General features: G+C 42.1%; 1 protein-coding gene across 1 annotated transcript; it reads right to left on the reverse strand.

Annotated features, from left to right (window-relative positions):
• Nucleotides 1-6,522: 6,522 nt before the first annotated feature.
• Nucleotides 6,523-35,014, reverse strand: SLC36A2 (solute carrier family 36 member 2). Its single transcript, XM_069589972.1, has 11 exons — nt 34,756-35,014; nt 33,233-33,398; nt 28,775-28,865; nt 27,796-27,884; nt 27,157-27,252; nt 23,414-23,498; nt 19,337-19,552; nt 17,815-17,913; nt 12,034-12,200; nt 9,919-10,088; nt 6,523-6,952 (listed from the first exon to the last, which is right to left on the reverse strand). The coding sequence occupies exons 2-11, from the start codon at nt 33,394-33,396 to the stop codon at nt 6,681-6,683; spliced, it is 1,449 nt and encodes a 482-aa protein (XP_069446073.1). The 5' UTR covers nt 33,397-33,398; nt 34,756-35,014; the 3' UTR covers nt 6,523-6,680.
• Nucleotides 35,015-70,589: the final 35,575 nt, after the last annotated feature.

Here is a 70,589-nt window from a genome sequence, read left to right on the forward strand (position 1 = left end):
AAGGTCTTTTTGCATTAAAGTAAGTAGGTTTTCTCTCTACCTCATGGACTTTTATATCCACCTCCTTCCCCATGTTTGGCATTGGCATTCTTTGGCATTGCCTTGCCAAAGAATGCTCAAACTACCACACAACTGCACTCATCTCACATGCTAGCAAAGTAATGCTCAAAATTCTCCAGACCAGGCTTCAACAATACATGAACCGTGAACTACCAGATGTTCAAGCTGGTTTTAGAAAAGGCAGAGGAACCAGAGATCAAATTGCCAACATCTGCTGGATCATCAGAAAAGCAACAGAGTTCCAGAAAAACATCTATTTCTGCTTTATTGACTATGCCAAAGCCTTTAACTGTGTGGATCACAATAAACTATGGAAAGAGTTGGGAAAGAGATGGGAATATCAGACCACCTGACCTGCCTCTTGAGAACACTGTATGCAGGTCAGCAAGCAACTGTTAAAACTGGACATGGAACAACAGACTGGTTCCAAATAGGAAAAGGAGTACATCAAGGCTGTATATTGTCACCCTGCTTATTTAACTTCTATGCAGAGTACATCATGAGAAACGCTGGACTGGAAGAAACACAAGCTGGAATCAAGATTGCCAGAAGAAATATCAATAACCTCAGATATGCAGATGACACCACTCTTATGGCAGAAAGTGAAGAGGAACTAAAGAGCCACTTGATGAAAGTGAAAGAAGAGAGTGAAAAAGTTGACTTAAAGCTCAGCATTCAGAAAACTAAGATCATGGCATTCAGTCCCATCACTTCATGGCAAATAGATGGGGAAACAGTGGAAAGAGTGAGAAACTTTATTTTTGGGGGCTCCAAAATCACTGCAGATGGTGACTGCAGCCATGAAATTAAAAGACACTTACTCCTTGGAAGAAAAAGCTGTGACCAACCTAGACAGCATATTAAAAAGCAGAGACATTACTTTGCCAACAAAGGTCCATCTAGTCAAGGCTATGGTTTTTCCAGTAGTCATATATGGATGTGAGAGTTGGACTATAAAGAAAGCTGAGCGCCGAAGAATTGATGCTTTTGAACTGTGGTGTTGGAGAAGATTCTTGAGAGTCCCTTGGACTGCAAGGAGATCCAATCATTCTATCCTAAAGGAAATCAGTCCTGAATATTCATTGGAAGGACTGATGTTGAAGCTGAAACTCCAATACTTTGGGCACCTGATGTGAAGAACTGACTTATCTGAAGAGACCCTGATGCTGGGAAAGATTGAAGGTGGGAGGAAAAGGGGACGACAGAGGTTGAGATGGTTGGATGGCATCACTGACTCGATGGACATGAGTTTGAGTAAGCTCTGGGAGTTGGTGATGGACAGGGAAGCCTGGCGTGCTGCAGTCCATGGGGCTGCAAAGAGTCAGACACAACTGAGCAACTGAACCGAACTCCCCACGTTTGGGAAGTTCTCAGCTATCATTTGCTTAGTAAACTCTGCTCCCTTCTCCTCCCAGGATATCCATTATCCTAATATCAACCTTCGTGAAAAGCACTGGAGAGTTCTTATAGAATTGCATCTGAACTGAACTTAACTGAAATATCTTATTTCCTTTTCCTCTTCTACAGGTATCATTTCTAGATTTCTATCTTCAAGCTAACTTTCTCTTCTATAAGGTCTGCTCTATTACCAATGCTTTTTAATGCATTTTTCATTTCATTTACTATGTTCCTCAGCTCCAGAATTTCTATGTGATTCTCTTTTAGAGTTCCAGTCTCTTTGGTAAAGTACTCCTTCTGAGTTCATTAAACTACCTTTTATGTGTTTTCTTGTAGCTTGTTGAGTTTCTTCATGACAGCTATTTATCAACTAGATTGCAATATCCCATCACTTGTCTATGGAGAAATATCTTTCTCTTTTTTTGGTGGTATAATGTTATTGTGGTTCTTTGTGGTTCTTGATGAACTGTCTCTCTACCTGCACACTGAAGCTAACCTTAGAAGTTAAGAGTCCTTTCTTTTGTTTTCAGGTAGGTGGCACCATAACTCAAGGTTTTGGTCTCTCTTAACTTGAGCTGCCCCTGGTTATATTTGAGTTGGCCCTTTCCAGTCTTTGCTAAGAGGTGTGGCTCTCTGCCGGAGAAGGCAATGGCACCCCACTCCAGTACTCTTGCCTGGAAAATCCTATGGACGGAGGAGCCTGGTAGGCTGCAGTCCATAGGGTCGATAAGAGTCGGACACGACTGAGCGACTTCACTTTCACTTTTCACTTTCGTGCATTGGAGAAGGAAATGGCAACCCACTCCAGTGTTCTTGCCCGGAGAATCCCAGGGACGGGGGAGCCTGGTGGGCTGCCGTCTATGGGGCCGCACAGAGTCGGACACGACTGAAGTGACTTAGCAGCTTAGCAGTGGCTCTCTGCCTTTGTTATTGTTCTTGTGGCTCTGCTGTCCTTACTGCCTTGCTTCTGCCAGAGCCACTGTTGTCACCAGGATGGTGGACTCTTCCCTAGCATCTGTGATCCCGAGTTGCAGGTTTTGCGGCTGTGGTGGTGGGCGTGGAGGGGGCTCAGTGAGCTGGGGTCTTGCAGGTGCCTCTACTGTATCTGGTGTTGTAAGGTTTGAGGGCTCCACCATTGCAGATGAAGTGGAGGACAGGCCTCCTGACCACAGCTGTACCAGCAGCCATAGGTAACTGGGTAACAGTTACAATGGGGCCTGGGACCCTATCCCTCAAGCTACTGAGGCATGCATGACTCCAGCTCATCGCCTTCATCTGCAGATACACTTTCCTTTCTGCTGTTGGGTTCTCTGAAGATGTGGACTTAGCTGCCATGGTCAAAAGACCGGGATTACAGGCACCAACTCTGCTGTTCCCTTGGCTCTGTCTCTTCTTTGTGTTTCTGTCTACCCACCTTTAGGTATAAAGGTGTAGAATGTGTAGATGTGTAGAATTCTCCCTTGTCTTGTGTGTTGGGCAGAGGCACCTTTATTAAGTTGTGTATGTTTGACTGGTTGCAGAGTGAAGGGAAGAGAGGGTAGCTCCCCACTCTTCCATGTTGCTGATATCACTCTACTCATTTCATTTTTTGATGACAATCAGTATTCAGGAAAGGTGATGGTTTTGCAGATTTTGTTTCATTACTTCTATTTTACCGATTCCTTTTGTGTCTAAGAGTATTCAGTTAATTTTTCTGAGCGTTCCAGTTAATTGTACTGCAAATATTTCTTTCTTTCCAAAACTTATATTACTTTTTTGTGTTAATAACATAATGACATCAAACATCCTTTTCTAATTTCACTTTGCTGAAACTGCTTTTAGTGCTTCACTGTTAATTATGATGCTGCCTCAGAAATCACCCTCCTCCTTCTCAGATCATGTTGTTTCTTATGTTTTTATAATACTGAGTTTTCTTTGAAAGTCAGAATAACATCATGAAATTCTATTATTTTTTCTTCCCTGATCTCTAAAGCTACATACTGTAACAGATTTATTAATGTCAAATCATTTTTGCATTCATAGGGAAAGCTCCATGGTATACTGTTCTTTTAGTATGCTGCTGGATTCTATCTGCTATTTTTTAAAGATGCTTGTATTTATGTTTATATTTGGTTATTTTTTTAATGTGTGTTTTGTCAGATTTTGATATCAAAATCAGGATATTTTTGTATAAAAAGCAGGGAAGACTTTCTTCTCTCTCTAGGCCTGAAAAGAGTTTAAACAGCATCAGGCAGGATTGAAGGGTGGCTGGGAAATCCTGCTTTGCTCCTGATTCACCATACAGTCTCCAGAAACCCCTCCTCAGTTCATAGCTGATGTATTACTTATAAGGAGAGGCTGTGGGGTTTCTAATTTTTCAAAATGTGTAATCCACTGGACACATTTTTTCAATTTTTACTTTAACCATCATCATTCAAAGGTTTCTCCTGGGGTTTACAAAGCAGTGAGGAGTGTTGCAGTGCAAAGGTTTCAGTCCTGACCCATTTGTTACTACATGTTTGATCGTCAGCAAGTTACTCAGTATTTCAAAGCCTATTTTCATAACTAGGAAATAAGAACAACAACACTACACACCTCAGAGTTTCACTGTGAGGATTACATGAGATAATCACATGCAAAACACTTAAGACATGTTCACTGAGGGATGGAAGAATTTTCTCTGATCCTTGATTCAAAAGCAAGCTCCAAAAATTAAAGAATCAGTAGGGTGGTAGGAAGGCAGAAGGCTGTGTGTATGTGTTGTATTGAACAATTAAAAAAATTTAATACCCCCAATACTCACACAATTTTAATAGCTGGTATCATTAGTGTTGCTGACAACTACTAATAAGTTTCCCCAGATTGCTTTTATTGCTTATATCAGTGTCACTAAATTTATTTTTTCTTTCCAAGATTTAATTTTAGCCAGATTTTTCTATGACAAGATTAACTTGATTCTCTTATACAGTAGGGGCTTGTCCTTGGAGAATGGGAATGACCATTTTTTGATAACAGAGAAAACAATCTTTAACTTAGCAAGGTTAGGTAGGGTAATAGTTGAGCAGAGTGGAAGAAACAAGTTCAGAGAGAAGAAGACCACTTTGCAAAGGCTTTGAACCAGTCAGTGGCAGTACTCTGGGTCTTTTACATTTCTGATGTAGATATGACACCCAGCTCTCTGGCCAGGAGGGCTGTGGACCACTGCATAGACCATGAGTGTCCATCTCCCAGCAGGTACTCTGCAGACTATGGGATCTGGGTGGGATCTTGTGTTCATGAAGCACTTTCTGGAATTTAGCAAGTAGAAAGTAACACACCAAAAGAGAAGACCAGGACTTGGGAATTGGGGTAGACACTCCCCTCAGCCCTCCATACCTTCCCTAGACTGCAAAGGTAGGATAATGGATAAAAATAAATAGGAAAGGGCTTTTGAAAATGTTCTCTTAAAACTGAGGCTGAAATAAGCATGGGTCACTTTCCAAAACCACAAAGACTATAATGAGAAACATTCTTACCCCTCACTGAACTACAAATCTGCCTACAACATGTCATTTATCTAGATCCCTTTCCTCAATTTTAGATTTTAGGGGGAGGGAGGGAGCAGTCACCAACAGGAAGGTTGAAGTGATGTGTTGGGTTGATGGGCCCTTGGTTGCCAGCCAATGTCGGACATGAGAAAATGCACGGGAATGTTGAGGCAGCAGGACTGAGTGGAGGAAGGGTCAGATTCAGTGCTGGGAGACCCAAGTTCTACTCAAAATCCAGCTCTAATGGTGTCACTGATGGAAAGTTATGCTCAGGACTCCAGAGCAGGTAGTGTCCCCCTGCCTTTATAAGGACCTATATGGTACTAACTCACTCGATGGTCTGTCATTATTCCCCAGTGTAGAGCAGACTAGCTTGAGGATGGAGAGTCTTCTCTCACCTATTAGTGTCTCCCCTTTAGAGTAATGTGTCAGTTAGCTTTAGCTGCATATAAGCTTCCACATCTTATGGCTTAAAACTAAAAACACTTATTATTTCTCATAATTCTGTGGCTAATCTGAGTAATACTTATGGTCTGGGCCAACATGATTGGGGATAGATATAGTCTAGGATACTTCACTCGTGTGTCTAGGACGTTGGTAGGCTGGCTGTTCTGGGAGATGGGGCTCAACTAGGATGATTCATTTCTGCTCCACACAGTCTCTCATCCTTCAGTAGGCTAGCCCTGGCTTCTTCACCTGGTGCTCTTGGCTCCACAGAGCATGATGATGAAAGTTCCAATGCATGAGCCATCACCAGTCCTCTGCTTGCATCCCATTCACTAATGTCCATTGGCCAAAGCAAGTTACATCTGTATCTCTGCCCTTTGAATCCTGTGATGGCCTTGATTCAAAGGGCAGAGATACAGATTTTACTTCTTGATGGGAGGAGCTGCAACACCACATTGTCAAGAGGAATTTGAGGCCATTTTTGCAATCTATTACAAGAACCTTGAACTTTGCTTGGTGTGCAGTGGGTAAGCAAGAACGCTTATTGCAAGAATTAAGAGGTTAAGAAAAACAAGAATCTAGAGGTAAATAATGAAATAGTGTCATTGTTTAGCTCCTGCCTATCCCCACCCCCACCCTCACGCCCCCTCCCGCCCCCACCACTGGCACATCTACTTTCATGAGGACTGCTTTGTTGAGATCTTTGAACTGGGCCAAAACTTTATCTAGCTGTCGAGAAAGTTTATTGCCCTTGATTTAAATATGATGGCTCCTTTCTGTCTGACAGCTGCAGTTCTCACTGGACCTCTGGATCCTACCCACTTTGATGCTGGAGCTATTCACACTTTGCTGGATTATGGATTATGTCCACTGGAAAAGGGGATACCCTTTGTCTACCAAATCACCATAGCCTTAGCAGGCTGCCCCTTCTTCCGTCAGTCGCTGCCTCTTGGATCCCCCCTGGTGGCTCCCTCTTGCATAGCCCCACTCAAGGTAAATTCATCATGTGAACTGCCAAAAAGTTGGATGGAATCAAGAGCCTTCAGAGGGAGAGCTCTCAAGTGTAGGGAAAAGCTAGAGATGGAAAGAAAAGAAATGAACACACAAAAAATTTTAAATTACCACCTAGACCTTGTCTTGGTAAGTCCGTGCTTGTTTCACTGTGACTTAGCCCAGAGAAAGGTAAAGCCCCAAAATACAGATAATGCACATAAAAGAGATTTGTGTCATTAAACATCGAGGTGCTGGTGGAAAGAAGCAGTGCCCTATTCACTGAATGAAAACAGTGGAGTTGGAAAAGGTGAGAGAGTCTCCTGACTGGATCAGCTCATCTAGGGCCTGGTAGGTCCCCATCACAAAGCCCACGAAGCCCAGGATGCTGATCAGGGTGTCCTTGACGATGGTGACGGGGCTCAGGCCCTCTGAGTAGTAGGTGGTGATCTCCAGGAGGGGTGGGATGATGAGGGCCAGGGCACTGCCACTCAGGGAGCCCACCAAGGAGAGGACCAGGTCCAGGCGGGGGATGAGGATAGCCAAGATGCCTGCAGGAGATGATACAGGATAGATGGAACTTCCTGGGCTTAGCCAAAGTCTTAAAGTTTGCTTTAAAAATCCTCTAATTAAAACATATACCAATTGTTTCTTACACATACAGCTACATAAAGAAAAGCTGAAACTCCTATAATACCGCCAACCACATTCACTAAAGGTTACACATTAAAATTTTAGTGTGTCTCCTTTCAATCGTCTTTCAAATACAGATATTAATATTATTGAAAAGAAAAACTTTCCCTCTTCTCATCTAGGTTCAGTGTGTGGGGATCTGCGAATTTAACTGACAACAGGCAGATTAACAGGAGGAAAAACAAGGTTGATTTAGGGTTAGGAAGCCTTCATATGGGGTTTCCTAGGCCACGCAGTGGTAAAGAATCTGCCTGCCAATGCAGGGGATGCAAGAGATATTCGATCCCTGGGTCAGGAAGATCCCCTGGAGGAGGAAATGGCAACCCACTCCAGCATTCTTGTTTGGAATATTCCATGGACAGAGGAGTCTGGTGGGCTGCATCCATGGGGTCAAAAAGAGTCAAACATGACTGAGCAACTGAGCGTATACACACACACACACACACACAGCCTTCATATGAACTGGGTCCCTAAACAAAGATAGGGGTTTACATACCCACTTCAAAAGAGGAATTAAAGTGGGGGAGAGCTTCCATGTTATTTAATTAAATTACTTAGACTTTGATGATGGTTAGTCGTTCTGATTGAAAGTCTCCCAGAAAGGGGATTTATGGTGCCTGTATTTTTCAGAATATTCTGCTTAATTCACAAAGGACATTTAGATAAGGTTTTTTTCCCTGAGGCTGCTGTACTAATGCTTTTAGTTTAAGATAATTTTCATGCCACAGAGGTACATTTCAAATCTCTACATGTTTAATGATTAAGCTCTTACTTAATAAATAACACTAAATAACAGTGCTGGGAACTGTCCCAGCTGTTTGGAATATATCAATGTACAAAACAGACAAAGAAACCCCTTGCCTTTGTGGAACTAATGTTAATAATTAACAGGGCTACAAACACCTCTTACCTGCAAAACAATTAGAATGAGTAATAACTCACAGGAGAAAGGGGATCTTCAGTGGAAACAAGATCACAGGGTTCCTTTAAAGGAGTATCTTCTCCAAGATTTACATACATGTCCTAAAATGTCTAACAAAGAAACACTTAAAGCTAAAGATCCTGAAATTATATGATTTATAATATATATGTTTTTTGTATGATGTTTTATAGGCCTGGGCTTTTACATTTTTTATTTTACTCGATGGACAATTTTCCTGATTACAAACAAAACTCAGAAGCCTCCCCTAGGTCTGCTAGGATGGAGTGTGGTATAACAGCCCAAATCAGGACTGGAAGGCAGGATTCTCCCTGTGTGGCCTTGAGTTAAGTCTCCAACTGTTTCTCAGCTTTTTTTCTCATCTGCCAAATGGGGATGGTGTCTATCCTGTTAGGTATTATTGTTCATACTGCAAATGGTTTTAAAGTCTTAAAGAAGTTAATTCATGCAAAGCACTCAGAAAAGTTATTTTTATTATTACTTCACTATTACATTATTATTTGTTTTTCTTTTTTCTTTTGGCCATGCCATGTGGCATGCAGCATCTTAGTTCCCTGATCAGGGATCAAAATGGGCAAACTCTGGGAGATGGTTGGGGACAGGGAGGCCTGAAGTACTGCAGTCCATGGGGTCACAGAGTCGGACACAGCTTGGCGACGGAACAACAACAGAGGTTAAACCTACAGTGGAAGCATGGATTCTTAATCATTGGACTGGCAGGGAAGTCCCTACTTTATTATTTTTACTTGTTTGCAAGTAATTGTTTGCATACGTACTGATTGAAAAGAAAGTGAAAGCATTAGTCGCTCAGTCATATCGGACTCTTTGAGACTCCATGGACTGCAGCCTGCCAGGCTCGTCTGTCTGTAGAATTCTCCAGACAAGAATACTGGAGTGGGTTGCCATGCCCTTCTCCAGGGGATCTTCCCAACCCAAGTATCAAACCTGGGTCTCCCACATTGCAGGCAGATTCTTTACTGTACTGATTGGGGCAAATGCAAAAGCTTAAGGAATTGTTGTCTTCATATCTAAGGCAAATTCACTGATCTTTCTGGAGTCTCTAATATTCTGTACACTGGTGTCCCTGCCTCCAAGGACAAACTGGGAATGAATGATTTCAAAGGAAGAAAATCAGTGTCCCGTGATTTATATGGACTGGTCTAGCACAACAAGAATCACAATTAAAAGGAGCCTTAGGTACAGTGGGGCCAGGGCACACACAATGCAGGAATCTCTGTCTTCACCCCCACTAAAATACTAAAGGTGAGGGGCACCCTGGATCATAGGGCCTAGAGCACAAGGAGGGCTGCCACTGGCCACCATTTTCAACCTCTGTCCTGGAGGTAAATTGTGATGGGTCTGGACTGAGATGACTTGGGTTCAAATCCCACCTCTGACACTACCCAATTGCTTCTCACTCCCTCCTTCAGCTTTCTCATTTATAATGTAGAGTTTATCATAGTCCTAATTCACAAGAGTTCCTGCAAAGACTGAAGAAAATATTATGAAATATAGGAGAGAAAGAGCTTAGCTCAGAGGACAGCACACAGTAGGTGTTTAATGAAAGTCAGTTCTTTTGCAATTATTATTTGATAAGTTGTTATTCCCTCAAGCTGGATACCAGTAAATCTATCTAATTAGGTAGATGTAAGAATGAAGTTATTCCCTCAAGCTGGATACCAGTAAATCTATCTAATTAGGTAGATGTAAGAATGAAGTTATTCCTCAAGCTTAAATAAAATGAATTACTACTTCGAGCCTTAGAATGGCCCCAGAAATACAGTTACAGTATGCAATTATTGCTGGTTATTGTGACTATCGTCTACCATCTGGCTGATTCCTGATAGCCCTCTGGAAAAACCAGGCGCTCTGCCTTCCACTCACATGTCAAGCTGACCATGGCGAGGCGAATGAACAAGTCCAGAGGCAGTGCCCAGCGCTTCGACACATGGGAGGTAGCGAGGGGAACGATGATTTCCGCAGGGACGTAGAACTGCAGGGCGTAGGTGCACAGGATTCCAATGATGTAGAGGATCTTGACTGACTGGTACAGCCTGCAGGACAAACCAGAGCAGTGCTCTCAAGGCCAACATGCTCTGACACCTGGAATCTTTGTACATTAACCTCTGACTTTGGAACAGTCCTGTGGGCAATTGTTTCCTTGTCTGAAAACGATGGGGAGGGACCACCTACAAGAGTAAGTCACAGTAGAGCATGCAGTGGTGAGAGACTGAATCATCACAGATTCAAATGGAAGCAGTTGAGAGGGTTACCTCTAAAAAGAATCTCAGATATGGGTATAAACAACACCTTCACAAACCATTACCACTTGATGCTGGATTTTAGATTTTAGGAAAGAGAAGTTCAGGCCAGGTACCTTGCTCAGGGAGATACAAGTGATGAGTAGTGAAGACCTGGGTCTAAAAGATCTGCTCCTTTGTAATCTCTGTCTGTTCTTAGGAATTCTCTGGATCCCTCAAAACTGTTGGCATATCAACAAATACTTCAAGTAGGCTGAAAGAACTGCAGAATCCCAAATCCTTGGAGGTAGAGGTAGTTTACAAAGAGGGTTGTGTGGGGTTGAGGGATAAAAGAAGAGGCAGGGTTACTTAGAGGCCTCAGGCTAGGGGCAGAGAGATCACATGATGGGGGGTGTTGAGTGTTATTGATGCCTTTTATGACCTACGGAGGTAAGGCTTTTCCCCTTTAGTTCAGTAATGTGGTAGATACATCTGGCCTGTTTAGTAAACCTGTCTGTGTATACTCAGTCCATTCCTTACAAAGTCTCACTTCCATATTTCTGGGTTTCTTACTAGTTCTGTTGCCTGGAACACCCTCTCTACTCCCTCCATCTGTGCAGTCCCCACCTATTTCTTTGAAATTCCCAAGGAAGCACTACATGCCAGATGCCTTTAGACATATCCAACTTGATCCACATGATAACTCTGTTTTTTAGAAGAGGAAAATGAGGGTTAGAGAAGTTAAATAAACCGCCCATGACCATAAGCTAAGGGTTGGTGTAACTGGGACCTGCACCCAGGGTGCTGCAGTTGTCCTTGTTTGGATGGAGCCACCTCATTGGACAGGATGATCCCCTGTACTCCCACTCCAATGTACTTTTTCTACTGGGGAGTCCTCAAGACCTCTCCACTATGCTGGAGGGCTTCTTTTTCCATTCCTAAGTTACATTTGTGTACATACACTATCCCTTTCCCCATTTCCATTGGATCTCGAGCTGAAAAAATCATGAAGCTCAAAATTATAGTCTACTCACATCAATACCCTTCACATCCCCATGTGTCTACACTGGCATCTGCATGTAACTGGGATATAGTAATTGCTTGATGAATGATATTGATCAGCTTGGGAAAGGAGCACCATTTAGATAACTTAAGCCTCCAAGTGACCCTTCAAAAGACAGGTATCTTGTAATGAATGACATGCCTCAGTGTGGGAGAAAATGATGCACAATGTGATCCCTATCTATCTATTGAGATATTGCATTATTGAAGTCTGGGTCAGCTAACTGTTGTATCAATTGGGTCACTTAAATATGAACATTTTCCAGATTCCAATGGTCCTCCCTCATTAGCTCTTGTTTTACTACTTTTTCATCCTAGCTACTCTGCAAGACTTGGTAGTACAGCCTTAGTAAATGTAAGTGGAGCTGCCCACTGGCTCCTCTCTCTGCCTCTTGGACTCTGTGCCCCTTCCTTTCTTTCCTTAGGTGACCAAGGACTCTGACTTTCCCCCTATCTTCCTAAATCATCCTTCCTTGCACTAAGCTATCAAGGCCTCACTCAACATGGGAGACTGTTGTTGAAGAAGAGCTCCCTGGACAGGGACTCTAGAGCCTAGGGTTCCAGTTACAGCTCTGCTTCTCCTTGTAGATGCCCTCCAGACCTCAGTTTGCCTTCTGTGGAAGGGAGGAGAAAGTGACCTATATGTTCCTGTGCCCACTGGCCCTGAGTCCCCACCACCTGAGACCCATGGAGTTACCAGCAGTTGGGCAGGTTAAGGGTTATGCTGGCCTTGACATCATCTCCAAACCGCAGGTAGCCCAGAGTCCCGACACTGACGTAGAGGGCAGTAATGATGGACATTCCCAAAGACAGGATGACTGGGAAGCGGCGGGCATCCTTCATCTTATTTTCCAAGGGCAGAACCTAAAGAAATATCACAATGTAAGAAGAAAGGAGGAGAAAGAGGAACGTGGGCATCAAGAGGAAGGCATGCCATTTCTGGGAGTATGTACACAAAATTGGAAGTAGGAACATTCACAGAAATTTGTACACCTACACTCATAGCAGCATTTTCACAGTAGCCACAAGTTCGAGGCACCTCAAATGTCCACTGATGAAGGAATGGATAAACAAAGTGTGGTCCATACACACAATGGAGTATTATTCAGCCTTTAAAGAAAGGAAATTCTGATATATGCCCCAACATGCACAACTCTTGAAGACATAAGCTAAATGAACAACGCCAGTCACAAAATGACAGATACTGTGTGATCCCACTCATTGAGGTACCTGAAGTAGTCAGACTCAGAGTCAGAAAGTAGACTGGTGATTCCCACAGGCCAGGGGAGGGTTAAGTGAGGAGTTATTGTTTACTGGGTACACAGTTTTGGTTTTGCAAGATGAAAAGAGATGGTGATGATGGTTGTACAACAATACGAATATACTTTACGTCACTGAACTGTACACTTACGGATCAGGAAACTCAAGCAGGGGCTCTGTATCAACCTAGAGGGGTGGGATGGGGAGGGAGATGGGAGGGAGTTTCAAAAAGGATGGGATATATGTATACCTATGGCTGATTCACGTTGAGGTTTGACAGAAAACAGAAAAATTTTGTAAAGCAATTATTCTTCAATAAAAAATAAACTAATTAAAAAAAGTTAAGATGGTAAATTTTAGGTACATTCTACCACAATTAACAGAAAAAAGGAAAGGCAGGCTTGGAGTCACAAAATGATCCTGGGACCATTCAGAGCTGGAAGAGCCCTGCAGGTTGACTGGACCAAGGAGATCAACTCCCTGGGGTGGCCCAACCTGGCCAGCAAGTGTGCTTTGTTTGGCCATTGTTCGCAGTTTCATTAAGATGCTGTAAGCAAACTATGTCATCTCTCTCTCACTGATTAAAAGCCCTGGACAGAATATATTAACTAACTAGCCATGAACTCTGAAAAATACATAATAGAAAGTGAATTGCTCAAAACCAGTAAAAATGGCCATTAAGGCAATGAGTTTCCTGATTTTTTTTTTCTTCTTTTATCTCCTAGTTAAGGACAGCCCGAATCCTAAAACTATGTTGTAGATGCAGACGGAAAAAAAATCAAGCAGAAACCCTCTTTCTGGCTGCAAGACCTAAAATAGGGGACCCTGTGGGACCAACAGCATGGATAGAATTCCTATTATTCCTGCTTCGTTTTTACTCTCCAATCCGTGCCCCCAAGGCAAGTCTCAGGCACAGAGCAACAGTCTGCTATACCAGTGATTGCAGTGGTTACAGAGGCACCTAAAAATCTGAGACACACTAATTCTCTTGGAGCAGAGGAACAGGGAAAAGGTGCTTTGAGAGTTCAAAGAGTAAGAGGGGAATTGGATTGGCTACATAATTTGTGGGGCCCAGTGCAGAATGACAATGAAGAACCACTTGGTCAAAGGTCAAGAATTTCAGTATGATGAATGCAGGGCATTAAACCAAGAGTGGAATCCTTCTAAAAGGCAGGGCCCCATGTGACTGCACAGGCTGCACACCCATGGAAGGAATCCCTATTACCCTTTCCTCCTCTCTTTACTCTAGATACTCACCCTTGGGTGAGGTCCAGTCACAAGAACTGGATAGACGTGTAGGGAAGCTGAAACCCTGACTTTCTAGCCAGAGGATCAGAAAAAGAAGCTGCTGAATGAGTGTGCAGTACACTGGTGAGTGTGCAGGAAAACATGGAAAGGAGGGAGCCAGAGAAAGTGACCCTCTAAATCTGTGAATGAAGTCTGGGCTCAGCCCTGAGCTGTACATGTGCAACTGATGTGAAGCATCAAAGGAAAGCTTTTGAGAACTAAACTATCGTGGGGACCACCATCTGGTCTCTGGGTAGTATAAAGGCAAGGTGAAGCCAAGTATCACTTCAAAGTGATAGAAAACTAGTCTGATATTAAAAGCATGTGACATGCTTATTGAACACTGAGGTTAATACATGGTCTGAACAAAACCAGTGTGAGAAGCAAACTGATCAAAGATTTATACTAAAGAAAGTACAGCTGAAGCTACCTCTGTTCTATACCTTGCATCCTTGTCAAACCTGTAAATAAAAACTATGTATGAACAAATAAATAAATAAAACCATGATCTCCTGAAGATGGATCAGGACTTGTGGTCTGAATCTAATCAGATTGATTGCTTGCTAAAATAAAAGGTCAATATTCTTCAGAGGATTTTACCATGCTCCAGAGTCTCATAAAACAATATTCAAAATATATAAAATATAGTCTATAATTAATCAACATACAAAGAACCAGGAAAATCTCAGCACTTCTCAAGGGAAAAGATAACAGATGTCAATCCTAAGATGCTCAAATTGTGGAAATATCAAAGACTTTAAAGCAATTATTATAACCAACTTCTGTGAAGGGAGAACACTATTGAAAAAAATCAACAGATAAAAGTTCTCAGCAAAGAAGCTGAAAGAATAACCAAAGAACCAAGTTGAAATTTTAGAACTGAGAACCCCTATTGAAGGGGCCCAATGTAAATGACAGAACACAGTCAGTGACTTCTCCCCTCTCTTGAAAATAGATCAACAGGAACTATTGAATCAGAACATAAAAGAGAAAAAAATGATTTTAAAAAATGAATAGGGCCTCAGAAACTAGTGGGACATATATCAAAGTGTCTAACATTCAGGTCACTGGAGTCCCAGAAGGGAAGGAGATAGAGCTTGGTACAGAAAAATATTTTGGAAAAGATAATAGCTGAAACTTCCCATAGTAGGTAAACGACATGTATTTACAGATTCAAGAAACTAAGTGAAAATTAAATAGGACGAACTCAAAGAACACTTATCCAGAAAATATAATACAACTGCTGAAAACCAAAGATTTCTAGAAAAGTATCTTGAAAGTAACTGGATAAAAACATCACAAAAGAGAAAATAGGAAAGATAAAACAGAAAACAAATAACAAAATGCAGACCTTTACATTAATTGCAAATGGTCTAGCCATACCAGTTAAAAGACAAAGATTGTGGTTGCCAGGGCTGAGTGAAGAGGGGAATGGAGTGTGACTGCTTAATGGCAATAGGGTCTCTCTTGAGGGTGATGAAAATGTTTCAGTATTAGAGAGTGGTGACGACTGCACAATATTGTGAAGGCACTAAAAGTCACTGAATTATATACTTCAAAATGGTTAAAACAGTGAATTTTATCTTGATAAAAAATTAAGGGGATGGAAAAAAGATACATCACACAAATACTAATTAGGTCAAAGCTGGAGCTCTAATATGACATGATTTTAAGACAAAGCTTGTGCTATCAAGGTATTTCGGTATTCATGAGAGGACAGACACATTGATCAATGAATCAGTATAGAAACTCCAGAAACTGACCCATACTGATATACCAATTAGCTTTTTACAAAGATGCAAAGGTAATTCAAATGGAGAGCAGTCTATTCAACAAATGATGCAGGAATAATTGGGCATCCTTTAAAAACTGAACTTCAACATATAAACACTTTTAATGAAAATTAGAAATGGATCATATATCTAAATGTACAATGAAAACAAAATATTTAGAAGAAATAATAGAAAAATCATTGTGACCTTGGATTAGACAAAGCATTTTAGAGAAAACATGAAAAGTAAGATCCATAAATAAAAAGTTTTGATACGTTGAACTTTATAAAAACTAAAACTTTTTCTCTAGAGAAGACACTGTTATAAGAATGAAAAGATAAGCTACAGACTAGAGAAAATATCTGCAAATTGCATGTCTAATAAAGGATTTGCATTTGGAATATACAAAGAATTTTTAAAGCTCAACAATAAAAGACAACAATTTAGTTTTTAAAAAATTCACAAAATATCTGAATAGGAACTATACTGAAGGCAATATACAGCTATCAAATAAGCCCATAAAAAGAGGCTCAACATTACTGGTCATCAGTAAAATGCAAATAAAATTACAATAAAATACCACCACACACCTATTAGATTGCCTTAAATTTAGAAAAACATTACAAATACAGATAAGAACCAGAAAAGATACAAAGGAACTCTTTACTCTTGTACATCTGGTGGTAATGCAAAAATGGTACAGCCATTCTGGAAATCTGTTTGGCAATTTTCTATAAAGTTAAATAAACATACATTAGCATGTGACCTAACAAATCTATTCCTAAAGAAATGAAAACATACATTTACACAAAACCCTGTATACAAATGCTTACAGTAACACTACTCATAATCATCAGAAACCAGAAACAACCTAAATGTCCTTCAACAGGCGATAGATAAGCAAATCATGGTACCGCTCATGCAGTGGATGCTCAGGGGTAGAAAGCAATTAGGTCCTAATGCATGCAACCATGTGGATGACCTTACATGCAGCTAAGTGAAAGAAGCCAGGCTTAAAAAGTTACATACTATCTGATCCCATGTGGATGGCATTCTGGAAAAAAATAAAACAATAGAGACAGAGAACAGAAGGTAAATGCCAGGGGTTAATGGGAGTGGGGGTAAGTGGACTACAAAAGGGGCAACACAAGGAAGCTTTTCATGGTGGGGGAATTATTCTGTGTCTTGACTGTGGTACATCTATGACTCCACATTTCTTGAAACAGCAATGTACATCAAATAAAAGTGAATTGTACTGTATGTAAATTAATAGCAAATGTAAAAAGCATAGAGGCACAAAGAGACACAGACTACTCGTTGCAAAATAAATGAGTCACAGGTGAGAAATGTGTAGTACAGAGAATACAGTCAATAACTATGTAATATCTTTGAAGGGGAATATAGTCAGTAACTAAGTGATATCTTTGCATTGTGACATTATCATAACTAGATTTATCATGGTGATCATTTTGAAACCCACAGAAATATCAAATTTGTTGTAAGTAACAGGAACTAACATAGTGCTGTAGGTCAAATGTAATTAACACTATATATGAAGGTTAAAGTGAATCATAAGTTCTCATCACAAGGAAAAAATTTTTTCTATTTGATTAATTTTGTATCTATGAGATGATGTATGTTCACTAAACTTACTATGATAATCATTTCATGATCTACATAAGTCAAATCATTATGCCATATACCTTTAAACTTAAACAGTGGTATATGTCAATTATATCTCAAAAAACTGGAAGAAAAAAATTATACACATCACTCTCCTTTTTCAAGTGTGGAAGCAGAGACTGTACAATATTTCACTGTAAATATACTATACTTTCCAAAAAAACCCTTTTTTATGTTTCATAAAAATCCTATAACTTAAATTGTACACCTCCATTTATCTTGATTTTTAAAGATTAGGAAGTGTATGTTGATATGAAGATAAATGTTTAATAAATGTATTGGGACAGGAATAAAACTATATCCTGACCATTCTAACCCCTCTGCTATAACAACCTACTTTCTCCTGCTGGTGAAAACTGACCCAAGTGAAGTCAGAGGTTAGTTTCTCTCGTGCACACAGAAATCCAGAGCTCCCAGCTTCTGTTCAGAAGGCCACCCACAGCACCTGGGAAAGTCTATCTCAATTCAAACCTTACCACACCAATGCTTTCAAATGAAAAAATGGCTGTTCCAAAGAAGAGAGAGTAGGTCTTCCAATTTGCTACCAGTGGCAACTGGCGGGGGTCTGGAATTTCCTATGAGAGAGAGAAATATGATAAGACATGTATTCTTACAGCATGTTTGGGCTCCCTTAAGAGGGAGAGTATTCTGAGAGTATACCTGAATTATAAGAACAAAAAGTTGAATGTCAAGAAATTCATAAAACTTCAAAAGGAAGCAGGCAACAACTAAAGTTGATTTTAACACTGCCCAATACCAAAGAGCCAGAGGGAAGAAAGATTGAGGTATTATCAGAGTACTGAGTATCAGGATCTCATGAAGGGTGTCTAATTTATCAGAATTCTCCAGAAGAAAATCTTATACAACACAGGTTAGCACTAGTCTAAAGTGCCCAAGAACATTTTGCATGTACCAGTGGATACAGATGCTGGAAATCACTGTGACTACAGTTACAGTGATATTCTAGGGAGCCCAAAGTATAGTAAGTTAGCTGAGTGTTAAAGCTCCCTTTTCTTCTTCAGTGAGCTATAAATAGAAGGAAAGTGTGTGGAATAAATATTTTATTAAAGTACCTTGTGATCTACTGTGACAGATCAAAATGACAGAACCATTTCTCTAACTGAGCAACCTCTGGAATAGCCCAAAAATTAATCAGAAGTAGCTGTTTCATTGGGGAATTCAATTTTGTAGAATCTATCAATATTGCTTTAAGACTCATCTGTGTTTATCCTAAAATATTTGGCTAATCTGTTCCCTTTACTAAATTCTATGGACAATATAACTTTTTTCTTGTGACTTCTGAAAGAAGGAAACATCTGAAAGGTATTAGGTATAATACCTTTCAGATGTTTTATAGATTATACTACCTGGGCCTTTTAGGTTTAAATTTCTATGTAGTCTTGTCTATTATAAAACAAAAATTAGAAAGGATAGAAAAGTAGGAAATTAATGGAAAATCAATACCCATAACTCAACTTCAAAGATGTGTGATTTACATCATGATAGCTTCATTTGTGGTCTTTCAAGGCTATTTATACCTCTACAACTAAATATTAGTTGTCATTGTTTGTTCTTGAACTTCCTAGGGATAATTTTGGAATTACTTGGACCTGCAGCTTAGAGGATGTAAGACTAGTTCAATAAAGTTTAGCTCTGGTAGAAAATCCTGCTTTTTATTTGCCTTCTGCTGCTCTCCAACTGTTATAGAAATGGTCTGTAGTTCACCAATCAAGATATTTTCCTGGCAAAGGACAGTTTTTCTCCTAAAACCAGGATTTGATATAAAATGAGTATTGGAGAAGCTACATGAAAGAAGAGATATCCTGAAGAATGAGAGTGCACAGAGACATCTTTGTGGAAGAAATCCTACAATAAAGTGAGTTTTAAGCTGCAGACTGAAGTGCATACATACCTACCCTTAGGGATGGCCCCAAGTGTCAGTCTATCATTGATAAAAATGCTCTGCTCAATGGAGGAGTCAGAGTGTGGTATGCTAACCTGGACGATGTACTGGACAATGATGATCAAGCTGATCAGCATGGTGATGTTAGCCAACAGGGAGAAGATAGTCAGGACCCTGAGGTTCCGGATGAGAACTATCAGTACCAGGAAGGGCAGGAAGGTGAGCATGTAGAGTCGAGAGTCCATGGTAGGCGTCAGAATCACTGTCTCGGAATGGCAGTTGTTGGTTGTGCTATTAACTGCTTCCACTACCTGGGAGAGGAATGGGAAGAGCAATATGGCCACATGATTAGCTCAGTGCCTGGCCCATCATCAGACCCTCTCACAAACAGCTGGCATGTCTCACACGCCCAGGTCTTACAGTGAGTTAGAGTGACTTTAGGACTTCTTATTGCAAATCTTTTGCATCATACTTGCTCAAAAGAAGCTGTAGAAATAACTTTAATAAGCATAAATGCCTAAACTTAGAGTGGCTCTTCATTGGCTTTTGGCAACCTGGAATCCATTCCTCTTGATTTTGATTTATTTTTGGTGCATTTTCTCTCATCTGAATACAGCCTTGGTGGACTGTAAATCACAATCATGTGGCAGAGCCAAAGGACTGGCCCTTGACTCAAGCAGGGGCACTCACATCTCTCCCTGGAATCTGAATCTATACCAAATGACAAAAGGCAGACCTGGAAAAAGGGCAAACATTATTTCTGACAGGGAATCCCTGAGGAGAGTGCGCATCAGTTCTACCATCAACGTCTCCCTTGATGGCCTGGTTCTTGTTCCCATCCTTTTCTGAAACCCATTTTTTTAAGTGTTCTCTGTCATTTTGGATGTTAGCCAATCTTGTTCCACTAAACTTATTTTCTGCTTAAGTTCTACTGAATCTGTTTCTTCTGCTTGCAACTGAAACAGCTCATTGTTGTTTCTTAATTAGACTAACACATTTTGGGTGAGAGAACTCTTCCTTGTGAGCATTGGACCATTCATTGCAGATATTTAACATCCTTGAATGCCACCCAACAGAAGCTATTAGCATCCCCCAGTCATTGTGGCAAACATGGAACAGCCCCTGTACACTATCCCCCTGGCAAAGTGGGGGTAGGTGGGAGGGTCCCACCCTCCTTTGGAATCAGCATGACTCAATGGATACAGTCTTATTGCGCAAGCAACACAATTCATTGCAGAACAATTAGAAACTGGAGTTAGGCAAGAAGAAAATGAAGAAGCAATGGTAATCTCAGTACCCATAGGTAGCATGGTAATGCTTTGCAATATATTCATCTACACATGTTCTGCGCAATATCACAGATTACATATATTACACACATCCTTTTTAAAAGACCGTAATTATACCATATACTCTTATTTTGAAATCTCCTTTTCATTTAACAACTCATGAATACATAGATCAATTGTCAAGTCTTGTTTTTTTTGGATTCCTTACTATAATAGGAAAAATACTTGGAAAATTAGCCAGGTATTCAAAGCCTGCCGTAAATGGACTCATTCAACTGTGAAGGCTCTTCCTCTCCTAAGGCCCACACCTTCTTCTATAACCACTTGTACTGCCTTTCCTGACAAAGTCCCATACCTTCCTGCCTCCAGGTGTTTATTCCTCCTCCCACCTTGATCGCCAGCACTTCTTCAACCTACCTTTCAACGCCCCAGCTCAGATGCATCTTCTCAAGGGAGCCTTCCCTTGCTCCAGCAATTTCTCCTGCTCCCATACATTTCTGCACCTTAGTCCACAATTAAGCATGCCCAACTTCAGGGTATTAATGGAGTCCTGATCCAGCACCAAGATATTATATTGATATTTAGCTTTATTCATATGCCTCAGAGCACATCCCCACTTAGTCTACAAAGTCCTTGAGACAATGCTCACCTTGTCTCTAGGCAGATGACTGACAAAGTTCTGCTAATGAAAGACTGATTTCTGAGCAGCAACGTGGCAATTAAGAGCCTTCAAATCAAACTCCCTGATCCAGTGATTTTTTATAAAATATACATTTACTAAAGAAATAAACAGGTATACAAAGATTTGTACAGATTATAGTAGAAAAACAAAGGGAAACAAAATATCAGATGATAAAAGATTAACTCTTCAGTGTGATTGAAAATTATAAAACTATTAAAAATTATTCTAAAGACTTTCCTGGTGATCCAGTGGCTAAGACTCCTCGCTCCTAATGCAGGGGGCTTGGGTTCCATCCCTGGCCAGGGAACTAGATCCCACATGCTGCAATGAAGACCAAAGATCCCATGTGTCACAATTAAGACTCTGTGTAGCCAGATAAATGAAAATTTTTAAATTATACAAAAAATTTTAAGAACACTGAAAAATGCTAATCAATGAATGCTCCTTTTAGACAACAACAAGACTTCCCTGGTGGTATAGTGGATAATAATCTGCCTGCTAATGCTGTGGACACGGGTTTGATGCCTGGTCCAGGAAAATCCCACTTGCCATGGAGCAACTAAGCCCGTGTGCCACTACTACTCAGCCTGCATGCTGCATGCACTGACCTGTGCTCTAGCGCCTGAGCTCTGCAACTAGAAGAGCCACCGCAATAAGAAGCCTGTGGTCTGCAACAAAGATTAGCCCCTGCTTCCCACAACCAGAGAAAACCGGCATGCAGCAACAACCAAAAAAAAGAAGGAAGAAATATACAAACTTCCAATAAATATATGAAAAGATTCTCGAACTCCCTAGTAATAAATAAACACAATAAAGGGCAACCAAAATGTCATTAAAAATAAAACAATACCAATGAGTGTTAGATTAAGAATACTTTTGTTTTACTTTGAGAAGCAGTATAGCATAGTGTTTAAAAGATAGAGCTGTGATGTTAAAAGGCCTATGTTTTTAACCTTTGCTCTGTGACCCTATTTATAGAAATTATAGAGTTCATAGCATCAGTTTTCTCACCTGCAAGATGGGAATAACTGCAGTACCTACTCTGATAAGACCACGTGTGCTTAGTCACTCAGTTGTGTCCAACTCTTTGCAACCCCATGGACTGTAGCCCGCTGGGCTCCTCTGTCCATGGGGATTCTCCAGGCAAGAACACTGGAGTGGGTTGCCAGGCCCTCCTCCAGGGGATCTTCCCAACCCAGGGATTAAACCAAGGTCTCCCGCATTTCAGGCAGATTCTTTACCATCTGAGCCACCAGGGAAGCTCCTGATAAGACCATGGAGAGAACTAAATGAGGGAAAGCTTATAAAATGATCAGCATTATACCTGACACATAATAGAAGCTAACTTTGAATTCTTACTATTTTTTCCTTCTATTTTTCTTTTCTTACATTTCCAAATTTCTGATACTACATTAAGGAAAAAAAAATGCCTAAAGAACAGTGTTCTTTGTTAAGCTTATTGATTGACTAAGGATGATCTCTTTTACTACTCATATTATTTTGCTCAAATTGCTACGACATAACCTCTAGGTCATATTGAAAGAATTTCTTGGGGACAAAAACTGTTAAACCATAAAGATGAAGCAATTAAAGGTAATAAAGATGACCCAAAGATTAGGCATCATTTGAAAAGAGCTGTTATCAGTTTAAGAAGAGTTAAGGATGATTAAGACAACTCTTGGACAAAAGGTACTGTGGGAAAGTAACCACTTACAGAAATCTGCAGATATGTGAACTGGGGAAAGTCTGTGTTCACTGATAACATCTAGTTTACCTTCCTTTGTATGATGAGAATATGCGTGTGCATGCACGCTCAGTCCTATCTAACTCTGCGACCCCATGGACTATAGCCTTCATTGTATGGTGAGAATATGTGTGTGCATGCATGCTCAGTCATATCTAACTGTGCGACCCCATGGACTAGACTACCAGGCTCTTCTGTCCATGGGATTTCCCAGGCAACAATACTGGAGTGGGTTGCCATTTCCTTCTCCAGAGGATCTTACTGACCCAGGGACTGAACTCTCCTTTCTTGTATCTCCTGCATTGGCAGACAGATTCTTTACCACTGTGCCACCTGGGAAGCCCCATGATGAGGACACTAGGGCCCAAAGAGAAGAAGCCATTTGTTGAACAACTAAAAAGAGAGGACCCTCCTTTTGCAGATCTTTTTCCCTCTCACCTTCTCTAGAAGACTCTACCTGTTTTAAATTATCAGCCAGAAACACAATGTACACGCAGCAGAAGCCCATCTGGGTGACTATAAGAAAGAAGCTCACGATATACCTGAAAGAGAGCAGAGAGAAAGAAAAAACTTGTTATAAAAGAATAATTGACTTGTCATTTCCACTTCTGTCCTCAGGGGTTGGTGATCCTAGACCAGCACCCTTGGTCCTGCCACCACAATCAACAATGGGGTAGTAAGAAGGGATGTAACAATAGTTCTTTCAAAAACATGTTTCTCAATCACCCCCACACTCTCAGCTCAGCAAGTGGTAAAATTCTTCATTGTCAGAAACCTTGCCCCATACCCAGCTCTGTGTTGATATTAACCGATATAAGGCAGTAGGGTCAGCTTATTAGCGATCATTAAAACTTTTTCCTACCAGTGCCAGACACCACATTAGGCACTAAGGATACACAGACAAATAACACATGGCCCTGTCCTGTACTGGTTGAGAGATTAGTGGATGAGATAGACCAAAAATAATAATAATAATGATAAATAACATGGTCTTTTTATTTTTATTTATTTATTATTTTATTAACATGGTCCTAAAGGCCATGGTAAAAAGGACAATTTACCTAAATTAGGGAGCAGACAGCCTTTTTAGAAAAACCAATACCTGAGCAGAGTCCCTTGGAAAGAGGAAGAAAGAGGAGAGAAAGAAAAGGAATAAGGAGGAGGAGCAGATGGTGAGGAGGAAGTGATTAAAAAGCGTTTCAGCAGAGGCATTAGGCAGAGTTCTACAGCGGCCATGTGGAGAGTCCACTTGGGGGCCAAGACTGCAGGTGGGAAGACCTGATAACGGAGGTGAAAGAGGGCAGCCACTTGGACAAAGCCATGGTTATTAGAATGAGAGAACAGAAAGCGTTTTAAGAGACACCAGGTAACAAAAACGTAATCCCTGGTGACCACCTACATCCAGGGAAAGGAAAAAGGAAACGACCTAAGGTAAGTGCCAAGTTTTTTGGCCTGGACAACAAAATGAACAGGGAAACTCAGAAGGAATAAGAGGTTTTAGGGAAGGAGAGGAATGGCACATTCAGTACTTGAATGGTTAAGCTTGAGGTTCCTACAGGAGACATTCAGCCGTATACTGGGATCTGAAAATGCTGATTTGTCCAGGAAATTGACAAATTATTCATCCATGTAATGGATCAAGGACAAAATACCTTTATTCAGGTAGTGGATAAATCCTTGAGAAGGTGAATCAGTATTGGAAAGTGTACAGAGAAAGAAGAAAAGGCAGCATTCCAAACCCTAGAGAATATCAACATTTAAAAGGAGAATAGAAACAAAAAAGCCTGCAAAGTAATGGCCAGAGAGGTAGGTGGGGAAACTAAGGTGAAAAGGGGCTTAACAGAAGTCAAGTGTAGAGAAAACGTTCAAAGAAGAGAACAGTCAGTTGTCCCTACTGCCTCTGAGAGGTTCTCTGGGGGCAAAGAAAGTGTATCAGGGATTTCTTTTAGGACATTGGTGGAAAGGACTTTGGTAGAAGTTTATGACAGGAGAGCCAGGGGACGCATGAAGGAGGTGTGATGGGGTGTGTGGAAGCAAAGTCGGAGGGCGAGCTTTTCTTTCATGAAGTTAGGGTATGAGTTCCAGTGTTGAAGGTGCCCCTTTTGTTCCTCACTGTAAACCCAGTTACAGTGGGTTAAAGTACAGTGGTTAAAGTACTTCCTAATACACTGCAGGTATTTAGTAGTATATATCTGCTAAATAATCAGAAAATGAGTATGAGATAGAGGGTGGTATATGGTCCAGGGGGCTTTATTAATTTATTTATTTTTAAGATGGAGATATAGGAACACATTTAAACGTTGGGAGGAAGAATTCATAGTTCAAAAAGAAGTTCAGGTTATAGGAGAGGAGATAATTAATGGAGTGGTGTTCTTAAATAGAGCAGGAAAATCTACCTTATATGCTCAACAATGAGTCGAAGGATCTGAGGGGTTTCGACAGACAAAGCCTCCTCTTGGGTTACACAGTTGGGAAAATCCTGGTAATTATCCCATAACCTTTCTAGTCTGCTCATAGACTGAATTTATAATGCAATGTGTGAAGGGGCTTTGGGTCAAGAGAGGCACCAGACCCATGATGCTCATGGGCAAAGCACACCTCAGGTAGTGCAATTTGGAGTATCACAGTTCAAAAGAGACTTTGATAATCTAGAGATGTGCAGAAAAGAGTAGAGAAGGTGGGGAGAGGTCTGAAAATGAAGACAAAAGAGTAGACTTAGTCCCAAGTACCACGGAACAGAGGCTTACCAGGTGGCTCAGTGGTAAAGAATCCATCTGCAATGCAGGAGACATGGGTTTGATCCCAGGCAAGATCCCCTGGAGAAGAGCATGGCAGCCCACTCCAGTATTCTTGCTTGGGAAATCCCATGGACAGAGGAGCCTGGTGGGCTACAGTCCATGGGGTTGCAAAGAATTTGACATGACTTAGTGACTAAACAAGAAAAACCAGGGGACAGAAGGTATTGATTTTCTACCATCTCTGAAAGCAAAAAACGTGAGAGTTGCAGGAGGAAGACTTGAGCTCACCAAGGGATCAATGTCTTGGTTTTTTGGTCTATTTTCTTCTCATTATTTACTTTCTCCCTAAGAGATCTTTTCTGTCCCCTGGCTTCATAGCTAATGACTTCAATTCAGTGTCTCCTGCATGAAGATAGGTTCAAACCTATACATATAACTACCCACTTGATGCAACTGCTCATATATCCAAAACAGAAGTCACCAGAAGTCTACCTTGGCACTTTCCTTTCCCCACAACCCGAAGATCCAAATAATGACCAAATTCACTTTTTTCCATTCCCACTGCTGCCAGCCTGGACCCAGCCTTCACTGTCATCTGCCACCAGGATGTTGTCAATAGCCCCTTCATGGGCCTAAGTATACTTTTGCTTCCCTACAATATATTCTCCTAAAGAAGCCAGATAGACCTTCAGATAATGCAAATATGATTAAAACAGGAAAGCCTCTGATTAAAACCCTCCAAAGATTTCTTGGTTGCTTTTAAGAAAAGAACAAGACCTTAAAGAGGGTCTAAAATGTAGACCTTAACAGGGCCCTGAATCTTCAGCACCATCTCCCTATCTGCCATCAAGCCACCTAGTCTTTCTTTACCCTGAAACTGTCATATTCTCCCTCTTGCTTTAGGACCTTCATATTTTGGTCCTTTTCCTGGAAAGCCCCTCAGACTTCTGCCCACTTTCCCCTACGTAATTCTTTACTCCTAAGAATGCCTTTTATCCAACCTTATCTCAACTATTTCATCCTAGGAAGTCTATCTGAACCCACATACCTCTTCTTACCTGCTTGAGAGCAACTAGTACTTCCTTCGTTCATGGTACTTGTCCCAGTGACTATTAAGTAACTTGTGTCTTAAACTGTTTAAGGTCTGTGTTTCCCTTGGACTGTGGATTCTGCAAGGGCAAAGCTTTGTTTGCCTGGTTTTCCACAGTATTTCTAGGGCCTGGTAGGCAGCTGTAACTAAATAAATGTGGTTTAATAAAAAGATGAATGAAATTAAAGTTGGACAGCAAAGGAATGAGCCCTCTGTATACATAAGGAATAAGGCTGGATCAGGCAGACTGCCACTGAACTCCTTTCATGTGAAGTCCACTGTTCTGTATCACACGAGCTAACTTTGCAGGGAAGAGGGCAGCCCCGACAGTCACATGTTCTTCATACTTTGGGCAAAGCAAGAATAAGATACCTTCCCCAGTGTGCGTGGTTCCGGAGCCAGGCGCTGGGGTTGGCTTCTAGTCCATGCATCACTGTATCCCCATAATCCATAAAGGGCTTATTGAACCTGCAGAAGAGAGTGCATACAGTTACCAGGAGGCAGTTTAGCCTAAGATCACATACTGAAATGTCAGGAGACATATAGCAAGGCAGAACCCAGCTGAATGGAAAGAAAACTGGGGCAGGCACCCGAGTTCTAGTTCAGACTTTTGACACCTGGTGGTATTTCCCTAATGGCTTGTTTTCCTCACCCGTCAGTTGGGGCGGTGACTACATAACCAGGGTAATAACACACATATTGCATGGGTACAGGTGTTCTCATCTCCATGATTCTATTGGATCCTCATGACAATTCTCTGAGGCTCGGTTAGGCACGGATTGTTTATGTCCAATTTACAGATGAGCCAACTGGATAAGCACAATGGTCTGACTGAGAACAGCTAATGAGTCACACAGCAGAGCCTCCTTAGGTCCCTGCCCCAATTGCTTTTCTGTTTTTCTGGGCCTTGTTGAAGGAAATTAAGAAGTGAAATCTTATTACATGGGATGTTTCTGGGATGTCCCTGAAAACCAAGTACTGAGGGAGTTGACAAAATGCTATTTTCCTCACCTGTGGCAGAAGCGCCGGGCACACCTGATCAGGATGTGCATACAGTGGCAGGAGATGAGCCCCATGGCCAGCAAACCGAGTGGGCCCATCTGGAGGACAGGCCAAGGAGCAAGGGAAGAGAGGAGAGAATGAGTTTGTGAGTAACACGGAGAGGAGAGATTTGGTAGCGCAGATACTATTCAGGAATCAGAGAACTTTCTAGCAAACTGGTTTGCGAGCCCTTTTTAGCAGTAACATTTATTCTCTCTTTTCTTTTTTCTTTCTTGAAGTATAGTTGGCTTACAATGTTATGTATTCTTTCAAATGTGATCTCAAGTAGCACTCCAATAAAGTGCAAAAAGCAATTACAATGAGGTGCTGTGGTGGGAGTAAGGGACTCAGAATTCTGATCCTTGTGGGTTCTGAGTGTCCCTGAGAGCTAGTGCTCTATAGAGCATAGTTGGAAAACAAGCTATGGTCCAACCCTAGCATTGCACAAGGGAGGAAACTGACACCTGGACTGTGGATGACTGACTCGCTGCTGCTGCTGCTGCTGCTAGGTTGCTTCAGGTGTGTCTGACTCTGTGTGACCCCATAGACGGCAGCCCACCAGGCTCTGCTGTCCCTGGGATTCTCCAGGCAAGAACACTGGAGTGGGTTGCCATTTCCTTCTCCAATGCATGAAAGTGAAAAGTGAAAGTGAAGTCACTCAGTCGTGTCTGACTCCTAGTGACCCCATGGACTGCAGCCCACCAGGCTCCTCCACCCATGGGATTTTCCAGACAAGAGTACTGGAGTGGGGTGCCATTGCCTTCTCCAGACTGACTCGCTGAGGCCACTAAAAGTCTGTGACAGAGCCAGGATTCAAACCCAGGTTAGATGTCTAGACTCCAAGTTGCATTTTAGAAAGATTGCTCACTGTAGGCCCACGTAAACCCTGTCCTCCTACTCCCAGCTACCATCCAGTTATACTGAACCCACCTTCAGCAGCCCCTCTTACCAGGATGCCTGCATTCCTCATAGCCAGTGGGAGTCCCAGGACCCCTGTGCCTATGTTACCTTTCACCAGGTGAACCAAGGTCTGGAATGCTCTAAAGAAGAGGAAAAAGACATTAGCATGTGGGTGCACAGAGGTGAGGAGATCCAACAGGCATCCTATTCCAGCATGCCATGCCTGAATTGAGCTGGTCCATAAGTAGACTCCTGTCTGTATCTCAGTCCCCATGGTCTTTTCTGGCACTGTGGATCTCTTGTAGGGTGACCAAGCATCCCAATTTGCCCTGCACTATCCTGGTTTTAGGGGCTTCTCCGAAGTGTCTGCCTACAATGCAGGAGACCCAGGTTCAATCTCTGGGTTGGGAAGATCTCCTGGAGAAGGAAATGGCAACCCACTCCAGTATTCTTGCCTGGAAAATCCCATGGATGGAGGAACCTGGTAGGCCACAGTCCATGGGGTTGCAAAGAGTCGGACATGACTGAGCGACTTCACTTTCTTTCTTTTTGGTGGCTCAGTGGTAAAGAATCTGCCTGCAGTGCAGGAGACGCAGGTTTGATCCCTGGGTTGGGAAGAGCCCTTGGAGGAGGGCATGGCAACCCACTCCAACATTGCTGCCTGGAGAATCCCTTGGACAGCGGAGCCTGGCGGGTTACAGTCCATGGGGTTGCAGAATCAGACATGACTGAAGTGACTTAGCATGCACGCATTGGTTTTAACAGCTCACACTTAACATATGCCATTAGAACACTTACTATAATATATAACAGACATTATGCTAAGGATTTCAGGTTATTATCTCATTTAATCTTCTTGTGATGATGAGAAAGTAGGTTATTACCTTTATTTTGCAGATGAAGAAACTGAGGAATAGAGATTTTTAAAAATAGACTTATCTAAGGATGTGTGCGTGCTAATTCGTTTAAGTTGTGTCCAACTCTTTGTGGCCCCATTGACTATCTAAGGATATTCTGGGTATATATACCCAGAAACTGTCTCAGAGTCTCTGTTCTTCACCCTACTTCTACTGGGCTGTCTCCAGGAAAGGATGAGTTAAAGAGACAGCCCCATTTCATAATGGAGGGAGCTAAGGTTCAGAGAGGGCCCACGGTCACAGTACCATTAGCAGATACAGAACTGAACTCAGAAGAAAGGAGAAAGGGGAGGCAGCAAGCAGAAATCATGTGACTTCTGGTAAAGAAATCAAGTGACTTGGGCCCCCAGATGGATATCTGCTGGGACAGGGTAATTTTGGGTTTGGGCTCCAGAGGAATTTTTTTTTCCCCTCAGGCCAGGACATCAAACTGGGGAATGGCAAGTCTCCTCCCACCTCCAACAAAACAAAACCCAAATTTCAGAACTTTCTTTAAGACAGAATGCGAAGGTAGTCCAGAAGACAAGGTATAAACCATTAGGGAGAAATATATACTCTCTTTGATGGTGAATTAACAACCTTCATAGCTCTTTGAAAAAGAAAGTGAAAGTGAAGTCACTCAATCGTGTTCGACTCTTTGCAACCCTGTGGACTGTAGCCTACCAGGCTCCTCCGTCCATGGGATTCTCCAGGCAAGAATACTAGAGTGGCTTGCCACTTCCTTCTCCAGGGGATTTTCCTGACCCAGGGATTGAACCTAGGTCTCCCACATTGGAGGCAGATTCTTTAACCTCTGAGCCACCAGGGAAGCTAGACCAGGTTAAATTGAGTATCGGGCTTACAAGTTGAGAAACTTCAGCACTTTCTCATGAGAGCCTTCCAGTAAGGAGACTTATTGTGCAAAATGGCAGAAGTACTCTGGAAAAAGCCTGGTCTCCTGGGTTGGACAAATCAGGGATTAAAACCCAAGGCTGGACTTCCGTGGTAGTCCAGTGGTTAAGACTCCATGCTTCCACTGGAGGGGGCTTGGGTTCAATCCCTGGTTGGGGAACCAAGATCCCAACCAGATCTTGGTGTACATAGCCTGGCCAAAAACAAACAAACAAAAAACCCAAGGCTTTTTAACTAGCCGTGTTATCGTAGGCAGCATGTCTGTTTTGCTAAGCCTCTATAAACATTAGGAGGAATGGTATTTTTTGAAAGACCTCTCCCAAACACTTGTATCTTTATATTAATCCCTGAATCCTGTAGCTTCCTGAGGAACTGCCCATTGACTTGTTAAGGGTTAAAGAGAAAAACTGCGGGGGAAAGAAGGAGGGTGGGAGAGTCTTTGCATGCTTTTCTCTCACCCTGTGGGTGTCAACATCGCTGACAGAGCACTGCGCCCCATGGCTCTCCAATGATGGGTTTGTTTGGCAACCACGGTCAATGGGTCACTTGGAAATTTCTATCTAAAGGACTTAGGAAATCAGAATTTAACTTTAGACCACTCAGGCAACTTAATAATGTGGTGAACTGTGCAAAGCACTGGGCTGGGAGGCAGGAGACCTGGGTGCTAGTCCTAACTCCTTTGGTGACTCTGGAATATCATTATAGTTGTGGCAGTCAGCTTGCAGGTATTGCACTTGGGGGTTTCCTCCACGATGTCCTCCCAACCTGGGAGGAGCTGACTGTTATTTCACAGGGGAGAGTCTAGAGTACTGAGAAGTTCTATCACTTGCTCTGGCTGGTAAGTAGCTCAAGTGGGAATTCAAACCCAGGTGAATGTACTCCACAGGTACCATACTTACTTGACCTGTTTATTACCTCCCTCCAAATTAGGAGCAAGTTCTGACTTGCTTTATATTTTTGATTCTTACATAGCTAAAATTACCATTAAACTATGTTTTAGCTCAGGAGATAAGAGCTAACTGGTTCCCTCAAGGTCTCTGATTGAGAAATACCCCACCTCAGGGACTTCCAACCAGTCCATTCTAAAGGAGATCAGTCCTGAGTGTTCATTGGAAGGACTGATATTGAAGCTAAAACTCCAACACTTTGGCCACCTGATGCGAAGAGCTGACTCATTTGAAAAGACCCTGATGCTGGAAAAGACTGAGGGCAGGAGGAGAAGGGGACGACAGAGGATGAAATGATTGGATGACATCACCGACTCAATAGACATGGGTTTGGGTAGACTCCGGCATTTGGTGATGGATAGGGAGGCCTGGCGTGCAGCGGTTCATGGGGTCGCAAAGAGTCGGACATGACAGAATGACTGAACTGACCTGAACTGAACAAGGACTTCCCTGGTGGTCCAGTGGTTAAGACTTTGCTTCCAATTAGAGGCTTGAGGTTCAATCCCTGGTTGAGGAACTAAGGTCTCATACATCCCATGGTGTGGAAAAAAATTTTTTTAAATAATAAAAACTCTGAAATACCCCACCTCAGCAGTGGATGGTCCCAAGTCCTGAAGGGCTCACTCTCAGTATTGTGAATTCTTAGCAATTCCCAGGACTAGTCCTGGGGCAAGTGAACCATGTCATAATGTCGGTCATTGTGTCCATCCCTGAATCGTCCTGCAGGGTGGCATGGGAGCAGCTTTGCCTGCCCCTTTATCATGACTTCTCCCTCTTTGCTGTACACTGTCCCATACCCCTACAACATTCAACCTTTCAGATTTAATTTCCACAGCCACCCTCCTTAAATTCACAGTGCCACCAGTATATCCCTGTTTTGCATATGGGGATAAACTGAGGCTTAGAAAAAGAAGGAGCAGACCTTCTTGGATGCATATGTCCTTTCTACTATACCGACAGAGTCAACGTTTTCTTCATAAAGTTGCAGGATCTTTACCACCATGCCCATCAGCCACTAGCCACACTGCTTGAAGGGTGGAGAGGAAGGGAGCTGGAGCCTGTAGCTTGGTTTCCCTGCTTTGAGTACATCCCTCCTTGTTGTGGTTTGAAAGCCTTGCCAGAGATCTCCCCTTCCCCCCACACAGACCCAGGAAGGTGGAAGAAACTAGACTCTTCTACATACTGTGCTTCTGATGTTGTCACTGTAGTTCTCAATTGAAATAGAGGCCGGGTAACTGCAGGGAGGAGGAAATGCTTGGTTGTCTGTGGTTTTAGCTCAAGGGTCACCTTCTACACCAAGAAGCTGGGGATTCTGCCTCCCTCCCAGACATTATCAGGGCCAGCCAGAAGCAAAACTGGCTCTAGGGCTACACTTCAATAAAAATAAAATAAACTGACTTTAGGGCTGTACTTCAGTTAAAAACAAGCAAACAAACAGACAGACTCTAGGGCCAGTCCTGGATTCCAATCCCATCCTATCAACGAGCCAGGGCGTGGCCTGGGGTAAGGTGCCTTAGTTTCCCCATGTGCCTGTGTTGGGGGATAGATCACTATATCCTGAGGGCTTTCTGACAGTCTCCCCTCCTGCCCCTTTAAGTTCTCAAGTTGATTCAGCCTCTGACTGCATTTCTTGCAGCCTTGGTCTCCCCATGTGCACAGTGCATTGGGGGTCAACACCCTTCTCGGGGTTCTTGCCACTACAAGCTTCCAGACTGGAAGACAGAAATGGAGATGGCAGTAAAGAGCACTCACGTTATGCCCTTGGTCGTCTCCAAGCTGGGTGACTCGGAAGGGCTTCCATCCAAGAAACTGGAGTCTGTGTTCGGCAGCTTATTGGCACTTTCAGGAGGGGACCTGAGGTCCAGATTGAGGTCAACAGCTTCCTGGGGATCCCTGGCACTCTTTGCCATGGACATGGCTGTTCAGAAAGAGAGGGCTCCCGGTGATGGAGGGGGAGCACTGAGCAGGAAGGTGTCCAGTCAGGTGCAAAACCCCAGCTCTGCGGCTTGCGCCTTTTTGCAGGCTCCGGCCAAGTGGGAAAGAGGCCCCGCCCACCTCCCCCGGAGGGTGTGCCTCCTGCCTGAAGAAACCCAGGGAAGACGAACAATCCCCAGACTGGGGAGGGAAGGAGGGGAGGGAAGGGGTCTGGGAAGGGAGTCATTCCTGCTTACCTAACAACAGTAGTGGCAACAGCAACTATAATACTGATCATTTTGAGGACTAATATTTTTAAGCATTTCTCTAAAGGATAGATGCTCTTCTAAGCACTTTCCCTATATTTTCTCCCTTAGTCCTATACATTAAATAGTGAGGAAATCAGGCTCTGAACTAAAAGGACCTGCCTAAGGTCACCTAAGTAAAAAAGTGACAGAGTAGGGATGAGAGCTCAACACATCCATCCAGTTTTTTAGCCAATAACCCATGTCTACCTCCAAGAGAACACCTACCCTTCTCCACCTCCACAGGGGCAGGAGCCCCACTTCCCACTGGCTGCATATCTGCTGTAAGGCATCCTTCTAGGAGCTCCCCTTTATTAAGCTGGGAAAAAAAGGAACCTCACTTACTCACCTCTAACTACTTCTTAGCTTTTGTGAGGATTCAGGGAGAGAGGAGGATTCTTTCAGAAAGGGTCAGAGAGGCAGAGATTCCTCAACCCTGAGGGAATGAGATGCCTAAAGTCACGTGACCGTCAAACAGAACTGTGCGGCTAAAGAAGGCTTTGGAGGTTTCTCTTGTGTTCCATTCTCTGTCATTATCTCTGCTTCAGTGACAGATGAATGGGCCAAAATTTCCTCCTCCCTCAAAATTACAGCACTTTGCTCAAGCCATACCATTCTCTACATAATTATCTCATGTGCCACGAGCTTTATTTAGGTGATCCTACAGCCAACTGGTAGCATCTGAAACATATTTGTCTGGGTTCCTCCCTTACATGGTACCCTTTCCAAGGTCCTACATGCAATTTTGAATTTGTAATTTTGTGATCTTTTTCTTAAGGAGGCTCTCTCCACTGGTAACTGCTATCCCAACCCCCTTCCCAGTGGTATAAACTTCAGACTCCACAAAGCCTATCTACTTCTCTGGGTAGCACTGTTATTTTGTTTTTACAGATGTGGAAACTGAGGCTTAGGGAAGTAAAGAATAGCTTGCCCACAGCCACGGCAAATCCTCAGCAGACCCCAAACTCTAAGCTTTGACCACTACCCTGAACGTTTGGATTGAATCCTGGCCCCACCCCTTCAAGTTTCTCGCCCTGAATCAACAGAAACACTCACCACGGTTTGAGAAACATCCTCTGTTCACTCATCTGGCACCATTACGTGGCAGTGCTCCTGGCCTGCGTGCGGGCAGGACGCACCCTCTGGTCTGCTTGTTGCTGTTGTTCAGTCATCCAGTCATGTCTGACTCTTTGTGACCCCATGGACTGCAGCATGCCAGGCCTTCCTGTCCCTCATCATCTCCTGGAGTTTGCCCAAGTTCATGTCCATTGCATTGGTGATGCCATCCAGCCATCTCATCCTTCTGTCTTCAGTCTTTCTCAGCATCAGGGTCTTTTCCAGTGAGTTGGCTGTTTGCATCAGGGGACCAAAGTATTGGAGCATCAGCATCAGTCCTTCCAATGAATATTCAGGGTTGATTTCTCCTTGCTGTCCAAGGGACTCTCAAGTCTTCTCCAGCACCACAGTTTGAAAGCATAAATTCTAAGGCACTCTGCCTTGTTTATTGGTCCAGCTCTCACAACCATATGGAAAGACCATAGCCTTGAATATATGGACCTTTGTTGGCAAAGGAATGTCTTTGCTTTTCAACACATTGTCTAGGTTTGTCATAAATTTCCTGCCAAGAAGCAACTGTCCTCTAATTTCATGGCTGCAGTCACCATCCATAGTGATTTTACAGTCCAGGATAGCACTGAGATTCCATCTCATCCACCGATAGACCTTTGTTCTTGCTCAGGCCACAGGATCAGTAAGACTGTCAAGAACCTTGAGATGTTCAGATATATGACTAGTTTCAGGGACTTCCCTGGTGGTCCAGCGGTTAGGACTCCATGCTTTCACTGCGCTGGCCCCATGTTCAATTCCTGGTTGGTGAAGTAAGATCCCACAAGTTGTGCTGAGGCAAAAAAAAAAAAAAAAAAGACTAGTTCTTGCTTTTCTCTCCAAGTTGTGAGAAGAACCCTGAGTTAATCTTCAAGCTATTGAAAACAGGGCTGACTGAATAATCAGAATTTGGCTAGGTCCCTTCCCAGATATCACTGCTTAAAAGAAAACTTGCAGGGCACTGCCTGCAGTCTTTCAACTTGTACTAGCCGTCAGCCAGCAAGAGGGACTCTTCCAGGATGGAGCCTCCAAAATACACCTTTCTAACACTGGCCCAGGCATAAGTAGCTCTGGCCTCCACTACAGCTCTACCATAAAGTTGCTGCCATCCTGGGAAAGGTACTGCTCCTCTTCCCCCCTTGGAGAAATAGGTACTAGATTAGAGAGGACCTCCGAGGAACTGAGGACCCCAGGGTCTGGGCTTTTCATTCCCAGTGGATGCTGAGATGCAAGCCCAGCTTCCCTTGGGTTGGGACCCAGACACCTTAAGTGAGGACAGTCTAAACTGCTTGATGTCTCCATAGAGGGTGGAACAAATGGGATTTAAATAGTGAAAATTTTTTATGACCCTTTAGAGTAAACAGAGAACCCTTTTTTCAGTTTTTTATGGCAGCTTGGAAACTTGGAGTATTATCAGAATCATTTAGGGAGATAATAAAGTGCACAGAGATCCAGACTTATTGAAGTAGGGAGAATTTGGGCCTTTGTATTTTTACCAAGTTTCCCAGGTGGTTCTCATACTGGCCAGAGTTGGAGTTCCACTCAGGTGGTGCAGTGGTAAAGAATCTGCCTGCCAATGCAGGAGATGCAGGAGATGTGGGTTCAATTCCTGGATCAGGAAGATCGCCTGTAGTAGGAAATGGTAACCCATTCCAGGATTCATGGAAAATCCCATGGACAGAGAAGCCTGTTGGGCTATAGTTCATGAAGTTACAAAAGAGTCAGACATGACTTAGTGACTAAACCACAGTGCATAGTAGAAACTCCAAAGTTAAACAAACAAAAAATACTCTTCAACTTACATAGTTTATGTGTTTCAAGACTTTGGGGTTCCTTATGTAAATCAAATTTCCAAATGAATTTTCAGGCCTGCCATTCCAGTTCTACAAGGATTAGGCCATTAGCCAGTGCAATCGCCCACTGACTGCACCCCTGAAGGAAATTCAGGAAGCATTCTGTACTTTGACTTGGGTCTAGATACTTAAGATGCATATCTAAAGAATAATTTCAATGAACTCAGTTTCTCATATCTCCCAATCCAAAGAAAAATACTAAAAATTTTAACTTGGAATGTGTATTTTTTTGTGATTAGCAGTAGTCTTTTGATGTTTGTGTATGTTTTTTTCCAGCAGGAAAAACTCATATATCCTGGCTCCTCCTCCCTTATCTCTTTGGATCAGTTCCTCAGAAGTATCTGAGAGGCTGTCTCCTGGGCTATAGTCCTCAGTTAGGTCCCAGAATCAAACCTAACTCACAGCTTTGACATTGTGCATTTTTCTTTCAGTCATCAGTTCTGGTGACCATGAAAGGATTCAGAGAAGGCTTTTCTCCTTGGACTGAACTCTATGAGGGTCCAGAGTCTTGGTACTAGCAGAGGCCCCTCATGCCTGTCTGCCTCTTTTGGTGTGTCCAGACAATTTGGGTAAAACTCTCCTGGATCTTCGATCTCCTATTATTGGCTGGTGATCCTGTTTTATTTGGTGGTGGATAAATTCCTCGCTGTGGGGAGTAGGTTTTGCTTGATCTTAGTTTTGGAAGAGAATGTGGATTGCCTCAGTTGAAAAACACTGAGTAGGTTTAGACTGAGTGATTAGGTAGGAGATTGGCCTGTTGATTTCCTGTTGAATTGGCTACTTTAATTGAGTCTGTCAGAATAAAAGTGGAAATGTTGCACAAGTTTTCAGCTCTGAAGAAAAAAAGGGACATCTCCTCCTGGCCAGCAATGACTTTCTCAGGCAGTGAGAAACTTGCAGGAGTGGTGGAGGTAAGTCCTCATACCATGTAGCAGTCCTGTAGGGAAACCCAGTATTTAGTTTTTAAAAAAGAACTTGTTCCTCTGGGGAACCACATTTAACAGCTGGCCACTGAATGATCTGAGCACCCACTGTGGTCTTAGACTACCAGAGGGAAAAATCAAGACAGGTAAAAGAGCTGCAAGAACTCTACAGTGACACCTAGAGGAGTTAAGCTCACAGACAATACACTGGTCCACCACATAATTAGTACATAATTAGTAGCAGGTTTGTCCTGACAAACCAACAAATAGGAAACAAAGCTTTAAAAAAAAAAAAAAAAAAGGAGCAACAGATTGCCAGTTTCCAACTATCCATCCAACTAACACTCCAGCCCAGTTCACGTAAGTTACCTATGGAAATTATCCTTTCAAATACTTAATTCAGACAATTGTTATTCAATCGCTCAGTTGTATCCAACTCTGCAATCCCATGGACTGCAGCATGCCAGGCTTCCTTGTCCTTCACTATCTCCTGAGGTTTGCTCAAACTCATGTCCATTGAGTCAGTGATGCCATTGAACCATCTCATCCTCTGTAGGCCTTTTCTCCTCCTACCCTCAATCTTTCCCAGCATCAGGGTCTTTTCCAATGAGTCAGTTCTTCACATCAGGTGGCCAAAGTATTGGAACTTCAGTTTCAGCATCAGTCCTTCCAATGAATATTCAGGACTGATTTCCTTTAGGACTGACTGGTTTGATCTCCTTGTTGTCCAAGGGATTCTCAATAGTCTTCTCCAGCACCACAATGTGAAAGCATCAGTTCTTCAGTGCTCAGCCTTCTTTATGGTCCAACTCTCTTCACTTGTTAAAGAAACTGAAATATATCTGTATATGCTAACATGGAGGCATGTTCAGGAAATATTATTGTGAAATATGAAATGCTCAACACATTAAATATATCATTTTTCTAAAAATAAGAAGGAAACCACATATACACAGAATCACAGACTAACATGCAAACATAGAAAATACACATACAAACATATACACTGCTTTGGTCTGAATGTTTGTATCCCTCTGAAATTCATATATTAAAATCTTAATGCCCAATGTGATGATACTAGCATATATGGCCTTTAAGAGATGATTAGGTTATGAGGGTGGAGGCTTCATGAATGAGATTAATACTTTTGGAAAAGTAACCCAAGTCAAAATGAGAAATCACAATCCACAAGAAGGTCCTCACCTGACCAAGCTACTACTCTGATCTTGGTGTTCCAGCCTCTAAAATTATGAGAAATAAAATTGTGTTATTATAAGCCACCTCATCTGAGGCATTTCATGTAGCAGAGTGAATGGACAAAGACATACACATTATATCCATGTTCATATATGCTCAAAAAAGGTCTGAAAGAATTTATAATAGTTCCTTCTATACTGTAGAAGTATAGGTGGAGACCTATGGGTGGAAATTTTTGTTTTAATTTTAAATGTTTTGATTTTCAAAGACATACATGCTATTTCTGCAGCAAAATCAAATATTTTGAAAATAAGAATGAAAGTGTTAGTGGCTCAGTCCTGTCCCACTCTTTGTGACTCCATGGACTATATGTAGCCAACCAGGCTCTTCTGTCCATGAAATTCTCCAGGCAAGAATAGTGGGTAGCCATTCCCTTCTCCAGGGGATCTTCCCAACCTAGGGATCAAACTTGGGTCTCTCACATTGCAGGCAGATTTTTTACCATATGAGCCAGGGTGTTATAGGCCAATATCTTTGATGAATATAGATGCAAAATGTCTCAATAAAATATTAGCAAACTCAGTCCAATAACACATAAAAAATATCATGCACCTGACCAAATTGGAGTCATCCCAGGGTCACCAGGATGGTTCAATATACACAAATCAATTGTTGTGATGTACCACATTAAAAAAAAAAAAAGATGACAAAAACCACAATAATCTCAATAGATGCAGGAAAAGCATTTGCTAAAAATTTAACATCCATTCATGATAAAAACTCTCACCAAAGTGGGTAGAGAGGAACATATCTCAACATAATAAAAGCTATTTATGACAAACCCACAACAAATAGAATACTCAATAGTGAAAAACTGAAAACCTTCCTACTAAAATCTGGAGCCAGACAAAGATGCCCACTCTCACTACTTTTATTCAACATAGTATCTGAAGTCCTAGCCACAGCAATCAGGCAAGAAAAAGAAATAAAATGTATCAAATAGGAAGAGAAGAGGTAAAATTGTTGTTATCACATACGGAAAACCCTAAAGACTCCACACAAAAGTTACTAGAACTGATAAATGAATTCAGCAAAGTAGTAGGATACAATATTAATGTACAGAAATCTGTTGTATTTCTTTACACTAACAATAAAATATCAAAAAGGAATGTAAAAAAGAAACAAACCCTTTTAAAACTGCATAAAAATACTTAGGAATAAACCTGACCAAGGAGATGAAAGGCTTATATGCTAAGAACTATAAACCATTAATAAAGGAAAATTTACATGGAACCATAAAAGACCCCAAATTGCCAAAACAATCCTGAGGAAAAAGAACAAAGCAGGAGGCATAATCCCCCCAAACTTTAGATAATACCCAAAGCTACAGTAATCAAGACAACATGATATCGGTACAAAAAACAGATCTATGGATCAATGGGACAGAACAGAGAGTCCGGAAATAAACCCACACATCTTGAGTCATTTAACTTTTGACAGAGGAGGCAAGAATATATGATGGAGGAAACACAGTCTCTTTAGCAAGTGATGTTGGGAAAGCTGGACAGCTACATGTAAATTAATGAAGTTAGAACACACCCTCCTACCATACACAAAAACAAACTCAAAATGGCTTAAAGACTTAAATATAAGACATTATGCTGTAAAACTCTAGAACATAAGCAAAATATTCTCTAACATAAATTACACCAATGTTTTCTTCAGCCTCTCTCCCAAGGCAATAGAGATTAAAGGCAAAAATAAACAAATGGGACCTAACCAAACTTACAAGCTTTGGCACAGCAAAGAAAAACATTAACAAATGAAAACATAACTGGGAGAAAATATTTGGGAGAAAATATTTGCAAATGATGTGACTGACAAAGGCTTAATTTACAAATTTCCAAACAGCTCATACAATTCACTAACAAAAAGACCAAGTGACCCAATCAAAAAAATGGGCAGAATATGTAAATAGACATTTCTCCAAAGAAGACATACAGATGGCCAACAGGCATATCTGGAACAAGGTCTGACACTCGGTAAGTAAGTGTTCAATGAATAAGTCTGGAGGACTCCAGTTACTCATAAGCTTTGAGGAACTCTCTTCTGTCAGGTCATCAATTCATCATCTGGAATTGTGACACTAGATGGAGACTGAGCCATCAGGCCTTGAAAACTGCTTCAGCAGAAAGCGTGTAGGAAAGCTCTATGCCTAGCCCTCAGCAAAGGTTTGCTGTATAAAGGAAGGAAGCAACAGAAGCTCTCTACATTTATGAGGACTTCTCCTAGCTTTTGTCTCCCCCTCTCAGATGTCAAACACTCACAAGTATGTAAATACAAATCAGGCAGAGACAGACAAGGGAGTCTAAATAGCGAATAAACATACGAAGAGATGATCAACTGTATGGAAACAATGAAATGAATCTTCTTTTTCTTAAAAGGCAGGTTGGAAAGCATAAAATGTAAAACACAAAAGAGGTTTAACAATAGCAGGTGCTGGCAAAGGTGTGAGGAAAGAAGTCCTTTCATACTCTGTTCAGTTCAGTTCAGTTCAGTCGCCCAGTCGTGTCTGACTCTTTGCGACCCCATGAACCACAGCACGTCAGGTCTCCCTGTCCAATACCAATTCCTCGAGCCTACCCAAACCCATGTTCATTGAGTCGGTGATGCCATCCAACCATCTCATCCTCTGTCATCCCCTTCTCCTCCTGCCCTCAATCTTTCCCAGCATCAGGGTCTTTTCAAATGAGTCACCTCTTCGCATCAGGTGCCCAAAGTATTGGCGTTTCAGCTTCAATATCACTCCTTCCAACGAACACCCAGAACTGATCTCCTTTAGGATGGACTGGTTGGACCTCCTTGCAGTCCAAGGGACTCTCAAGAATCTTCTCTAACACCACAGTTCAAAATCATCAATTCTTCCACGCTCAGCTTTCTTCACAGTCCAACTCTCACATCCATACATGACCACTGGAAAAACCATAGCCTTGACTAGATGGACCTTTGTTGGCAAAGTAATGTCTCTGCTTTTGAATATGCTGTCTAGGTTGGTCATAACTTTCCTTCCAAGGAATAAGCGTCTTTCAATTTCATGGCTGCAATCAACATCTGCAGTGATTTTGCAGCCCCCCAAAATAAAGTCTCTCACTCTTTCCACTGTTTCCCCATCTATTTGTCATGAAGTGATGGGATCAGATGCCATGATCTTAGTTTTCTGAATGTTGAGCTTTAAGCCAACTTTTTCACTCTCTTTTTTCACTTACATCAAGAGGCTCTTTAGTTCTTCACTTCCTGCCAAATAGGTGGTGTCATCTGCAAATCTGAGGTTATTGATATTTCTCCCTGCAATCTTGATTTCAGCTTGTGCTTCATCCAGTCCAGCATTTCTCATGATGTACTCTGCATATAAGTTGAATAAGCAGGGTGACAATATACAGCCTTGACATACTCCTTTCCCTATTTGGAACTAGTCTGTTGTTCCATGTCCAGTTCTAACGGCTGCTTTTTGACATGCATATAGGTTTCTCAAGAGGCAGGTCAGGTGGTCTGGTATTCCCATCTTTTTCAGAATTTTCCAGTTTATTGTGATCCACACAGTCAAAGGCTTTGGCATAGTCAATAAAACAGAAGTAGATGTTTTTCTGGAACTCCCTTGCTTTTTCAATGATCCAGTGGATATCGGCAATTTGATCTCTGGTTCCTCTGCCTTTTCTAAAACCAGCTTGAACATCTGGAAGTTCACAGTTCACATATTATTGATCCTGGCTTGGAGAATTTTGAGCATTGCTTTGCTAGCATGTGAGATGTGTGCAACTGTGTGGTAGTTTGAGCATTCTTTGGCATTGCCTTTCTTTGGGACTGGGGTGAAAACTGACCTTTTCCAGTCCTGTGGCTACTGCTGAGTTTTCCAAGTTTGCTGGCATATTGACTGCAGCACTTTCACAGCATCATCTCTTTTTTTTAAATTTATTTTTAAAATTTTTTTACTTTACAATACTGCATTGGTTTTGCCATACATCAACATGAATCTGCCACGGGTGTACATAAATTCCCACTCCTGAACCCCCCTCCCACCTCCCTCCCCATACCATCCCTCTGGGTTATCCCAGTGCACCAGCCCCAAGCATCCTGTATCCTGCATCGAACCTAGACTGGCAATTCATTTCTTATATGATATTATACATGTTTCAATGCCATTCTCCCAAATCATCACCCCCTCTCCTTCTCCCACAGAGTCAAAAAGTCTGTTCTGTACATCTGCCTCTCTTTTGCTGTCTCGCATACAGGGTTATCGTTACCATCTTTCTAAATTCCATCTATTTCACAGCATCATCTTTTATGATTTTAAATAGCTCAACTGGAATTCCATCCCCTCCACTAGTTTTGTTTGTAGTGATGCTTCCTAAGGCCCACTTGACTTTGCATTCCAGGATGTCTGGCTCTAGGTGAGTAATTACACCATCGTGGTTATCTGGGTCATGAAGATCTTTTTTGCATAGTTTTTCTTTATTCTTGCCACCTCTTTTTAATACCTTCTGCTTCCATACCATTTCTGTCCTTTATTGAGCCCATCTTTGCATGAAATGTTCCCTTGGTATCTCTAATTTTCTTGAAGAGATCTCTAGTATTTCCCATTCTATTGTTTTCCTTTATTTCTTTGCACTGATCACTAAGGAAGGCATCACACACTCAGTGGACATGAGCTTGAATAAACTCCTGGAGTTGGTAATGGACAGGGAGGCCTGGCATGCTGCAGTCCATGGGGTCACAAAGAGTTGGATATGACTGAGCGACTGAACTGAACTGCACTGAACAGTCCTGGTTATGGTTCAAGTCTCAGGGGCTTCAGTGATGCCTCTCTCTTTCCTGGTCAGAATTAATTCTCCTTTTGAGTTCCTTTTTGAGGACTTATCTAAGGACCAATTCAAGAGAATAGTATTTATTTAATGCTGTTCTTTTTTTTCTTTTTTATAAATGATGAGTATGGATTACTGAGAAAATTAAGTCTCAGTGATCAGATTATATTTTTCTAAACATAGGTGGCTCAGCTGGTAAAGAATCTGCTGCCTGCAATGTGAATGACCTGGGTTCGATCCCTGGGTTGGGAAGATCCCCTGGAGAAGGGAACAGCTACCCACTCCAGTATTTTGGCCTGGAGAATTCAAAGGACTATGTACAGTCCATGGGGTTGCAAAGGGTCAGACATGACTGAATGACTTGCACAAACATTATTTATATATTAGATTAAGAATGTGAATTTCTGTTCTTTAGGGCCATACTTACAATAGCCAAAAATCAATTGGAGGGGGGGCTTCCCTGGTAGCTCTGATGGTAAAGAATCCGCCTGGAATGCAGGAGACCCTGGTTCGATACCTGGGTTGGGAAGCTTCCCTGGAGAAGGGAAAGTCTACCCATTCCAGTATTGTGGCCTGGAGAATTCCATGGGGTCATATTGAGTTGGACAAGACTGAGCAACTTTCACGTTCACATAAGAAAAAAAGATATGTCTTGGTTTAGATTTTCTTTTTTTAAGAAAGAGGGATGACATGTATGGGGTTGCATTTTCAGGGGTCCAGTTCTTTCCATGGTGCAGCTTGCTGGCATCTCTTCTCTATGCTGAAGAAATTCTCAGTCATGCCATTACTAATCTCCTCTGTTGAGGGGAAGCCAGCCACACCCTGTACATCATCATTCTGTCTCTGGGGACTGAACTCACTCACTAGCAGCTGCGGAAGCTGAGGATGATGCTTACCTGGGTGGTGGCCCCAAATTTGTGGTAGCTTGAGGCCCAGAGCCTTCTGCATGCTCTAGTGATTGCCAACATCCCTCCATATAGGATGAGTGGATGTGGCCATGGCATGGTCTCATATTTTGTTCTCCAAAGGCAAAACCTGCGAATGGAAGGACCATAATTACTCAGTGGTCCCCATTTATGTTGAGATCCCATTTACCCACTGTTTATCATTCTATATTTATTCATTTCAGCCAACAAAAAGCTCAATACAGAAAAACAAACAAACAAAATAAAACAGGTTCCCCGGTTGCCTACTGGTTAGGATTCCGGGCTTTCACTGCTATGGTCCAGGTTCAATCCCTGGTCAAGGAACTGAGATCGTGAAAGCCTTGAGGTACAGCCAAAAAATAGAAAAAAGAGAAAAAAAAATAGAAGCCAAACTCCAATACATGACACCACTAGGTTCAAGAAACTACTGAACTATAATAGTAACAATTACTAAAAAGGCCTTAAGGGTCTTCTACTCCAGCCACGGTGTAGACTGCACTGGCACCAGGACTGAAGAAACCTTTTTCCTTATCTATGGTACGTTAGTTGTCTAGAAAACGCTCTACATGTTCATCCTTTATTCCAGCTAACTATCCTTCTATGCTCAGTGAAGGCTCTACTTCTGAGCAGTTCTGTGGCCCATGGATTATGACGATGATGGTAGCTGTTAGAGAAAATCACTGTTCAAGTGTGTTAATCTAAATTGGTGTCTTTGAAGGAGTTGTGCTTCTAGGCTCAGACCACCTGGGGGAGCACCACCCCTAATTTTAGGTCTGGAAAGTGACCTAGCAGCACAGATTTGCAGACCAAAGTACAATTTTGGATTCTTTTTCCATGGGGAGAGAGGGGAGAGACTCTTACATACCAGAATATGCAGTGGATCTTGTCCAAAGGATGAAAAAGGAATGCAGACTGCACTGGCACCAGGGCTGAAGAAATCTTTTTCCTTATTTGTGTTATGAGTTGGTTGTCTAGAAAACTCTCTACATGCTCATCCTTTATTCCAGTTCCAGCTCTCTGAGACCTATGATTCTGTGTCTCAGAGTAGGAATGTGGGAGCATCAGCTCTGAATGATGGTTCAGGCAGCCTTGCTCGTGTGTGTGTGTGTGTGTGTGTGTGTGTGCGTGCGTGCGTGTGTGTGTGTGTGTCTGTGTGGAGAGAGAGCGAGCAGCGGGGGAGCTGGTGGTGAGGAGATCCAGAGACAGTTCTGTCAAAGAAGAACTAAAAAGGAAACTGAATATAAAAGGAGACCAGAAGGAGAAGTTGAGAAGGAAACTTGGATCTGAGAGCTGGGGGATAGGAGCTTAAGCCTTGGCTTTAGAATTTAACAGCCCTTTGCTCTCTGACAAGCTACATGGCTTCTAGCCTTTGTTTTCATTATCTGTGAGTGGATGTGAGCACATACATTCAGTGCTGATTTTTTTCCAATAATTTGTCTCTTGCTGGATTAGCTCTAGCACTCAAATGTGTCAATTAAGAGCATACCAAAGTAAATAGATTTTTAATATGATGTTTCATAGGTTGTTTAAATAGGCTGACTTGTTGGCAGGAATTGTCACAGAAGTCTTTATTTCTCCCATTTTATAGATGGATAAAATGAGGGCTACTGAAAAGAGAAGATTTAACTTTCCACATCTTTCTGTCAGATATTTTCCCCTGGCATGTTAGAGGATGAGGGAGCTGTATGGCCAGAGATGCTTAGCCTTCTCATCTGATGCCTTCACTTTACAGATGGGGAGCATGAGGCTCAGAGAGACTATCAATGATCATAGTAATAAGGTTTCTCATTTAATACTGACAATGTGAGCAGCTAGCATTTCTTAGGTATGTATGATGGGCCAGGCAATGTACAAAGTGCTGTAAATGAACTGTTTAGTTCTCACCACAATCCTACCAAGTAGGGATAATTATCTTTATTTTAAAGATAAGAAAAGATAAGAGAGACCCAGGGACTCTCTTGCTTTAGTTTCTCCATCCATAAAACAAGGAAACTGAACTGAAATAGCATGTCTGGAACTTAAGTCATTTATCACATATGTGTTCTATTTATATTATTTTTCTCATCAAGTCAATAATTTAAAATTAAATTATTTTATTTTATTTGAATTTCAGGGTAGTTTATTGTGTAGCATTATCACAGTAGCTAACTGATATAAGTAGGCTGTAATAAAATTCAATTTTAAAAAGAAGTATTATAACTCAATTCTAAGCCACCATGGATTGAACATATTAACACAAATACATTATTATGAAAGTAAATAGGGGCTTCCCTGATGGTCCAGTGGTTAAGAATCTCCCTTGCCATTCAGAGGACGCTGGTTTGATCCCTGATCCAGGAAGATCCCACATGCCATGGGGCAACTAAGCCCGTGGGCAACAATTACCAAGACTAAGTGGCAAAGCTACTGAAGCCCGCACACCTAGAGCCCATGCTCTGCAACAAGAGAAGCCACTACAATAAGAAGCCTGCCTGCGCACGGAAGCTAGAGAGTAGCCCCTGCCCACCACGGCTAGAGAAAGCCCATGTGAAGCAATAAAGACCCAGCACACCTATAAATAAATAAACATATATAAAAGAAAGTAAATAAATCTTACCCATCTCCCCACTAAGTTCATCACACACGTGTCAGAGACACCCTGAAAAACCACCGAATTAAAGAGCTTCCAGATGCAGTCCTATCTCTGACTGTGAACACAGACTCCTGGAGGCTGGTGGGGCCTGACATTGAAGAACATTACTCTTTAAGAGACATCAGCCATGAAAAGGAACAAATTGACTTTCAGGTCAATTCCACTGTAAACAAAATGACTTCCAGGCAATTTACAACAAATGGGACTCCAGAAGCCTCCAAAGGTTCTTTATTCTTTCTGGCTAAGGGGATATACTTTTGCAGCCAGGCAAGTGGTAAGTGGATGACCTTCTCCTGGGGGGTTTCCATCGTGGCTCAGGTGGGTTGGGGGGTGGTCCCCAGGAGATAAAGGCTATCTGAAGCATTCCCACACAGCTTCCTTTCCTTACCTTGTTTTTAGCTCTTAAGAAGAAGAAACATTAGCAGCTATTCCAACTCAACCTTGTGGCACTCAATAGGCTTTGGGTCCAGCAGCATTATTGGGGGTGTGTAATCCATACATGCAGTTATAAAGTACTTCGGAGTGTTGGGACTCAGAGTACTGTTTGAGGACCAGCAGTGTTGGCCTCACTTGGAGGCTTGTTAGGAAAGTAGAATCTCAGGTGGCACCCAGACTGCTGAACCAGAACCCGACTTGTAACAAGGCCCCCAAGTGATTTGTGTGCACATCGGAGTTCGCTCTGAGTTGCTGCTGGTCTGAAACCCACACTCTGCATAGCAAGCCTTCACCCCTATACTTGGCTGATCATTCAAATCAACTGGGGAACTCTAAACTCCCCATATTCCTAGATTCCAAATTCCAAAGACTCAGATCCTGTACCACTAGGGAAGGTTCCTGGGAGTCTATTATTAGACAAGGTCTCAAAGTGATTCTGAAGCTTAGCCAAGTTTGGAGGAAGTAACAGCTTGTATTTAGGGAGAACTACGTAGCAGGCAGGGGCACAAGCTCTTTACAGTTATTAATCCATTTGGTCCTCACAATAGGCTTAGGAGATAGTTTGTAGTATTAGTCCCACTTTCCAGATGGGAAAACTGAGGTATAGAAAAGTAAGGTTATTTACCAAATTTTGAAGTGATGGAGATATAAATAGAATCAGATAACTTGGCTCTAGAGCATGGTTTCTCAGCTTGAGCACTGTTGATATCTGAGGCTGTCCTGTGCATCACAGGATGTTTAACTGCATCCCTGGCTTCTATCCAGTAGTTCTACCCCCTCCTAGTTGTGACAACCAGAAATAAATCCACACATTGCCAAATGACTCCTGGGGGCAAGCTCACTCCTGCCTGAGGACACTGCTCTAAAGTTTATACTTGTATTCACTGAACTCACTCCATTGCTTCTCTAAGAACCACTGGTTTCTCACCAGTAGTTTTTCACAACAGCCTAGAAAAAGAAAAATTATTAGCCTCATTCTAAAAGCCTGACTTATCCAGGGCAACATAGCTTGTGAGCTGCAAAGCTAGGACTCAAAGCCACACAGAGATCCAGACATGGTGGATATACGGGTTAAGTTTTTGTGAGTCTTTAATGAGCAAAACTGAAGGCTAGGGATTGAATCTGTCCAATTTTTATTCCTGTTTTATTTTTTCTTTCTTCAAACCTTGTCATGGATGTCTATGGGCTTATCTGCTCAGAAACCCTACCCTCTTAACCTGAAGTGACCCAACCCCACTTCTGAATTAGCTGTGGTTTCTACCAGCACTTTCCTAACTACAGCTGATTTGTTCAGGGGTGGTACTTGACCCAAGCAGAACCACTAAATCAATTCCTTCCCTGGATTACTGAAACCAGACAGATCATCAGATTAGTCTCCTTCTGGTGCCTAAAATGGTAAAAGGTAAAACTCAAGAGCTGTGGACAGAGCCTGTTCACATCAAAAGTAAGGAATGAAGCCAATACTCAGAGCTAACCTGAGCAGGGGCGCTGGAAGCCCTAATGTGACTTGACTCCTGGGTGTGTCTGCTCCCATGCCTGACTGCCTCAGGATACTTGGGGCCTGACTGCTCCATGACAGTTCCCAAGACCTTTCTTATAAAGTCTCCTTTTTTTCCCCAGTTACTTTAGGTTGAGTTGAATGAGAGTCCTTATTACAGTTTTTTCCCTAAAACCAAAATAACTACTTGTTGTGGGGGTGGTGGGGAGCCCTTCTTAATATCAGTAATCTCCTAAAATTTTAATCCGTGCAAGCATGCCTGATAATCTAGTTCCTGTTATTTTGAATTGGAAAGATTATGTCACATGACAGATCAACCCTAAACACAGCCAATTTTTGTTGTTTTTAAAATTTTATTTATTTATTTATTGAAGTTGTATTTTGAATAAGTAAAATAATTTTGGGGAATCTGAATCAACACAGTAGATGGAAGGGTGATAACTATGGACCCAGTCCCCATATTGTACAGAGAATGACCTTTGCTGATGAGTACCATGCAAATTTGCCTCCTATGCAAAGATGGTTAGATATGATTTCAGAATAAATCTCATTGCAGGAGTGAAAACTTTATTATCAACCGAAAAATATCCCAGACCTGTATCTCAGGAAAAGAAAATATAACTTTAGTGCCCTTGCCACTTAATTTTTAAGAAATGTGAAGCTCTCATGTAAACATATCATTACCCTGTTTAACACTTGAATTGTCTTTTTAAATTTATTTTGAAAATGTTTATCTTTTAGAAAAAAAATTTTTTTTAATTAGCCAGGTATTAGTTGCAATTTTTGAAACATACCTAAGATAATAACATGCCTATATGTAAGTAATCAACTGATGTTAGGTTCTAAATGCTTGCAATGTGATACTGAACACAAATTAACATGCTTGTTACAAAAAGTTGCTTGTCTACAGTAACATCTTCCATATCCTCTTTGTGGACATTTGTTCTGAGTTCTAAGTTGTCTGTGTGGGATTCTAACATTTGGCTGTGTCTGGAATGTAAGACAATGTAAGAAATACCTCAAGACATTTCTCGCAGATTGTTTTGTTAAACCTGCTGTAGTGAGTCTAGGGACATAAATATAAATGCTTCCTAAACAAATATTGTACAGAAAAATTATAGTGGGATAGATACATTTATTCTATGAAGTTTGGGCATTAAAAAATAGAGAATTGTTCTATTAAGAACACAGTGGAAGAAATTTTCTGTATGGCAATCCTGTACATATGTCAATATAGCTGTATATAAAAAAGCATATTAAAGTGTCAGTCGCTCAGTCATGTCAGGTGATGGCCTGGGGTAAGGAGCTTGCCTGCAGGAGGTGCTGGAAGATGAGGAGGACCTTGGCCAGCACTGAGCATTGTCAACATGGCTCAGAAGTTCAAGATGAATACAGCAGCACCAGGAAGGGAAGTGCCCACACTGCGTAGATGCTGAGGACTCACATCCAGAGGTGTGAGTCCTGATCCATCTATCCTGGCAATCCCATTGGCTGTTTCAGTCACCTACAGATAAGAAAGGATGACGTGAACACCAGCAGCCACCCACCAGTCCCTGACCCCATGCCCTCCAGCCTATTCTGCCAATCATCAGCCCTCACAAGCACCAGGCCACTAGAGGTTCCTCTGGATAATACTTCCCTTCTCTCCTAACCTTCTCTTTAGTTATTGACTGTTCAGTCTCACTAGATCAGGCCCTGTACACTAGATAAGAGCACCCAGCCCATTCCCTCAATAGGGTTTGTTATGGATTATAATTGTATGCTGGCGTGATTATGTCTAATGTTCATCTTTCCAACTGGAATATAAATTTCCTGAGGGTAAGGACTTTAACCAGTTTGTTCACTATTGTATTGCCAACACAGTGACCAGCACATGGCTGATAATCAATATGTATTTGTTGAATGAACTCATTTATTGAAAGAGTTAACTTGGTAAATCATATACAATGAATCGATGATTTATTATTGAGCAAGAAAAAAGTAAATGGAAGATTAATATCATTGTTTGAAAATGATTATTGGGTATGAATATTCAAATATGCATGAAAAAAACCCGACAAACTATTCACACAACTTTTCAGTTCAGTTCAGTCATGTCCCGACTCTTTGCACCACACCAGGCCTCCCTGTCCATCACCAACTCCCGGAGTTCACCCAAACCGACGTCCATCAAGTCAGTGATGCCATCCAGCCATCTCATCCTCTGTCGTCCCCTTTTCCTCCTGCCCCCAATCCCTCCCAGCATCAGAGTCTTTTCCAATGAGTCAACTCTTTGCATGAGGTGGCCAAAGTATTGGAGTTTCAGCTTTATCATCATTCCTTCCAAAGAACCCCCAGGGCTGATCTCCTTCAGAATGGACTGGTTGGATCTCCTTGCAGTCCAAGGGACTCTCAAGAGTCTTCTCCAACACCACAGTTCAAAAGCATCAATTCTTTGGCACTCAGCTTTCTTCACAGTCCAACTCTCACACCCATACGTGACCACTGGAAAAACCATAGCCTTGACTAGACGGAACTTTGTTGGCAAAGTAATGTCTCTGCTTTTCAATATGCTATCTAGGTTGGTCATAACTTTCCTTTCTAGGAGTAAGTGTCTTTAATTTCATGGCTGTAATCACCATCTGCAGTGATTTTGGAGCCCCAAAAAATAAAGTCTGACACTGTTTCCACTGTTTCCCCATGTATTTCCCATGGAGTGATGGGACCAGATGCCGTGATCTTCGTTTCCTGAATGTTGAGCTTTAAGTTAACTTATTCACTCTCCTCTTTCACTTTCATCAAGAGGCTTTTTAGTTCCTCTTCACTTTCTGTCATAAGGGTGGTGTCATCTGCATATCTGAGGTTATTGATATTTCTCCCGGCAATCTTGATTCCAGCTTGTGCTTCTTCCAGCCCAGCGTTTCTCATGATATTCTTTGCATATAAGTTAAATAAGCAGGGTGACAATATACAGCCTTGACGTACTCCTTTTCCTATTTTACTGGTGTGTTTTTGTAGGAGAGATTTATGGGGACTTTTAATTTGGTAATTTTTATATTATTGATTGATTTTAAGAAATAACTGCATTCTTGTTGTGTTCTAAAAAGAAAAAAATTAGCCATAAAGATTTAAAAATGAAGATAAACAATATATCTGTGTATAGAGAAGAGACTTGTGACTGCCAAGAAGGCAGGGGGGCAGGGGAGGAAACGACTAGATGTTTGGGCTTAGCAGATGAAAACTATTATCTATTGGATGGATAATCAAAATGTCCTACTGTATAACACAGGGAACTATATCCAATATCCTGTGATAAACCATAATGGAAAAGAATATATATATATATATATATATATATATATATATGTATGTATAACCGAGTCACTTTGCTACACAGCAGAAATCAAATACACATTTAAAATTTTAAAAAAAGATACATCTATAGATTCATTTCAGAGAGGTAACTGTTGTTAATATTTTAGAGTACATATTATATACACTTATACATATGCATATATGCTGTTGTTTGGTTGATGAGTCACATTCAACTCTTTTGCAACCGCATGGACTGTAGCTCGCCAGGCTCCTCTGTCCATGAGATTTCCCAGGCACATACGTATATACACACATGCAAACATATATATCTATAAAAGTGAGACCTAAATGTACTTGGTGCTTTGTAGCCTGCCTTTTTATGGCCTACACTGCTTGAATTTCTTCCAGCACAAGGGTTTGAAGACCTATTTGCTGAAAATACACACCTAACAAATATTTGTCAAGCAGCTATTTTAATAGTTCAAGAGGAACTTTTCTAGTCTCAGTGAGTTATAGGCTACTTAAGAGAAGAAATACAGACATGTCTATATTCGAGAAACTATACATTAAAGAAAATAGGATTGAATTATCAACAGCTATTCACCAACAACTTGCACAATCAAGAAGAAATAGACGGGGAATTCCCTGGCTGTTCCGGGGTTAGGACTCTGCACTTCTACTGCTGGAGGTGTGGGTCCGATGGTTGGGAAACTAAGATTCTGGATGTTGTCTGGCATGGCCAACCAACCAAACAAAAATCTCACCTATGTAAATCAACTATAATGGTTAGTCTCTCAGTCATGTTCAGCTCTTTGCAACCTCATGAACTGTAGCCCACCAGGCTCTATCTATGGAACTCCAGGCAAAACTGCTGGAGTGGGTAGCCATTACCTTCTCCAGGGGATCTTCTTGACCCAGGGATTGAACCCAGGTCTCCTGCACTGCATGCAACATTTTTTTTTTTTAAATCTGGGAGCACTAGGGAACCTGGATGTTTTAGAGTATAGCACACATACAGAAGACAAAGTATATGATAGGTGGGGGTCAGGTGAGCTGGATGGTAGAGGGGGACCACATTATCCAGGGTCTTATGAGCCAGATTAGAATATATCCAGTTCAATAGGGAGAACTTGAAGATTCTAAAGTAGTACTGCTTTGAGATAAGGACTGAATTTTGTAGGCTTTCAAAAGCAAAGGCTCATAGTTTAGGCTTTCACTAACTTGAAATTTATTCAAATTGGTTGACTGGGAAAGAATTGCTCAAAGCTCACAGTGGGCTTCCCTGGTGGCTTAGATGGTACAGAATCTGCCTGCCAATGCAGGAGACCCAGGTTTGATCCCTGGGTCAGGAAGATCCCCTGGAGAAGGGAATGGCAACCCACTCCAGTATTCTTGCCTGGAGAATTCCAAGGACAGAGGATCCTGGAGGGTTACAGTCCATGGGGTCACAAAGAGTCGGACATGACAGAGCGACTCATACTTTCACTTTCATGGTGGGATAACTCCTGCCACCTTGCATTTCTGCTCCAGGGCTTTGCCTATCTGTTTATAGAGATCTAGCACAAAGGTAAGGAACATACAGAAGAATCCCAGCTGGTCCACAAACAGGAGGAAAAACATGACTGTACCTGAGTTTTCGGAGATTATTTGTTATGAAGAGAGGGAACATGGGACCACCCACTGTGCAGGAGTTATTAACTTCTGCCTCACCTGTCTTGCCTGGGTCCCCCTGCTACTCACATCCACAGGTAGGAAGCCCTGGGGAAGCCTCAGACCTCTTGCTGCTCAGGGAGAGGCAGGAATGCCCTGCAGGCTCTTTTTACCTGTGTCCAGGTATGTTCCCAGGTAGAGCCTCTGTGTCCAGGTAGTTATGGAGCCAAGGACCTGCCTTGGCCTCCCTACCCCATTATCTGTTGCCCAATCTCACCCGCTTGGAGAAGGAAGGCTCTGGCCCCTGTAAATTCTGATTTGACTTGGACACTGAAATCTCTGCTTGGTCTTGGTCATCCCTTCCTCCACAGAATGACTGTTTCTTCTCTTGGCTCTCCAATCAATGATCCATGCAGCAGCTGAGTGATCTTTTAAAATTTATTGACCATATTATGATCTTTCTCTGCTTACAACCCTTATGGGGCCTTCCTCTACTCCTAGAATAACATTCTAGCACATGACTGGTTCCTGCCTCCCGTTCCCTTCTCTCTTTCTGTATCTCTTACCCCTCACGCAGCATGCTTCACCAGCTTCTGGAGGACTCTGAGCCCATCCCACTCCATGGCCTTTGACTGATACTATTCCCACACCTCTTCCATCAGTCAACTCTTGTTTTTCAGATCTTGACTTAAACTTCATGTCCTCAGACAGGTTTTCCCCACCCTCCCTGTAACTCTTATCTTAGTTCAGAATTATCGGAGAAGTCAATGGCACCCCACTCCAGTACTCTTGCCTGGAAAATCCCATGGATGGAGGAGCCTGGTAGACTGCAGTCCATGGGGTTGCTAGAGTTGGACACGACTGAGTGACTTCACTTTCACTTTTCACTTTCATGTATTGGAGAAGGAAATGGCAACCCACTCCAGTGTTCTTGCCTGGAGAATCACAGGGATGGGGGAGCCTGGTGGGCTGCCGTCTATGGGGTCGCACAGAGTCGGACACGACTGAAGTGACTTAGCAGCAGTTCAGAATTATACATTTGCTTCTTTTCTTATTTACTCTGTCTCTACTGCTAGATCATGAAACTCCATCAAGGTAGGGATCATGCCTACTTCATTTACCCTTATCACCGTAACACCTAGAAAGCCTGGTCTATAGTCAATACTCAGTGACACTTGTTCAATAAGTGGATGGATGAACTGATAACTGAATGAGATGCCTGTTTCTCAGTGAGTTAACTGATCTTTTAGGAAGTATACACAGGATCCTCCTGACTCTTAGTTACTACATGCCCCGCTCTAGGTCATGAATCATCTTGAACTGCCCTGGGGCCTCCATAGCCTGAGCCCTCTTCTCTTTATGCTTAACTGAACCTTCTAGTTTCTTGGCCCTGGCTGCCAAAGTCAGTGGAGCTGAAGGGCCTCCATCATCTACATTTTGGCCTCAGCATGCCTTGGCCCTAGGCTCTTTCTCTTTAGGCTGGTCTACAATTAACAGAGTTAGTAAGGGTGAGTAAAGATGCTTGCAGAGTACCTCAGATCACATGACTGATTCAAGACCTGACCTCAGGTCTCCTGGCTCCACAACAGTGATTTTCCTATCACACCCTGAGCTTCCCAGACACCACACAAATTGCTGGTCTTTGTGCTAGTGATGAAGATTATCACACACACTACCCCTTGGTACAGTGGTTTTTACCAGCAGTGCAGGAGTTCATACTTCTAAGGGCACATCAGAATTTCAGGGAAATGAGAAGTCATGTGACTTTTTTTCCATTTAGTCAAAAAAATATAGCAGTGATGAATGCTTGTTATCAAATGATTGAATGGTACAGAAGTATATATGTAAAAAGAGAAGATCTCTATCTATACCCCCTTCCCACCTCATCCCAATCTAATTCTCCTTCCCACTTCTTTCCTCAAAGTATGTACTTTTAACAGTGTAGTGTAATTAAGTCCAGACATTTTAAATATATTTATAAACATTATGTATAATAATTTATATACAGATATAAATAGTTTTTTTTAATCCTGCAGTTTAAAAAACATATTCAATATTATTTTTTAAATTGCATATGTTGAAAGTGAAAAAAGGACACCAACTTTGTAATGGAACATACCCTTGGCTGAAGGAGCACGATAGAGAGGCCTTGTTCTGGTATGCGTATAAGAAGAAATAGCAGGAGACATGGCAAAATCTGGCAGGAGAACTAACGCGAAGGAAGTCTTGTTCGTGGGATGGCTCAAAGACTCTCACCAGCAGTGGAAGTGGTGGGTATGGCTCACTAGGACACCCGTGTGGGGCACGGCCACAGACTATCATCTACAGGCTGCCAGGGCCCAGCTGCAGATGTGGATGTGGACAGAAGGAAAGGAGCTGAGTACGTATGTTAGGATGAAAAACATAGGACAAAAATGGATTTGTGAAGACAAGTCATAGACTAAGAGAAAATATTTGCAAACGACATATCTGAAAAAGGATGATTATCTCCCTTAAAACTCAACAATAAGAAAATAAACAATCCAATTTAAAAAATAGGCAAAAGACAGGAACAGACCTCTCATCAAGGAAGTATGGTGGTGGTGGTGGTTTAGTCACTAAGTCATGTCCTACTCTTGTGATCCCATGGACTGTAGCCCACCAGGATCCTCTGTCCATGTAATTTCCCAGGCAAGAATATGGAATGGGTTGCGATTTCCTTCTCCAGGGAATCTCCTCAACCCAGGGATCAAAGCCAGGTCTCCTGCATTATAGGCGGTCTCTATTGGAGGTGGATTCTTTACCGACTGAGCCACCAGGGAAGCCACCGAAGGAAATATACAGAAAGCAGAAAAACATATGAAAAGATGCTTCATATCATATGTCATCAGGGAAATGCAAATTAAAATAACATGGAGATGGGACTTCCCTGGTGGTCCAGTGGCTAAGACCCATGCTCCTAGTGCAGGGGGTCTGAGTTTGATCCCTGATCAGTGAACCAAATTTCGCATGCCACACTAAAAGATCCTTCATGTTGCAACAGAGATTGAAGATCCCTAGTGCTGGAACTAAGACCTGATGCAGGCAAATAATAATAATAATAATAATAAAAAACAAAAACAAACAAAAAACCATGGATGGGCTTCTCTGGTGGCTCAGTGGTAAAGAATCTGCCTGTCAATACAGAAGGCATGGGTTCAATCCCTGATCCAGGAAGATCCCACAAGTTGTGGAGCAACTGAGCCCATGTTCCACAACTATGTATTCTAGAGTCTGGGAGCCTCAACTACTAAGCCCATGTGCCGCACCTATTGAAGCCTGTGCACCCTAGAGCCTGTAACCCACAACAAGAGAAGCCACTGCAATGAGAAACCTGCACATCACAACTAGAGAGAAGCCTCCTCTCACCACAACTAGAGAAAAGCCTGTGCAACAATGAGGACCCAGCATAGCCAAAAAAAACCCAAAACAAACAAACAAACAAAAACCCACGGAGATATCACTACATGTATATCAGAAAGGCCAAAATGAACACTCAACATCAAATGCTAGTGACAATGTGGAGCAACAGAAACACTCACATTGCCAGTGGAATACACAATAGTATGCAAGTCACTCTGGAAGACAGTTTGGTGGTTTCTCACAAAACTAAATGGATTCTTAGCATACAATTCAGCAACTGCATTCCTTAATATTTTCTCAAATGAGTTGAAAACTTTTGGCAACACAAGACCATACATGAATATTTATAGCAGCTTTGTTCATAAAGGCAAAAACTTGGAAGCAATCAAGATATCTTTCAGTAGGTGGACAAATACACTGTGGTATATTCAGATAGAGCAAAAGAAAAAAATGAGCTGTTAAGCCATAAAAAGACACTGGGGGAAAATTAAATGCATATAACTAAGTGAAGGAAGCCATCTGAAAAGGCTACATACTGTATGATTTCAACTATATGACATTCTGGAAAAGGCAAAACTTAGAGAGACAGTAAAAAGATCAGTAGCGGCCCAGGGTGAGGGGAGGAAGAGTTCAGAGAGCACAGAGGATTTCTAAGGCAATGAAATTATTCTGCATGATAAATGATGGTAGATATCTGTCATACCACACAACTGCACTCATCTTACACACTAGCAAAGTAATGCTCAAAATTCTTCAAGCCAGGCTTCAACAGTACATGAACCGAGAACTTCCAGATGTTCAAGCTGGATTTAGAAAAGGCAGAGGAACCAGAGATCAAATTGTCAACATCTGTTGGATCATCGAAAAAGCAAGAAAGGTCCAGAAAAACATCTACTTCTGCTTTATTGACTATGCCAAAGCCTTTGACTGTGGCAAATTCTTCAAGAGATAGGAATACCAGACCACCTGACCCGCCTCCTTAGAAATCTGTATGCAGGTCAGGAAGCAACTGTTAGAACTGGACATGGAACAACAGACTGGTTCTGAATTGGGAAAGGAGTACGTCAAGGCTGTATATTGTTACCCTGCTTATTTAACTTATATGCAGAGCACATCATGTGAAACGCTGAAATGGATGAAGCACAAGCTGGAATCAAGATTGCAGGGAGAAACATCAATAACCTTAGATTTGCAGATGACACCACCCTTATGGCAGAAAGTGAAGAGGAATAGAAGAGCCTCTTGATGAAAGTGAAAGAGGAGAGTGAAAAAGCTGGCTTAAAACTCAACATTCAAAAAAATGAAGATCATGGCATCCAGTCCTATCACTTTATGGCAAATAGATGGGGAAACATTGGAAACAGTGACAGACATCATTTTCCTGTGCTCCAAAATCACTGCAGTTGGTGACTGCAGCCATAAAGTTAAAAGACGCTTGCTCCTTGGAAGAAAAGCTATGACCAACCTAGACAGCATATTAAAAAGCAAAGACATTATTTTGCTGACAAAGGTCCATCTAGCCAAAGCTATGGTTTTTCCAGTAGTTATGTATGGATGTGAGAGTTGGACTATAAAGAAAGCTGAACACCGAAGAATTGATGCTTTTGAACTGTAGTGTTGGAGAAGATTCTTGAGAGTCCCTTGGACTGCAAGGAGATCCAACCAGTCCATCCTAAAGGAAATCAGTCCTGAATATTCACTGGAAGGACTGATGCTGAAGCTGAAACTCCAATACTCTGGGCACCTGATGGGAAGAACTGACTCATTGGAAAAGATCATGATGCTGGGAAAGACTGAGGGCAGGAGGAGAAGGGGACGACAGAGGATGAGATGGTTGGATGGCATCATCAACTTGATGGACATGAGTTTGAGCAAGCTCTGGGAGTTGATGATGGACAGGGAGGCCTGGTGTGCTGCAGTCCATGGGGTTGCAGAGTCAGACATGACGGAGCAACTGAACTGAGCTGATCTGTCATACATGTGTTCAAATCCATAGAACCCAATAGAGAACCCTAATGCAAGGTATCGATTCTGGATGGTAATGATGAGTCAATGAAGGATCATCACTTGTAACAAATGGGGCTTGTGAGGCAATGGAACAAGCCCTGCTCTGGGAGCTCCAGCCCAGTTTTTACCTTGGCATTGCCTCTGGTTTGCTGTGCAACCTGGAACAAGTCTCCTCCCCTCTCTAAGCTAATTTTCTCTTTGTGTGAAGTGGGCTTGTAGTTCTCAAGGATCTCTTATTTCTTCAGGTTTTATGCATTATTTCCTGGTAGTGGAACTTTTGAATGCTTCCTAAGATAAGGGTAATTAGAGTAACCATTGAGGGTGTTTGCTAAGTGCTACGGTCTCATTTAATCTAGGGAACAGCTCTCTACTATTAGACCCATTTTACAGATGGAGTGGCTGAGGCTTAGGGAGGTTGACCAATGCCACAGAGCTGGTCAGTGGTAGCACCAGTATTCAAAGAAGGTAGACTCCTTTGCCCTCCCTCTCCAACAAACTGAAGGAAGAGCATCTAGGCTCTGCTGCCTGAAAGAGGAGAACAGAAAATATAAAATAAAAGCACTTTATGTTAGATAGGAAATGGGTCTGACCATGGACACTCTCCCAGTCACTTATCACAGAGAGCCAAGAAAGAACCCCAAGGGCATGGCAACTTCAGAGGATGGAGGGTGTGCAGATTTCAACATCACTGGAAAAGGAAAGATAGAGGACAGGCTCTTGAGGCTAATCTCTGGAGATATGAATGCTTTTAGGGGAAGATAAAATGGACTTCTAAGTTAAAGGAAAAATTCAGGTTATCACTCCATCCGTATGCAGAAAATCAGTAACTTTTTTTTTTTGAATCACAAATTTCTTTTTCTATGAGATGAAGAATTGATCCTCTCAGAGAAAAAGCAAACAGTAATTATTAAATTTTACCTACAATTTCATGAGATTTATGGAATTCCTATGAAGACCCTGGCCTAGGGAGACTCATAGGATGAGAGTAATCATTAATTAGTAATTATGCTAAAAATAATAGTGAAAGTATTATTAAGTGTCAAGTACTCTAACATTTACAAAACAATCGCATACACGACTTAAACTTTCCAATAAGCAGGCTGTCAACCTCCTCCCCCTTTCTCGGCTGCACCACGCAGCATAAGGGATCTTAGTTCCCTGACTGATAGGGATAGAGAGGACAGTTACATAGGTAGTTGTAGTAGTCTCAGTAGGGCATTATAGGTAGAGATGGAAACCGAGGGAACTTTGGGGGACCACTGTAAGTTAATGATCACTCAAGAAACCCATCAGAAGGTCATGGAATGAAGCAAGCTTGTTTAACTATAAAGCCATAAATAAAAGCAAGAGATATAGCCCAGGTCATTAAGTGAACGAAAAAAAAAAAAAAATGAGGCTTGCATTCTGCTGGCCATGGTCAGCAAGACAGTGATCCTTAGGACCAAGGAATTTAAGGGAAAGGTGGCATTCCAAAGTTGGAGACCCTCATTATACAGACACCTGAGATGATCCAACACATTTTAGTAACATATGTTACCATCTTTCTCCTGATTTGAGTAAGTGCCATGACAGTCCCAGTTTGACCTCATAAGGTCAAATACTCTCCTATCTAATTATGAAGGAGGAGCTGGTGATATAAGCCTAAAGTCTACTCAAAGAATGAGGAAGAGGGCAGTCTTTTCCCTCTTCCCCACTTTACTTTGATTATAAAAATGTAGTCTGCTTCACCCTCGGGGCAGAGCTCCGTCGCCTGCCTGCCTGCATCCCTCACAAAGCATCCCATATTAACAAATCTACTTCTCGCCTATCGTTTTGCCTCTCACTGAATCCCTCCTGTGCTTAGACACAGAGAACCTGAGCCTCAGCAAATCCAGACACCAGGTGAGTGACTCTAATCGAAAGATCGTGGGTTCAAGTCCCCATCAGAGGTGCACGGTTTCACAACCAGGGATCAAACCTGAGCCCACTGCAGTGGAAGTGCAGAGTCTTAACCACAGGACCATCAGGGAAGTCCTTCAATATCCATTTCTGTAGGTGAGAAAACTGAGGTTCAAAAGAGCCAGGGAAGGGAGTGACTGTACTTGGGCAGGTTTCTCTTAGGAGGGCCACGGGATACACACACACACACCTACACACCTTTATACAGTATTAAGCCCACTTCTACCTTTATGTTTTTAAAGAATAAGACTGTGCCTATCTGTGCATAATAGATATGGCTCATACTTCATTCTTTTTCCAACTGTGTACTATTTTGCGAAAGGCTGTATCATGGTTTATTTAACCAGTTTGGTTGTTTCTCCCGATTGGGGAGAAGGTCAACAGAAGTGGACGGTACCATGCAGCAGCTTTCAACACATCTAAGAAACCCCTCAAGGACACTAAAACCAGACTGGTGGTTGCCAAGAGATATGGGTGGGGTTGGGAGAAAGTTGGATTGGGAGCTTGGGATAAGCAGATGTAAACTGGTATATAAAGAACGGATAAACCACAAGGTCCTACTGTATAGCTCAGGGAACCATATTCAATATCCTGTGATAAACCATAATGGAAAAGAATAGGAAAGCATATATATATATAACCGAGTCAGTTATTAACGCTGTAATTCAACTAGTTGTGTCTGACTCTGTGCAGTCCTGTGGACTGCAGCCTGCCAGGCTCCTCTGTCCATGGGATTCTCTAGGCAAGAATACTGGAGTGGGTTGCTGTACCCTCCTCCAGGGGATCTTCCTGGGGCTAGAACCTATGTCTCATATCTATCTGCATTGGCAGGTGGGTTCTTTACTGATACTGCCACCTAGCGTTCACTTTAAAAAAAACCCTCAGATCTCTCCAAAATTGTCCTTAGAAGACTTCTGGGGGGTAGTAAGATCCTTGTCAGAAAGGGTATTCAAGCAGAGATCAAGGTATGCAGGAGAGGGTTAACGGGTAGTTTCTATTCCTACATCTTTTTGCTGTGTCTTCCTCTACTGCAGAGGGAAAGGGAAGTTAGTTACATCTCCTACACGTTTCAAAGTATGTTCTTTCCTTTCTGGCCCAAAACACTGATGGAGTACCCCTGTGGTGGCCCCTCAGCTGGGTGCTAGGGACCCACCGCTACCAAGATGCAGAATGTACCTTCCATGACCTTAGTTGGAAGTCATGAATATCAATCAGGGTTTCCCATACGGAAGTAAAAAAATTTTTCAACTGTGATAAGTGCTCTGAAGGAAAATTTTAAAAGGCTGAGCGTGTGTAATAAACAGGAAGGCTTCCCTGAAAAAGAGGTTCTTTTCACCTTCTTGCTGTAACTAAATTCAGCATCCCCCTAAAGTCACTGCTTCCTCTGCAGGCCTCTGAGAGAGGCTCCCCTCTCCTTACATCACGTGGCCAGGAGCCAGGGAGGATCCTTGTTCCCGCTTCTTTCCTCCTTCCTCTCTAAGACAGTTGGCTCCTCAGGAACACGGGACAGCAGACCACAGCACCTCTACTTGCTTCAGCATGCATAACCCTCAGGCCGGCCCCCTCTGCCACCTAGCACCTTCTCTCTCTCTCTCTCTCTCTCTCTCTCTCACTGTTTTTATCTCTCTCTTGCCCTATCTCTCTTCCTCCACCATTTCCCTATTATCATTCTTTTTTTTTTTTTTAATTCAGCTGTGCTCAGTCTTAGTTGCAGCATGTGGGATATAGTTCCTTGACCAGGGATCAAACCTGGGGCCCCTGCAATGGAAGTGTGGAGTCTTAGCCACTGAACCACCAAGGAAGTCCCTTGCTGTGATCATTCTTGATATGTTTATCCATATAGAAGTGTCACCTGTGCTCCAGTCTCTTAAATTCTTGACCCCTTTTGCTTCCAAATAGCTTATTCTCCACCCTACCCCACACATTCCCTTCTACCATCACACCCTAGACCTTGTCATTATCAAAACCTGTACCACTTTTTTTTTTTTTAAGTTTTACTGGAGTATAGTTGATTTATAGTGTTGTGTTCCTACACCACTTTCAAGGCCTCTGTTTCAAGCACCCTAGTTTCTGGGTGCCACACCACTCCTGCTGGTCTGTTTCATATCCACTAGTGTGTAGACCCTACCAGATTGTGACCACATCAGGGTCTCTAGTCTAATGCTAGTCTGTGACCCAGCCACTGCTCTTCATCCCCACATAGCTTCACTCCCTTTTTCACCCAGTGACTGGTCAACCATGTTGGCTCCCTGCTACACACTCCCATCCTCTTGTCCCTCTCCTTGTTTTGCAGCCATCCTCCAAAGCCACAACACTGTCCCGATACACCTTTGCCTCTGCTTTAAGACTACACCCAAGCCATTGAATGTGGCTAGAGAGCAAAAGGCAGGTTCGCCAACCAGTCACACTTTCAATTTATGAAAACCTCAGGTGGTATATATATATATACACAATGGAATGTTACTCAGCCGTTAAAAGGAATTAAATTGGGTCACTTGTAGTGATGTGGGTGAAACTAGAGTCTGTCACACAGAGTGAAGTAAGTCAAAAAAAGAAAAAACAAATATCATATATTAATACATATATATATGGAATCTAGAAAAAATTGTACTGATGAACCTATTTGCAGGGCAGGAATAGAGACACAGACATAGAGAACGAACTTGTGGACAAAGTGGGGGAGGATAGAGTGGGACAAATTGAGACAGTAGAACTGACATATATACTTTACATGTGTAAAATAGATAGATGGTGGGAAGCTGCCATATAGCACAGGGAGCCCAGCCCCATGCTCTGTGATGACCTAGACAGGTGGGAAAGAGGGGGTGGGAGGGTGGCACGGGAGGAAGGGTTTATATGTATACATATGGCTAATTCACACTGTTGTACAGCAGAAAATAACACAACATCGTAAAGCAATTATCCTCCAATTAAAAAAACAAAAACGAAACCTCAGGTGAGTCCTAGCATTGTGGGGCAAACCTATTTGTCTTATTTATGTTGCTCTTCCACTCTTTAAGAGGCTATTTCCTGAATTCAAACTTCCATTACTCTCCCTCTTTTCACTGTCAGCTGATGACATTGTTCTTATTTCACTGAGAAAACAGAAGCAATCATAAAAGAACTTCCTTATCCTCCAGCCACTAAATCTACACACTGACATGTGTCCGAACGCACAGACTAACTAGGCTTTTTCTGCCGTGAGAATAGCTGAGTCATCCTCATCCTGCCCTAGGTCTCTTTATCTTGTGCACTGGATCTCATCCCCTTTTCTTCACCTACTCAAAAGCCTTCCTCCTGCAAAGATCCTTCCCTCTCTCTTGCATCATCAAACCTTTCCATTGCGTCATTCCCATGAACATATAAACATACCACAGGACCTTTCATCTCTCATCTCTCTGTTCCCTTTCACAGTAAAACTCCTTAAAAGAGTCATCTCTACTCACTCTCTCCAATTTTTCACTTTCCATTCTGTTGGATTTACTTCATCTGACTTCATCCTTATTACTTCACTGAAACTGCTCTTCCCAATGGCAATGATGCCTCCCACTGCCAAATCCAAAGGCTAAACCTTAGCCCTCTTCTCCCTTGTCTTGACAGGAGTAGAAATTGAAGAGCCTAAGCTACTCCATCTTGTAAAAGAGCTCCATTTTGCAAAGGTACCGGGCAAACAGACTTAGACTTTGGATACTGCCTAAACTTGCTCCACTGTGCATGAGCCAATCAGCCCTTAGGTTAAACCTCCTGACTTTAAGTTCAAGAATTTGTGATTTACCTTTGTGATTTACCTTGGAAGTAATGAGTTACCTTTGTGATTTACCTTGGAAGTAATGATTTACCATGGAACTAAAAAAACCAATCAGAAATCCACACACAACCCTATAGAAGAGGGTAACCAATCAGTAGTCCTTCAGCCTGAACAATCCCTTTGTTACCCTTTCACCTGAATATTCCCTATATAAGCAGTGTAACCCAAAACTCGGGGCTCCTCTCCTTAGCTGCTGCGTTGGTAACGGTGGGAGCCCCAGCTCGAGCTTGGTAATAAAAACTCTCTTGCTTTTGCATCGGATACTGGCTCCCTGGTGGTCACTGGGAGATTTGTGACTTGGGTATAACAAAATTTTGGTCCTATCTACACACACAATTTTTAGTGCTGTGGTGATAGACTCTAACATGCTGCCTCCTTTGATATGTATGGCATTCATGCCCTTGTTTATCTCCTCCTCTTGAGTGTGAGTGGGACCTGTGCTTGCTTCTAACTAACAGAATGTGGCAAAGATGATGTAATGTCACTTTCATGATTACATCATGTCATATGAGATTTTGTTTTACCGACAAACTCTAGAGACTTCAAAGTCAACAGCTTATTTCTTGAGTGGTGGCATATAGATATTTATTCTAATATCATTCTTTAAAGTAGACATGTATTTTATAAACCTTTCTTTATACATGTCATATTTCACAAGATAAAATTTAAGACCTGCAACAAGGAGATATTAACAAACAAACAAAAAGTCCAGCTGACTTTAAAGAAGTAAGTGGTCATGTTAGGAAGCCCACATGGTTAGGAGCTAAGGGTCAGCAAAGACCTGAGGGTCAGCAAGAAGCTGGGGCCCTCAGTCCTACAAGAGCAAAGGAATTAATTGTGCCCAAAACCTGAGCTTGGAGTACTATTATTTTCCATTTGTGCCTCCAGATGGGACTAGAGCTCAGCCAAAACCTGGTTGCACCCAGTGAGCCCCTATAAGCACAGGACTCAGTTAAGCCATGACTGAACTCCTGACCCACAGAAATTGAGAGACAATAAATCAGTCATTTTAAGCAACAAAGTTTATGGTAATTTATTAGATAGCAATTTGCAGAGTCAGACACAACTGAGCAACTAACACAATAGGAAACTAATATAGCCACTTGTCTTTTTTATATGGTTTTGTCCATAATAGCATCTTACATCGTATTTTTAAAAGAACACAGTCACAATGTATTTTCATATTAAACTGGTACCATTCAATACCTTCACATGGCAAATTGTGACCACAAAATGCCTGGGTCTAAGTGAGGGTTCAGAGGAGAACCCAGATGCTCTCATACCTCTTATAAAGCCTGACCCTGACCAAATATCTTTGTCTCTCTAAGGTCCAGTTCCCCATATAAAAAATGAATTGGGGGAGGTGGCTTCCCTGGTGTTCCAGTGGTTAGGACTCAGTGCTTCCACTATAGGGAGCTGGGTTCAGTCCCTGGTGGGGGATTTAAGATCCTGAAAGCCATGAGGGGTACCCCCACAAAAAAAAAAAACAAACAAGAATGAATGGGTTGTAGCAGACCATCTCAAAGAAACGCTAAAGTGTGATATATAACGATTCTGTGGCTGACTGACTGAGGGCCCATCCAGTCATCTTTGGAGGAAGGGTGTTGCTAAAGTACGAAAAAGAAGGACTCAGAGCTGAAAGATGTGGGAGATGAATTTCCTCCCCTATTAATTTCATTGGAGAAACTGAAGCCTGGATGAAAGGGACTTCCTAAGACATGGCAGAGTCAGCCTCAGCCCTTCCCTTTGGGCTCCTACATCAGTGTTTCCTTCAGTGGCAACCAGGAGGCACTTCTCTCTTCTAAGGTCTCCCAGGTTCTTTGTTACCATTGTGAGGTAATCCCAATGCCTGCCCACCCACTCTACAGACAGGATCTCGTGGGTTTGCTCCAGATCTTTTAAGAGTTTGGGCCCAGTCCTAGGAATATTCCTCATCCAGTGTGGCCTTTTCCTGCCTCATTTCAGGAGTACCTACCAGTTGGTGTTGTCCTGTGCTGAGACAGAGATCGAGAAAGCTCTTGGCTGAGTCAGAGGTACGGGAGTGTGTATGGGTGAGATGGAAGCTGTATGCTGTTTTCAGGTAGATTGGAAGCTAGAGTTTTGGAGAACCTGAGACCAGTAAGCTCTTGGAGGCTCCGCAACACACTGATATTCATATTCTAAGAAAGATGTCCATAGATAAATCCTTAATTTTTTTAACCAAGAGATTTTTAATTAAAAGCTAGAGTCTCCTTATCTGACCATCTCCATTCTTCTTACTGGAGCAATTCTTTTTTTTTTTTAATTGCTTTTGTTTGTTTGTTTTAGTTCTTTAGTTCTCCATTTCTTTGTATAATACACTTCAATGACATTTTTCAACTAATCAACATGATGTTAGATGAAAATTTACACCTGTCAACCTCCCCTACCCCTCCTCTCAATATAATTATTTCATTTTAGTTCCTTTTAACATATCTTTGTACTTTTAAAAACTATGTAAGCATAAACTTCTTATAAACAGTTATTTGTGTTAGTTTCCTATTGCTGCTTTAGTAAATTATACATTTTGTGCATAAGACAACACAAATTTGTTACCTTGTGTTGTTGGAAGTCAGAAGTCCTAAAATCAAGGTGCTGGCAGGGCTGTGTTTTGGAGGCTCTAGGAAGAATCTGCTTCCTTGCTGTTCTAGTTTCTAAAGGCTGCCTGTATTCCCTTGGCTTGTGACCCCTTCCTCCATCTTCAAAGCCAGTAGAGTAGCATCTTCTCCCTTCTTTGACTTTCCTGCTTCCCTCCTCTAAGAACATTTGTGATTACATTAGGCCCAACTGAGACAATCTAGGATAACCTCCGCTCATCAAGAGCTTTAACTTACATCTGCAAAGCCTCTTTTGCCGTCTAAGGTAACATATCCACAGGCTGTGGAAATTAGGACCTAGACATCTTTGCGGACCATCATTCTGCATACTCCACCATACATCCTGGTTTTCTTGAAACAGTCCCACTATATGCCTGGTGTGAATACAGCTCCTTTCATTCTCACAAGCATCTCCACCTGAACAAAAAAATCAAACAAACACAAAACTTATCCAGCGGTTCCCAATCTCTTTTATACCATACACATGTAGAAAATGCTAACATTTTATACACTGTCAGGATAAAAGAATTGCTCATGACTATAGGTAACTGTCTCAGAAGTTCCAGCCACTTGGTTGCCCCTGGAGGAAAAGTACCAATATCAGTATCCCTATAACTCATTTATGGTACCTCACTGACCAACGCACACCCCACGAAAGCAATATAATACGTTTTAAAGTCTGTTCTTTGGATGTGTGTAGGGAACAAGGTATAAGGAAGGTTGGGAAGTGCCTGCAAACGAGACTCTCAACCAGGGCTGAACATTCTTGCAAATGAGATGTTCTGCCCAGTGTAGGGAACTAGGTATAAGAAAGGTTGAGAAGTGCTTGCAAACGAGACTCTCAACTAGGGCTGAACATTCTTGCAAACGAGATGTTCAGCTAAGAATCCTCTGTTTGTTCCCGTGGGAAAAGAACATTTCTTGCACACAAGGATTTCTCTGATTCCTCAAAAGGAACAGACCTAGGGACAAAATGGATTCTAAGTTGATAAAGAAGTTCCCCAAAACAAAGTCTTAGCTGCAGTAAATAAGTTAAGGTAAAGGTTATCTTGCCCTGCACCTGCACACTGTATAGTCACTAAATCATAGTGCTTGGCAACTTGCCCTGTAGATTGTTGTGCAAAGGATATAAAATAAAGCAGCTGTAAGAAGCAAAGAGTTAAAGTAAAAAGATTCAAACCACTCTGCAGTGTTGGTGTTTCATTCCATCGCCAGCAGATGTGCTCCTGTAAGAGCAGCATTTGATTCCAAGGAGTGTACACGGGTCCTCATACACATGCACTGACAATGCTCCTGTCACTGCAATCCTGCCTGCAGGTCAGTTTAGGATGACAGACAATTGGCATTTTTCACATATGCCCTCTGGTTCTGTGCCCCTGCAGAATTTCCCATCCCTTGAGCATTCTCCTATACATCAGAGTGTTGTATTGATGGTAGAGTGGTCCTACTGGATTCTTTGGATGGGCTTTTGGACACTTTGCAAAATTTTTCTCTGGGTCTGCGGAATGCATAAATCTCTTAACTTTGTAACACATTTTTTCCCCTCTAAACATACTTCATTTACCACAAAGACACTAGTGATAAAATTTACCATCATTACTCCCTTTCTAATGATCAAAAGTCACAGAGCCTGGCTCAGAGGCACAATAGAGTGTGTTGATATAGCACCAGGACTTTTCCTAGTATCTGAGTTGCTGTTTGTTCCCACAGTGAGGTCCTTGCTTTAAAGGCTGCTTTTCATTTCAACCGTGTTGCTAATTTACTAAATGGAATGCACTCTCCTTTGTCATATGCATGTTACATCTTGATGTGTTTGGCTGTTTTTAATTTCTCATTTCTATAGCAATTTCTGATTTCCATTTCGAAACTAAGAATTTTTAAGTTAACTTTTCGGCACTTGTGCCACTGAATGAATTCTCAAATTGTACTCTTATGGCTTATAGAATATTTTAATTACACTAACAATAGATGTTTACACTATGGCTAGTAAATAACTCAATTCGCCCACAGAAGTTCCATATGAACAAAGGCATTTAATCTCTGGCTTCTGACAAAATTGGGCAGACACTTCTGTGTTCCAGCCAAAGTGCAGCACAGTTTACAGTTAACTCTTTTGAACATCAGTTGTGCTATTATGGGATACCCTGTGAAACTTTAAATTTGAGTGGGATTCTAAGTACCCTTGGAGAAGGCAATGGCACTTCACTCCAGTACTCTTGCCTGGAAACTCCCATGGACGGAGGAGCCTGATGGGCTGCAGTCCATGGAGTCACTAAGAGTTGGACACGACTGAGCGACTTCACTTTCACTTTTCACTTTCATGCACTGGAGGAGGAAATGGCAACCCACTCCAGTGTTCTTGCCTGGAGAATCCCAGGGACGGGGGAGCCTGGTGGGCTGCCATCTGTGGGGTCACACAGAGTCGGACATGATTGACGACAATGTGACTAAGCACCCTGAATTCTGCCTATGAAGTAGAACTTTAACATTTTTATACCACACCATCTTAAATTCATGTAATCCAGATATGTATACAGAGACTGCGCTGTGCACCCCGGGTGTTTTTCCTCCTTAACCACATATGCTCATTCTACTTGTGCTATCTGGTAACCTCTGCATGATGTGGGACCAAGGGCTTGGAAGCAAGAGCCAAGAAACACATGATGTGTGTGACTCTGGGAATACTGCCCCTTATCTCTAGGCCTCCACTGAGAATGACAGGTTGGGCTCACTGACCCAATTGGGGGCTTTCCAGCTCTGATAATCTAGA

This window comes from Ovis canadensis, chromosome 5 (assembly GCF_042477335.2).
Source record: "Ovis canadensis isolate MfBH-ARS-UI-01 breed Bighorn chromosome 5, ARS-UI_OviCan_v2, whole genome shotgun sequence".
NCBI classification, from domain to species: Eukaryota; Metazoa; Chordata; class Mammalia; order Artiodactyla; family Bovidae; genus Ovis; species Ovis canadensis.

Excerpts from the sequence above, each read along its gene's own strand:
- SLC36A2 (XM_069589972.1), bottom strand. The coding sequence starts at position 33,396 with ATGTCCATGGCAAAGAGTGCCAGGGATCCCCAGGAAGCTGTTGACCTC. Across the intron at positions 19,553-23,413 it reads TGGCTGATAATTTAAAACAG|GTAGTGGAAGCAGTTAATAG; the intron begins GTAGAGTCTTCT and ends TTCCTCTCCCAG. Across the intron at positions 6,953-9,918 it reads CGCCATGGTCAGCTTGACAT|GCATCTTGGCTATCCTCATC; the intron begins GTGAGTGGAAGG and ends CATCTCCTGCAG.